This window comes from Salmo trutta, chromosome 17 (assembly GCF_901001165.1).
Source record: "Salmo trutta chromosome 17, fSalTru1.1, whole genome shotgun sequence".
Taxonomy (NCBI): Eukaryota; Metazoa; Chordata; class Actinopteri; order Salmoniformes; family Salmonidae; genus Salmo; species Salmo trutta.
The window spans coordinates 18,505,417-18,577,505 of NC_042973.1; the positions used below are offsets into that span (position 1 = coordinate 18,505,417).

General features: G+C 42.8%; 2 protein-coding genes and 1 non-coding gene across 3 annotated transcripts; 2 read left to right on the forward strand and 1 right to left on the reverse strand.

Moving 5' to 3' along the window:
• Positions 1–806: 806 nt before the first annotated feature.
• Positions 807–31,535, forward strand: tm6sf2b (transmembrane 6 superfamily member 2b). The gene is made up of 6 exons (XM_029695222.1): positions 807–929; positions 4,931–5,064; positions 22,690–22,802; positions 24,978–25,085; positions 30,271–30,298; positions 31,530–31,535. Coding segments are annotated over exons 1-6 (390 nt in total). The 5' UTR covers positions 807–928.
• A 2,517-nt stretch (positions 31,536–34,052) lies between these two features.
• Positions 34,053–34,125, reverse strand: trnaa-agc (transfer RNA alanine (anticodon AGC)). Its single transcript has one exon. It is a non-coding gene; the product is annotated as a tRNA-Ala (tRNA).
• Positions 34,126–34,628: 503 nt separating this feature from the next.
• hapln4 (hyaluronan and proteoglycan link protein 4) lies at positions 34,629–59,008 on the forward strand. The gene is made up of 5 exons (XM_029696020.1): positions 34,629–34,774; positions 40,252–40,372; positions 50,862–51,224; positions 55,580–55,882; positions 57,490–59,008. Exons 1-5 carry the CDS (start codon positions 34,772–34,774, stop codon positions 57,870–57,872), a joined length of 1,173 nt encoding a protein of 390 aa, XP_029551880.1. The 5' UTR covers positions 34,629–34,771; the 3' UTR covers positions 57,873–59,008.
• Positions 59,009–72,089: the final 13,081 nt, after the last annotated feature.

Below are 72,089 nucleotides of genomic sequence, written 5' to 3' on the forward strand. Positions count from 1 at the left end.
ATTGGAAAGAATTAACAAAACAACTGAGCAAACTAGAATTATATTTTGCCCTAAATAGAGACTACACATTGGCAGAGTACCTGACCACTGTGACCGACCCAAATTTAAGGAAAGCTTTGACTATTGAGCAAGGCTGCAGTAGGCAGACCTGGCTCTCATTTACATTTTACATTTACGTCATTTAGCAGACGCTCTTATCCAGAGCGATTTACTCAAGAGAAGACAGGCTATGTGCACTCTGCCCACAAAATGAGGTGGTCTTCCTAACCTCCTGCCAAATGTATGACCATATTAGAGACACATATTTCCCTCAGATTACACAGATCCACAAAGAATTTGAAAACAAACCTGATTTTGATAAACTCCCATATCTACTGGGTGAAATACCACAGTGTGCCATCACAGCAGCAAGATTTGTGACCTGTTGCCACAAGAAAAGGGCAATCAGCGAAGAACAAACACCGTTGTAAATACAACCCATATATATGTTTATTTATTTTCCATTTTGTACTTTAACCATTTACACATCGTTACAACACTGTATATATACATAATATGACATTTGTAATGTCTTTATTCTTTTGGAACTTCTGTGAGTGTAATGTTTGCTGTTCATTTTTATTGTTTATTTCACTTTTGTATATTATCTACTTCACTTGCTTTGGCAATGTTAACATATGTTTCCCATGCCAATAAAGCCCATTGAATTGAATTGAATTGAATTGAACTGAACGTTCTCCAGTTGGAGCATTTTTTCCCCATGAGTTCCTAGTCGTCTTGAACGCACTGACCTCGGAAGTTGGAGATTTCTGAGTTCCGAGTTCCCAGTTGTTTTGAACGCAGCAAAAGTGGCTTGAAGCTCGTGGATCGCATACAGCATTCCTTACCAGCGGAAGTAACTGACGACTGAAAGCAAAACAAATAGATAAGTGAGTACAGAATGTACAGCAATAAACATTGCCACCAATTGCATTTAATACAATTTAGCCAACTGAAACCACAGTCTATCGCCCACCTTCGTAACATTCTCAGCTATTTTGAATAGGCCTATAGCTACACGAGTAAAACAAATACCATCATCAACAATAGTACTTTCAATGCCGGCTGTTTTTAAACTTCAATAATGTTTTTCTAATTTCACTTTTGCTATAGCTTGGCCTACATCATTGGATTTGATTTTCAAATGATGTATAGTAAATGGGAAAGTATTAGTCTCAGAAGTTTTCATAATGGCTGGACCCCAGTATGGCATGATCAGCTTGTCCTTTGGTACATGGCCAGTGGTCACTTGTTTGACTAGGCTGGGACCAAGGCTTGGGTGTTGTCAGACATGGCTCTCACATCCTCTCCTTTGGTTTCAAAATAGGCTACAGACACATACGCCTTACCGTGAAATGTTTACTTACAAGCCCTTAACCAACAATGCAGTTTTAAGAAAATAGAATTAAGAAAATATTTACTATAAACAAAAAAAAGTGTTACACCATTACAACTGATTCAGCTTCCTTAAAGCAATAACAGAGAGCCACACAAAAAGTCATCTCTGTACCAAATAACAATAATATTGTACAAAGTAGCCTCATAGGCCTATACTGTACATTGAACAAAATTAAATGTTAATTCAGCATCGATACAGACATGGAAACCATAATTAGCCCATAATATTAATACATTTATATTCCCATTAAGGTAAACTAAGAAGCATATTTCGATGAACACGAACAGTGTGTGTATCATTTCCTGGTTTCTGTCATTTTGGCTGCTGAGTTATTGAATGATGCAACTGGAAGAGGTCCAATTGTTTCCAGTAAACACAGCCTTCCTTGTACAAAAGTACCCATTTCCCAACAAAAGGGGTAGAATGAATTACAGGGTGAGGTTAATTGAGACAAATTGACAAGGGACAGACAAGGTGGCACATTGCTTTGTCTGGACAGAGGTGTATCACCTCTGACTGTTATAGTTGCTTCTGCTTCAGCAATTATAATAATGTTGGCCTGACTTGGGGTATAAAGTTTTGGTTGCACATAAAAACAGATGCCAGTAAGTCCTTTACAAACCAAATGAAAGATGATCCAACACTGATAACAAACAGGATGGAACAGGGACATTTTGTAGCTCAAATTATTTCTGGCTCACTTCTGGGTATTGTGTTGTGTAATAGTGTTTTTAGAGATCAACAATGCATATCTCCATTTTCCAGGTCCAATGACATTTCCTAAAGATCACAATCCAAATTTGATGGTTATGATCTCTCCTCATTTCCCTCATGTACACTTGAAGTCAGAAGTTTACATACACCTTAGCCAAATACATTTAAACTCAGTTTTTCACAATTCCTGACATTTAATCCTAGTAAAAATTCCCTTTCCTAGGTCTGTTAGGATCACCACTTTATTTTATGAATGTGAAATGTCAGAATAATAGTAGAGAGAATTATTTATTTCAGCTTTTATTTCTTTCATCACATTCCCAGTGGGTCAGAAGTTTACATACACATTTAGTATTTGGTAGCATTGCCTTTAAATTGTTTAACTTGAATCAAACGTTTCGGGTAGCCTTCCACAAGCTTCCCACAATAAGTTGGGTGAATTTTGGCCCATTTCTCCTGACAGAGCTGGTGTAACTGAGTCAGGTTTTTAGGTCTCCTTACTCGCACACGCTTTTTCAGTTCTGCTCACACATTTTCTATAGGATTAAGGTCAGGGCTTTGTGATGGCCACTCCAATACCTTGACCTTGTCGTCCTTAAGCCATTTTGCCACAACTATGGAAGTATGCTTGGGGTCATTGTTCATTTGGAAGACCCATTTGTGACCAGGCTTTAACTTCCTGACTGATGTCTTGAGATGTTGCTTCAATATATCCACATAATTGTCCTTCCTCATGATGCCATCTATGTTGTAAAGTGCACCAGTCCCTCCGGCAGCAAAGCACCCCCACAACATGATGCTGCCACCCCCGTGCTTCACGGTTGGGATGGTGTTCTTTGGCTTGTAAGCCCCCCACTTTTTCCTCCAAACATAACGATGGCCATTATGGCCAAACAGTTCTATTTTAGTTTCATCAGACCAGTGGACATTTCTCCAAAAAGTACGATCTTTGTCCCCATGTGCAGTTGCAAACCGTAGTCTGGCTTTTTTCTGGTGGTTTTGGAGCAGTGGCTTCTTCCTTCCTTTCAGGTTATGTCGATATAGGACTCGTTTCACTGTGGATATAGATACTTTTGTACCTGTTTCCTCCAGCATCTTCACAAGGTCCTTTGCTGTTGTTCTGGGATTGATTTGCACTTTTCGCACCAAAGTACGTTCATCTCTAGGAGACAGAACGCGTCTCCTTCCTGAGCGGTATGACGGCTGCGTGGTCCTATGGTGTTTATACTTGCGTACTATTGTTTGTACAGATGAACGTGGTACCTTCAGGCGTTTGGAAATTGCTCCCAAGGATGAACCAGACTTGTGGGGGTCTACAAATGTTTTTCTGAGGTCTTGGCTGATTTCTTTTGATTTTCCCATGATGTCAAGCAAAGAGGCACTGAGTTTGAAGGTAGGCCTTGAAATACATCCACAGGTACACCTCCAATTGTCTCAAATTATGTCAATTAGCCTATGAAGCTTCAAAAGCCATGACATAATTTTCTGGAATTTTCCAAGCTGTTTAAAGGCACAGTCAACTTAGTGTATGTAAACTTCTGACCCACTGGAATTGTGATACAGTGAATGATAAATTAAATAATCTGTCTGTAAACAATTGTTGGATAAATTACTTGTGTCATGCACACAGTAGATGTCCTAACCGACTTGCCAAAACTATAGTTTGTTAACAAGAAATTTGTGGAGTGGTTGAAAAACGAGTTTTAATGACTCCAACCTAAGTGTATGTAAACTTCCGACTTCAACTGTATGTATACAGAGACCTCAATCCCAATGGTTTATAATATTACGGTATGCGTTTATTTGCCTGTTCTTGTTCACAGCTGCCAAAGTTCAATTTCTGCTGTGATTTCCTTATTACACCAATACCCTTTCTCTGTGCGCATTGAGTGAACTTCCCATTAATTAAATATTAAAGCCACCTATGAAGTGCAATGATACAAACCAAATATAAGCAAGGTAACTACTTTTCCTGCCATATTTGAATAGTTTGTAATCAAATAGATCATATGTTGTCCCCACATATGACCTATCTTGCATTATTGTAGCACAGCCTATAAACTACACTGAAAATGATAGTTTGGTGTTTGCATACTGTAAATTTGAATTTGGCACTCTCTGCTGGAAGAAATGTGCAAGCACATGTAATGCCCATTAGGCCTGTTTGATGATTGGCACAGTTAATCATTTCTTTAAGACATGCAGCTTCTTCTTACAAAAAAAAGCACACATAATTTATAGCCTAGGTATATAATGTGTTCAATCTTTTATTAGGTCAAACTAAATAGAGAGTAGGCCTATCCTGTATGTGCAATAATGTAGCCTACGTTCTATTAAGCATATTGGCCCACACATTGCTTAACACATGAATTTGACTTGAGAAGCACTTCATAAATGACCCCATCTTATGCAGCTTATGTAAATCCCTGATGAACTTGAATTGCGTAATTTACCCCAAAGTCTCATTTGTCTCTAGTTCATTATTTCCTTGTAAATATACTGTGTTTGCCCGACGTAGCCATAATTTCATTAATCCATGGCCCAAACGAGTGGCCAGACAGTAAGATTTGCTGTCTTTTTCAGTGGTCATATTCTTTCAAATTTTGTATTGAGATTCTGTCTATTTTGTTAGGACGTTTTAAAGGTATTGCCTGGATATGTTTTTGGCAAATAGTTAAATTCTGAATGTTTTTTTTATTAAGACAGGTAGTTATTAGATCATATAGTAGATAATTGATTGAAATGGCAGTTGTATTCCACTTTTGTTTTTCTTTACAGTGGTCAGTGCTATTGATTCTCCAGGGACCCTTTGTATGTTTCATCTGCAGTTGAAGAGATGGAGAGGTTTTCTTGTTTTCTCTGACTGTCCTTGCTGTCCTTCACTGCATGAACACCACTCCAAAGTTCCAAGAGTAAGTCAATGATTTCATGTCTTATTGTCTACCTATCGGGACATTTAAATGTCTTTTAAAGTTATACAATTATAAAAACATTTAGGCTAGTAGACTTCAATCAATCAATCAATAGCTTTAAAGCATTGTTTTTGTTCCTTATGCACCATAATAAAATCCCCAATGAGATTTGAATCAAAGGTCATTCTTCCCAAATGTGCTCTTTTTACATGTGTTTTGGAATTTCATATTTTTTTTGTTAATAAATAGTAATATTCACAAGTTGTAGTCTATGTGGAACTATCAGCAAATATTTTGTAGACTAAGCCCTCTAGATTGATTTATGGCAGTCATTCATTCTAATGTAGGCTCCATACTCAACGATCCAGTTGAACGGTGTTAATACTCTTTGCTACAGCTTGAGGGCACTATCAGCTCATGTGACTAAGACCTATGACTCCATACACATGGATTTCTGACACATAAATCCTTGACATCCTTGACATCTTCTGGAAACAAGTAATACCCTGGCTTGTGTGAATTCCAATTGTCTGAAGATTGGCCAACTCTGACTTTCCACGCCTGAAACCCACGCATGTAAATTATGAAATTCAGATTATATGGTGATAGGTAAAAAATACTTTGTTAATAAACGGGAGATCAAAAGAGGCTTGTGAATTCAGACAGACCATATAAGAACATGTCTTTGACACCAAACGCATTTGCAGACTTTCTCTCACCTCTCTGGAATATATATAGTACCAGTCAAAAGTTTGGGCACACCTACTCATTCAAGGGTTTTTCTTTATTTTTACCATTTTCTACATTGTAGAATAGTAGTGAAGAAATCAAAACTATGAAATAACACGTATGGAATCATGTACTAACCAAAAAATTGTTAAACAAATCAAAATATATTTTATATTTGAGATTCTTCAAATCATCCACCCTTTGCCTTGATGACAGCTTTGCACACTCTTGGCGTTTTCTCAACCAGCTTCATGAGGTAGTAACCTGGAATGCATTTCAATTAACAGGTGTGCCTTGTTAAAAGTTCATTTCTGGAATTTCTTTCCTTAATGTGTTTGAGCCAATCAGTTGTGTTGTGACAAGGTAGGAGTGGTATACAGAAGATTGCCCTATTTGGTAAAAGACCAAGTCCATATTATGGCAAGAACAGCTCAAATAAGCAAAGAGAAACAACAGTCCATCATTACTGTAAGACATGAAGGTGTGTCAATCCGGAAAGTTTCTTTAAGTGCAGTCACAAAAACCATCAAACGCTATGATGAAAATGGCTTTCATGAGGACCACCACAGGAAAGGAAGACCCAGAGTTACCTCTGCTGCAGAGAATACATACATTAGAGTGAACTGCCTCTCAGATTGGAGCCCAAATAAATGCTTCACAGAGTTCAAGTAACAGACACATCTCAACATCAACTGTTCAGAGGAGTACTCCCTGTTCACTCATGACTGCATGGCCAGGCATGACTCCAACACCATCATTAAGTTTGCTGATGACACAACAGTGGTAGACCTGATCACCGACAACGATGAGACAGCCTATAGGGAGGAGGTCAGAGACCTGGCCGTGTGGTGCCAGGACAACAACCGCTCTCTCAATGTGATCAAGACAAAGGAGATGATTGTGGACTACAAGAAAAGGAGGACCGAGCACGCCCCCATTCTCATCGTCGGGGCTGTAGTGGAGCAGGTTGAGAGCTTCAAGTTCCTTGGTGTCCACATCACCAACAAACCTATCATGGTCTAAACACACCAGACAGTCATGAAGAGGGCATGACAAAACCTATTCCCCCTCGGGAGACTGAAAAGATTTGTCATGGGTCCTAAGATCCTCAAAAAGTTCTACAACTGCACCATCGAGAGCATCCTGACTGGTTACATCACTGCCTGGTATGGCAACTGCTCGGCCTCCGACCGCAAGGCACTACAGAGGGTAATGCTTACGATTTAGTACATCACTGGGGCCAAGCTTCCTGCCATCCAGGACCTCTATACCAGGCGGTGTCAGAGGAAGGCCCTAAAAATTGTCAAATACTCCAGCCACCCTAATCATAGACTGTTCTCTCTGCTACCACACGACGAGCGGTACCGGAGCGCCAAGTCTAGGTCCAAAAGACTTCTAAACAGCTTTTACCCCCAATCTATAAGACTCCTGAACAGCTGAATCAAAGGGCTATCCAGAATATTGATTACGCTGCTGCAGCTCTCTGTTGTTATTATCTATGCATAGTTACTGTAACTCTACCTACATGTACATATTACCTCAATTACCTCGACTAACCGGTGCCCCCTGCACATTGACTCTGCACCGGTACCTCCTGTATATAGCCTTGCTTTGTTATTTTACTGCTGCTCTTTAATTATTTGTTACTTTTATTTTTTACTTAACTTATTTTTCTTAAAACTGCATTGTTGGTTAAGGGCTCGTAAGTAAGCATTTCACTGTAAGGTATTCGGCGCATGTAAGCATTTCATCTGTTTTATTCGGCGCATGTGACAAATAACATTTGATTTGATTTGATGGTGTGGGGGTGCTTTTCTGGTGACACTGTTGGTGATTTATTTAGAATTCAAGGCACACTTAACCAGCATGGCTACCACAGCATTCTGCAGCAATACGCCATCCCATGTGGTTTGCGCTTAGTGGGACTATCATTTGTTTTTTAACAGGACAATGACCCAACACACCTTCAGGCTGTATAAGGGCTTTTTGACCAAGGAGAGTGATGGAGTGCTGCATCAGATGACCTGGCCTCCACGATCACCCGACCTCAACCCAATTGAGTTGGTTTGGGATGAGTTGGACCGCAGAGTGAAGGAAAAGCAACCAACAAGTGCTTCAAGACTGTTGGAAAAGCATTCCTCATGAAGCTGGTTGAGAGAATGCCAAGAGTGTGCAACGCTGTCATCAAGGCAAAGGGTGGCTACTTTGAAGAAGTTGTTTAATACTTTTTTCGTTGTTACATGATTCCATATGTTTTATTTCATAGTTTTGATGTTTTCACTGTTAATCTACAATGTATAAAATAGTAAAAATAAAGAAAAACCCTTGAATGAGTAGGTTTTTCCAAACTTTTGACTGGTACTGTATATTTTTATTTATTTTCCTATTTCCATATTTAGTCAATCCACAGCCTACCTGTGTTGTCAGTAGACACTTGGGTTAAACTATGCTGTCTCCAGTGATGACAGTTACTGTTTATCTCTGTTTAGATAAGCAAGCTGTCACAGTAGGCCTGAGTCCATTAAAGTTTTAAAAGGATAATGGTGACTGTCTGCACCACTCCTCCCTAGTAATTCTTCCATTCCTCAGCGGACATTTCTAATTTCAAGCAAACTGCCGTACTCCTCCATAGCGGATATCTCTGGAACTCTTTTTAAGTGTGGACTCTGACAATCAATACAGGCCGTGAGAGGAGTTTGATAAATTGCTGCTGGCATACAATATGCCATGTGTTCTGCCACTTTGCAAACCAACAGTATTGTGTGCATAAATCTTCCAGCGCTGGTGCATTGACATGCAGCCAGGGAGCTTCCCTTTGGCCTCACAGCATTTGTTTGGCTTCCGTGAACACATTGTACATTTGGGAGAGAAGTAATTTTGTTTAGATGGCGATGGCCCAAAGCACATTAATCTTTTCGGAACACAGTAATTGTTAACTCTGAGTGCCAAACATGGTGATGAGTGGTGAACTTACATGCCCCAGCCAGTTGCCTCCTACACCTAAGACCATGATTGATTGAGTCGTTGTGGTGATGATCTTTGATGTTTCTGGGAAACAATGGGAGAACTCTATGAATCCTACATCCTATACTGGTGATCTGACATCCCATGGCGTTAGGGATGATCAGCAAGTCAAAGTAGCTCTGTTGAAACAAGAAGACCAGAGGCCCCTTAGCATCAAAGCAGACTTTAGTAGTTGACCTCACAGCTTGGGTCAACACAACAGTTGAAATAGTATGAACTAGACCTGGTCATGTGGCTACTAAAGGCTGCAGATCAAGCCAGCCGTTTGTCCTCACTGAATACTGTGACCCTTGGTCCAATCAGAGAGGAAGAGGTGAAGCAAGAGGTTTTACTCCTCCCAAAATCTGTCCTAAAAAAAGTTATACATGAGGCTTATTTGATCAAATATACGTTTTGTAATGGTTAGGTTGTTACGAATGCACTGATATAAGTGGATGCCCGTGGCATTTCGGCAACTTTGAAAAAAGCAGCTATATCAGAGTTGTGCATGTAGTTATAGATAGAGGACTCATCATGGATTTAACCTGTTTTATCATGGACATTGCCATTGAGGGCTGCCACCATTTTAAAGTAGTCAACTTAGTGGGGATTCCTATGAGTTGGGAGCAATCAGCCAATGAAGAAGAAGGAAATGTACTACTTTAAAATGGAGAGACCCTCAGTAGCGCTGTCCATTCTGTCACAGACGTTACAATGGCATAGATACAAAGATGAATTGTCTATCTCTGTGGCCTGTTGTTCACATGGGTATCTGTCCTCTCATTGGCTAGAATGGTCCCACCTGATCTCGCCTCCTCTCGCCTGCCTTCTATCTTTGAGGATATGTATTTCCATTGTTAGAGCAGTCACTTGACCATCTTGTACCCCATGTAGCCATTGCATTGACATCAGCACGGATCCTCTAACTCTCAGAGAACAGCAGGATGCTAGCCGCCAATCTCCAAGGCTTTAGCATCATAAGAACCCAAACAGACCCTGCAGCAATCCCCCTCCCCAGAGTCTCCAGGCCCTCGCTATAGCAGCAGCAGGTCGTCTGTCTGCACACCTTCCATCTCTGGGCCCCATGCGTCAGTATCTGTCAGTATGTGCTTTCTGTCACGTGGTGTCCCATCTCTGCATCATTTATCCTGGTGCTCTGGGTGTTGGCATAATTATCGCTTCCTTGGTCTCCCCATTCATCACTGCTCACTAATTTAGCACTGCAGAGGAGACTTACAAACTTTGAGGGAAACTAATTAGAAAAGAGAATGAGGCAGAAAATTGGAGGGAGGATGCTCTTTAAAAAGTACAGTGCGGGGAAGTATAGAGTTGTACTATGAATTTGAATAGTATAATTTGTATGTGTATTTATTAGGGATCCCCATTAGCTGTTGCCAAGGCAGCAGCTACATTTTCCATTTTCCTTGGGTCCAAACACATTAAGGCACTTACATCACACAAAACCAAAGATGAAACTGTACATCATATAAGATTATTACACCACTACATATCTACAATACAACATGTGCAATACCACCATAGAGCAATATTACAATGTGCGTGTGTGTAGAGTGCCGGTGCAAGCATGTGTATGCTTATCAAATCTAATTTTATTGGTCACATACACAGATGTTAATGCGAGTGTAGCGAAATGCTTGTGCTTCTAGTTTCGACCGTGCAGTAATATCTAACAAGTAATCTAACAATTTCACAACAACTACCTTACACACAAGTGTAAAGGAATGAATATGTACAGTTGAAGTCGGAAGTTTACATACATACACTTAGGTTGGAGTCATTAAAACTCATTTTTCAACCACTCCACAAATTTCTTGTTAACAAACTATAGTTTTGTCAAGTCGGTTAGAACATCTACTTTGTGAATGACACAAGTAATTTTTCCAACAATTGTTTACAGACAGATTATTTCACTTATAATTCACTGTATCACAATTCCAGTGGGTCAGAAGTTTACATAAACTAAGTTGACTGTGCCTTTAAACAGCTTGGAAAATTCCAGAAAAGGATGTCATGGCTTTTGAAGCTTCTGATAGGCTAATTGACATAATTTGAGTCAATTGGAGGTGTACCTGTGGATGTATTTCAAGGCCTACCTTCAAACTCATTGCCTCTTTGCTTGACCTCATGGGAAAATCAAGAGAAATCAGCCAAGAACTCAGAAAACAAATTGTAGACCTCCACAAGTCTGGTTCATCCTTGTCTGGTTCATCCAAACGCCTGAAGGTACCACGTTCATCTGTACAAACAATAGTACACAAGTATAAACACCATAGGACCACGCAGCCGTCATACCGCTCAGGAAGGAGACGCATTCTGTCTCCTAGAGATGAATGTACTTTGGTGCGAAAAGTGCAAATCAATCCCAGAACAACAGCAAAGGACCTTGTGAAGATGCTGGAGGAAACAGGTACAAAAATATCTATATCCACAGTAAAACGAGTGCTATATCGACATAACCTGAAAGGCCGCTCAGCAAGGAAGAAGCCACTGCTCCAAAACCGCCATAAAAAAGCCAGACTACGGTTTGCAACTGCACATGGGGACAAAGATCGTACTTTTTGGAGAAATGTCCTCTGGTCTGATGAAACTAAAATAGAACTGTTTGGTCATAATGACCATTGTTATGTTTGGAAGAAAAAGGGGGAGGCTTGCAAGCTGAAGAACACCATCCCAACCGTGAAGAACGGGGGTGGCAGCATCATGTTGTGGGGGTGCTTTGCTGCAGAAGGGACTGGTGCACTTCACAAAATAGATGGCATCATGAGGAAGGAATGTTATGTGGATATATTGAAGCAACATCTCAAGACATCAGTCAGGAAGTTAAAGCTTGGTCGCAAATGGGTCTTCCAAATGGACTATGACCCCAAGCATACTTCCAAAGTTGTGGCAAAATGGCTTAAGGACAACAAAGTAAATGTATTGGAGTGGCCATCACAAAGCCCTGACCTCAATCCCATAGAAAATTTGTGGCCAGAACTGAAAAAGTGTGTGCGAACAAGAAGGCCTACAAACCTGACTCAGTTACACCAGCTCAGTCAGGAGGAATGGGCCAAAATTCTCCCAACTTATTGTGGGAAGCTTGTGGAAGGCTACCCGAAACGTTTGACCCAAGTTAAACAATTTAAAGGCAATGCTACCAAATACTAATTGAGTGTATGTAAACTTCTGACCCAGTGTGTCCAAACGTTTGACTAGTACTGTATATATAGACTTATAGAGCCAGACAAAGTGTATTTGTACATTTACTGTGCCTGTGGATATCTTATGAGTTTTAACTCATTCTGATCAGTTTACAGCCAGGCAATGTACCTTTACAGGACATTTTACAGGCTTATAAAGACTTTTTTGAACTCATGTTTTCATGAAATGGAATAGGGTGCACAATCCATATATTAGTTGTATTACAAGGATTGACTGTCCCTTATAAGGTCAAAAGTCTTTGTAATGGCACCTGTGTGTAACGGCTCAGACAGCCGTCCTGCATCCCTCCCCATCTCCCTGACGATGCTGCTGTCCCCTGATAAACACACAGATAGAGACACACACACTCTGTCTCTCTCAAAGTACCTGTGGCATTCTAATCCTCTAGAGGGTCTGGTTTATCTGAGCCATCTAACAGGTAAAACAGGAGGGATTATCCTTGTCCATCACAGCTCTGGGCTGATCCCCCTTCTTCAGAATCATATACTGAGGAGCACTGGCATGGCTTAGCCACGGGGCATCTAGCAAATAGGCTTGCACACAGGTGTTTATGGAAGAGCTGATGGCAGGATATACAGTAGGTGACTGTCGGAACTAGAAGCACAAGCATTTCGCTACACTCACATTAACATCTGCTAACCATGTGTATGTGACAAATAAAATATGATTTGATTTGATTGTGGAGGCCAGGTCATCTGATGCAGCACTCCATCACTCTACTTCTTGGTCAAATAGCCCTTACACAGCCTGGAGGTGTGTTGAGTCATTGTCCTGTTGAAAAACAAATGATAGTCACACAAAGCACAAACCAGATGTCCTTTATTAGTGGTTTCTTTGCAGCAATTCGACCATGAAGGACTGATTCACGCATTCTCCTCTGAACAGCTGATGTTGAGATGTGTCTGTTACTTCAACTCTGTGAAGCATTTATTTGGGCTGCAATTTCTGAGGCTGGTAACTCTAATGAACCTATCCTCTGCAGCAGAGGTAACTCTGGGTCTTCCTTTCCTGTGACGGTCCTCATGAGAGCCAGTTTCATCATAGCACATGATGGTTTTTGCGACTGCACTTGAGGAAACGTTCAAAGCTCTTGAAGTTTTCCAGATTTACTGACCTTCGTGTCTTACAGTAGTGATGGACTGTCGTTTCTCTTTGCTTATTTGAGCTGTTTTTGCCATAATATGGACTTGGTCTTTTACCAAATAGGGCCATCTTCTGTATATCACCCCTACCTTGTCACAACACAACTGATTGGCTCAAACGCAAATTAATTTTTAACAAGGCACACCTGTTAATTGAAATGCATTCCAGGTGACTACCTCCATGAAGCTGGTTGAGAGAATGCCAAGAGTGTGCAAAGCTGTCATCAAGGAAAAGGGTGGCTACTTTGAGGAATCTCAAATATAAAATATATTTTGATTTGTTTAACACTTTTTTGGTTACTACATGATTCCATATGTGTTATTTCGTAGTTTTGATGTCTTTCACTATTATTCTACAATGTAGAAAATAGTAAAAATAAAGAAAATCCCTTGAATGAGTGTGTCCAAAATTTTGACTGGTACTGTAAATCAATGGTAGTAATGGCTACTGACTGACCGTGCAGGCATTTCCTTTAATCCTTAATATAACCCGTGCGTCAATCTATACTAAACAAAAATATAAACGCAACATGTAAAGTGTTGGTCCCATGATTCATGAGCTGAAATAAAAGATCCCAGAAATGTTCCTTACACACAAAAAGCTTATTTCTCTCAACTTTTGTGCAGTAATTTGTTTACATCCCTGTTAGTGAGCATTTCCCCTTTGCCAATATAATCTATCACCTGACAGGTGTGGCATATCAATAAGCTGATTAAACAGCATAATCATTACACAGGTGCGCCTTTTTTTGGGGACAATAAAGGGCCACTCTAAAATGTGCAGTTTTGTCACACAACACAATGCCACAGATGTCTCAAGTTTGAGGGAGCGTGCATTTGGCATGCTGACTGCAAGAATAACCACCAGAGCTATTGCCAGATAATTGAATGTTAATTTCTCTACCATAAGCCTTCTCCAACGTCGTTTTAGAGAATTTGGCAGTACGTCCAACTGGCCTCACAACCACAGACCACGTGTAACCATGCCAGCCCAGGACCTCCACATCCGGCTTCTTCATCTGCAGGATCGTCTGACACCAGCCACCCGGACAGCTGATGAAACTGAGGAGTATTTCTGTCTGTAATGAAGCCCTTTTGTGGGGAAAAACTGATTGGCTGGCCCTGGCTCCCCAGTGGGTGGGCCTGGCTCCCAAGTGGGTGGGCCTGTGCCCTCCCAGGCCCACCCATGGCTGCGCCTTTGCCCAGTCAAGTGAAATCCATAGATTAGGACCTAATGAATTTATTTCATATGACTGATTTCCTTATATAAACTGTAACTCAGTAAAATCGTTGAAATTGTGGCATGTTGCGTTTCATATTTTGTTCAGTATCAGTAACATCCACTGCATCTGCCTATGTCAGCCTTCCGCATCTGTGGTGGAAGGTGGCCAAGCTACAGTGATGTTGGTCAGACCATGAGACATTCCGACAATAGGTCTTCTCACGAAAATGTCTGTAGCGTCCAAACGATTTGGCCTACAAACTAAATGACCACTCTATGGAAAGATGAGACACTCCCACAATTATCACGGGTCTGAAGGTAACCGGAACTGGTTAAAAAACATTAATGGTAGTATTGAGGTCATTTTGTGCCAACAAAATATGTGTCCAAAAAACTTAAATATTTTCCTTAGCTTTCTTATGTCTCCTAGATACAGGAAAGCCACTTCAAAACCTTATTCCTTATGATTTATTTTTGGACTGTTGGTTTTGTCATTTATGAATGTGTTTTTAAATGCGTTTATATGGGCTATAGTAGTAAAGGCCAAATAAAATATTTTATAAAATGTTTGATACCTAGCTACAGGGGTCCTAAAATTCTAATATCTATATGACCCCCCCCCCCCCAAAGGCTTAGTCTTTTAGAGGTTAAAGAGTCTGGAGAATAATGTGGAGAACCACTATGTCTGTTGGCAGCACATTACCAGGCACTTTAACTGAGCTCTTTTCCTTGGCTATCTCCAGTCCTCTTTATCCCCCGCCACTCATTATGTGTCTCCCAGACACACATGGGGTTTCAGGCTATGACTCTGAGATAGTTGCCCTCTCAGCACCGCTGTGCTCTTAACCCGAGGAAAACTCAACCCACATCTCCCAATATAAATCTCCCTTCACCCAGCCTACAGCCAGCAGACATCATTATCTCTCTCCACAGCCCAGAAAATCAATAGCTGGTTGGTTGGAGGGAAATATTTTAAACACAAGGATGGTGAGTGTGAAAGAAAAGGAGTTGTGGTGGTTAGCTAACTGTTCATGAGAGAAAAAGAGGTTGAGCTTCTCACAAATCCACTCTTCAAATCCACTCTTCAAATCCACTGTTCAAAGCGTTTTTATAAGCAGTAATATTGTTCTGACAGTTTTATTAAACGTTTTAAGAGGCAGACCAAGCAGATTGGGTAATAATTACATGGAGGAAGGAGCTTTCTCTTCACCATAACTACAATGAGGATAATCATAATTGTTCCTACAACTTAACATCTAGCTGCTACAGAATTCTGTTAATCTGCTGAATTTTGCAACAAATTGAATGAGGGCCTTTCTTAGAGCTGAATATGCTCACAAATGCAATCCGTGTATGCTAATCGCCACAAAGAAAGTTGAACAGACCAACAGCCACGCATTAATCCAAGTTATTTTCTGTTGTGTAATTGAGGCTTTCAACATAAACTTTCTATAATGCTGTATTGCTTCATGCTCATTATTGCCCACTTTCACAATATCAATCTTCCACAGGAGTGAATGTTCGCATTGTCTTTACAGTGTTAGCAGAGTTGTCCTTCACTTGTGTCATTGACCTTGTGAGTTCTTTGGAACATGACTGTTTTCTCTCCGGAATGATGGAATTCTACCAGAAAATGGTTCGTCTCTCGATTCTCCATCTTGCTAATATAAATACAAATGTTGAATCTGTCTGTTGTCCAGGCATGAATGGAGTGTGTTAGAATCGTAGTGCATGTGTGATTTGTAGATCACCATTACAAGAAGACCAAGGTGACAGTGTTCTGTCTGTTGCCTTGGCAACAGCTAATGGAAATCCCTAATAAATACACATACAAATTATACTATTCAAATTCATAGTACAACTCTATACTTCCCCGCACTGTACTTTTTAAAGAGCATCCTCCCTCCATGAGGTTCATGGTTGCATTGTGTGTGGCAGGAAGAGCCATCATGATCTGCTACTGGGACGGAATAGTGCACTTTATCATGTACCTCATGACGATACAACGCTTATGGAACACTGTCACCTTGGTCTTCTTGTAATGGTGATCTACAAATCACACATCCACTACGATTCTAACACACTCCATTCATGCCTGGACCAATTAAGCAAGTATTGTATTATATTGTATTGTACCTTATAGTCCCCTTTGCCAAGAGGGCTAAGGCTTTGTACCTCAGAATCGGACATCTTTGTGTGACCACATTTACGACCACACATCGTCTCACTGCTGGGCCATTAATTTGCCACTAGTTTACAGTGATGGGAGTAACCACTTTGGGCCATTTCTTTCCCTCTCTCAGTATGTCTTACCATACCCTCAGTCTCTTCTGGGTTGGATCGTTGTTGGCCAACATGAGTGTCTTTGTGACAGGAATTGTTGTAGGTGAGTCTCTCCTTTGCCCCTCCTGTATCCCACAATGACCAAGTTAATCAACTGTACATCTGTACAGTGTTGTAGCATCAGTGTCACAGTGTAGGCTGCCAGTACAACAATGCACTTGCCTTTGGAATTGACAGAACAAAGCAAAACTAGTCTCGAAGCATCTGTTCTCTGGGTTTCAAATGGAGAAGTATCGGAGGATCAAACTAACCCACAACAATGTGTTACCATCATTTTGTATTTAAGTTGTATATTTATTCAATGATGCCCTACTGCGGACTTATTTAGAACATCATTTAAGTTAATTACAAGCTGTGTATAATAGAGCCTCCAAGTTATGATAATGTGGTCTCCTCTTTTGGCAAAGGTCTACTCTGTTTCTCATGTAAACGTCATGGAAATGTGTCAACTATAACACGGTTAAAATTAGACTGCTCTACTCTACTTCAGATGTACCCAGTTCCTCCTCATACTTTTAGGGGATGAAATGCTCTCTATGTTTCCCTCCCTGGCAGGTAAATTTGGGTCAGATATCCGTCCAGCTTTCTGGCTCAACATGCCCTACCTATTGCTTCCTATATGGGGAGCGATCAAGCTGTTCAACAGCTTGATCGCCTGGGCCCACCCTAGGCAGATACAGGGTGAGATGAAGGGCGCAGCTGATTAACCTGGTGGATTGCTTAGGGCCAGGAGTTTTACCTAACCATGTGACCTCACCAGGAAACTAGGGCTCAGATCATAGAAATAGAATGGGCGTCCCCATAGAGCCCCGTAGTGGAGGTGTCATAATACCCATAAAACCTAGCGGTCAAACAGGGAAATGGTTCCAATCGTTTTTCCACCATACATTTTTCCTATAGGGGATTTTAGAAACACTTAAAATAAGGGCTGTGTTTCGTGTAGTCTTACCCTTACGTGACATTTTGATAACCATGTAAATCTCTTGTGGACAAGGTGACATTTATCAATATATATTAACTACCATTCAACATTTTGGGGTCACTTAGAAATGTCCTTGTTTTTAAAAGAAAAGCACATTTTTTTTGTCCATTAAAATAACATCAAATTGACCAGAAATAGTATAGACATGGTTAATGTTGTAAATTACTATTGCAGCTGGAAACGGATGATTTTTAATGGAATATCTACATAGGAGTACAGAGGCCCAATATCAGCAATTGTCAGTCCTGTGTTCCAATGGCACGTTGTGTTAGCTAATCCAAGTTTATCATTTTAAAAGGCTAATTGATCATTAGAAAACCCTTTTGCAATTATGTTAGCACAGCTGAAAACTGTTGTCTGATTAAAGAAGAAATACAACTGGCCTTCTTTAGACTAGTTGAGTATCTGGTGTATTAGCATATGTGTGTTCGATTACAGGCTCAAAATGGCCAGAAACAAAGAACTTTCTTCTGAAACTCGTCAGTCTATTCTTGTTCTGAGAAATGAATGCTATTCAATGTGAGAAATTGTCAAGAAACCGAAGATCTCGTGCAACGCTGTGTACTACTCCCTTCACAGAACAGCGCAAACTGGCTCTAACCAGAATAGAAAGAGGAGTGGGAGGCCCCGGTGCACAACTGAGCAAGAGGACAAGTACATTAGAGTGTCTAGTTTGAGAAACAGATGCCTCACAAGTCCTCAACTGGCAGCTTCAATAAATAATACCCGCAATACACCAGTCTCAAAGTCAAAAGTGAAGAGGCGACTCCGGGATGCTGGCCTTCTAGGCACAGTTCCTCTTTCCAGTGACTGTGTTCTTTTGCCCATCTTAATCTATTCTTTTTATTGGCCTGTCTGAGATATGACTTTTTCTTTGCAACTCTGCCTAGAAGGCCAGCGGTAGTGTATATACTCAGATTTGAAAATGCTAATTAGCATCAAAGTAAACATCATGCAAGACTACAAAGCCCTGCAAGCTCCTGCACGTCATCTCTAGCTGGCACCTTTGCTAACAGGTATATTTAAAGACATTTTGCCAATTTATTCATACAGTGAGGGGAAAAAGTATTTGATCCCCTGCTGATTTTGTACATTTGCCCACTGACAAAGAAATGATCAGTCTATAATTTTGATGGTAGGTTTATTTGAACAGTGAGAGACAGAATAACAACAAAAAAATCCAGAAAAACGCATGTAAAAAATGTTATAAATTGATTTGCATTTTAATGAGGGAAATAAGTATTTGACCCCTCTGCAAAACATGACTTAGTACTTGGTGGCAAAACCCTTGTTGGCAATCACAGAGGTCAGACGTTTCTTGTAGTTGGCCACCAGGTTTGCACACATCTCAGGAGGGATTTTGTCCCACTCCTCTTTGCAGATCTTCTCCAAGTCATTACGGTTTCGAGGTTGACGTTTGGCATCTCGAACCTTCAGCTACCTCCACAGATTTTCTATGGGATTAAGGTCTGGAGACTGGCTAGGCCACTCCAGGACCTTAATGTGCTTCTTCTTGAGCCACTCCTTTGTTGCCTTGGCCGTGTGTTTTGGGTCATTGTCATGCTGGAATACCCATCCACGACCCATTTTCAATGCCCTGGCTGAGGGAAGGAGGTTCTCACCCAAGATTTGACGGTACATGGCCCCGTCCATCGTCCCTTTGATGCGGTGAAGTTGTCCTGTCCCCTTAGCAGAAAAACACCCCCAAAGCATAATGTTTCCACCTCTATGTTTGACGGTGGGGATGGTGTTCTTGGGGTTATAGGCAGCATTCCTCCTCCTCCAAACACGGCGAGTTGAGTTGATTCCAAAGAGCTCCATTTTGGTCTCATCTGACCACAACACTTTCACCCAGTTGTCCTCTGAATCATTCAGATGTTCATTGGCAAACTTCAGACGGGCATGTATATGTGCTTTCTTGAGCAGGGGGACCTTGCGAGCGCTGCATGATTTCAGTCCTTCACGAAGTAGTGTTTTACCAATTGTTTTCTTGGTGACTATGGTCCCAGCTGCCTTGAGATCATTGACAAGATCCTCCCGTGTAGTTCTGGGCTGATTCCTCACCGTTCTCATGATCATTGCAACTTCACGAGGTGAGATCTTGCATGGAGCCCCAGGCTGAGGGAGATTGACAGTTCTTTTGTGTTTCTTCCATTTGCGAATAATCGCACCAACTGTTGTCACCTTCTCACCAAACTGCTTGGCGATGGTCTTGTAGCCCATTCCAGCCTTGTGTAGGTCTACAATCTTGTCCCTGACATCCTTGGAGAGCTCTTTGGTCTTGGCCATGGTGGAGAGTTTGAAATCTGATTGATTGATTGCTTCTTTGTATAAAAGACACCTGGGAGCCAGAAATCTTTCTGATTGAGAGAGGGACAAATACTTTTTTCCCTCATTAAAATGCAAATCAATTTATAACATTTTTGACACGCGTTTGTCTGGAATATGTTGTTAAAAGTCACCTTGTCCCAGAGATTTACACAGTTATGGCTCATACTGTGGTACTCTTACCTAGTTCAAAACAACTGTGAACTCTGAAAATTCTGACTTCAGTGTGTTAAAAACAACAGAGAATTTTTTTTGCTGCTACCGGGAAAAATATATTTGAACGGTTATGCAACTCGTGAACTCGGGCCTCTTTCTAGAGCTCCGACTTGAAGATCACTGAGATCATGATTTGACCTCGTATTTTTCAGAGTTCCCAGTTGTTTAGAACGCGGCATCTATTCAAGTCAAGGATGGCATAATGGGTGCATAATGGGTGTACTGGCGGCCATTGCGAGTGTACCAATGGGCACAAAGCAGGAAGTAAAAGCAGGAAGTGTACCCTTCAATATGTGCTGTGATTTGTTGATTCAACTCAACTAACATTACAAAAAATACATTCCATTGCATGAGCCACATACGTTAACATCATTTGAATGAACATTCTATGTTACCATAAAAAGTATTGCGTCACAGTACCAGGCAGCCATTGTGAAAGTGCACATGAGTTTACCAGTCAAATGCGAGGGTTAAAGGTTCCAAGCCGGTTTTCATCATTCTATTTCTATGGCTCAGAGTTAGACTTGATCAGGAAAAACTCTTGGTCCTAGTAATGCTATGTTTCTACAATATCTTCTCAGAAGTGTGTATTTATGGCTACACACATCTGTCTAAAGAAGCTTCTTCTCCCCTGGTGTTTGTGTATTCTAGGCCCACTATGATCAAAGTTTTAGTCTCATCTGGCGCCCAACAGACCTTTTCCTGGTGCTGCTGATACTGGGGACCATGTCCTTCACTTTCTTCAGGGGCTTGGTGAGCCAGCAGGGCCTGAACACACTTAGAAATAAACACTCAAAAATAAAACATCAGAAATAAAGTGTTATATGAGGATTGGTCCAGCGCACCAATTTTAGTACAGCCTAAAGAGTTGATGCATATATAAGTGATTCCCTCATATGCCACCTGTCTTTGTAGTAGATAATGATTTGTTTATGATGCATAGATTATGTGCAACATCTTCTGTGCTGATTCAATCATGTCATATGGCTGGTCTCATATGATACTCCCCTCGCAAAAAGCCACTTGAAGATGATTTGTCTGATTTGTGTACCTACTTATTATATGTTTAAATGTGATTTTCATTCAATTCTTGCTCTCTATCACATTCTCCTGTGATCAGACATGGTTTGTATTACAATAACTGATCCTACAGATGAGTAGTTTATAAAGTACTGCCTAGAGGATCATGTTGTAACCTTCCTCGTGTGTGTGTATGTGTGTGTGTTTTAAATAACAATGTAATAGCCACTCCATCCAGAGATCACTTGGAGTTGCCTTGAAGCCTGCACTCTCTCTCCTCTCTGTGTATCTCATCATTACGCCACAATGAGAGGGCTGAGAGGCCAGGTTGGTTCATCGTCTCTCATTTGTTAGGCAAGAGAATGTGGTTGTGACTGGGCCGGTCTCAACGGCCACCTGGGTTTACTTCAAACGCTGGGTGTTTTTGTTTTATTAGGGTTCTTAACGGAGTCAATAGGTTATCTAAAGACCTTGTTGTGGCTCCAGTCCAGGAACAATGGCCAAGCATCGATCAGGCAGGGAACTGCATGCTGAGAACTTGATAAGCTAATCCTCCTTCCCCTGAACCCACCATCAGCAACACACCGGGTGGGAGGTGTGTGTGTGTATGCGTGCATGTGTGTATGCTCTAGCTAGCATGTGTGTGTCAAAGCGTGTGTTTGTGTGTTTGTGTGTGTGTGTGTGTGTGTGTGTGTGTGTGTGTGTGTGTGTGTGTGTGTGTGTGTGTGGAGGGGCGGTGTGCATAGTGTTACCCTGCCTTTGCATTGAGCAACCTTTTTAATCATTGATGGTGATCAACCACGGCAGACAGATGACCGGGCGCAGCACACAGACACTGCTCCAAGGACTGAAGGGCAACGTGTGATTGGCTCTCAGCGTCAGTGCTCAATTCATTAGGATTCATCAGGACCACAGCCCTAGAACAAAAGCCACTGTTCAAAGGTATAATTTGATGCCATTACTTCAGCAGCTACCTGACTTTCAAGCTCCAAATATTTTCTGTTGAAGTGCAAGTGAGAGTCAATGTAATGACCACTATTTGAACACTACAATTTGGTCCTCAGTGTGCATTGTGAAAGCACTTTGTGTGTGTGTGTGTGTGTGTGTGTGTGTGTGTGTGTGTGTGTGTGTGTGTGTGTGTGTGTGTGTGTGTGTGTGTGTGTGTGTGTGTGTGTGTGTGTGTGTGTGTGTGTGTTTATGCAGCCGGCAGCAGTGTTATCTGTATTCTGTGTGAGTGCTTGAACTGCTGTAACGCTGTTAGTGCCCTAGCAAGGATGAAGATGTACTGCATTAATTGTCCATTGGTGTGTCTATATTAATTCTCCATTGGAGTGTCAGAGCTGCACGGTGGAGCGGGCCGGCAGGAATCACACAGATATCTCTGAGACACTTGTTCTGTGATGTAATCCCTGTTGTAGATTCTGCACTTCTTGTTCTACATTCTGCCAATGCTGGGGGCCTTTGTCTATGGACTCATAGTGCCTGGCTGCACCTGGATGCCTGATTGGACTGTGTTCGAGGCATTGCCCAGGTAAGATATGGGGGACATATGTGTTATTATGGGTTAATAACATAAACTACAGTTCCCAGAATGTAATGTGCTCTACCTACATTACTTCTTCTACATCCAGGACCTCTATACTACGCGGTGTCAGAGGAAGGCCCAAAAAATTGTCAAACACTCCAGCCACCCAAGTCATAGTATGTTCTCTCTGCTACCGCACGGCAAGCAGTACCGGACCTGAATCACTTCAGAGTGACTAGAGCCCCTGAAAGTTCAAACTGTGTACTGTGTAGTCGTATGTAAGGGATACAGATGGTACACACCGTTAAATGCTTACTTGCAAGTTCCTTCTTGACAATGCAACAACAATAAGAAATAATAAAAGATAAGAATATGAACATAAAGTAAATGGCTCAGTAGATTACAATAGTGAAAGTATAGCTTCCAGTGCTACCACTGTCGCAAGTTCTCATATAAATATTTTATTATATCCAGCTTTAATAAGGCCTCTTCATGGCGTTCGTGTTCATAATAATAACCAGTCAGCCCCATCCTACAGAGACCTATTTCCTGTCATCAGGAGGTTGAATTTCCTCTCCATGCTGGACTAATAGAGGCAGTCATCAAACAAGAAGCAGTGATCAAAGGCCAGTACTGTATAGACTCGTCTGCAGCCCCTACTATCCCTCTCAACCCGGGGGAAGAGGGGGGGATTCAGCATTTCTAATCAAAAGACTCCTGTGAACGGAGCAGGGCACCAGAGTCTTCTCTCTGAGGTCGTGCTGTACTGTACATCGCTAGCTGCAGATACTAATGGCTGTTGGTCTGGCTCAAAGTAGAGTAAAGTATGAGATTTAAAGCTATTAAATCAAACATTTTGTGTGAGAACACTTGGAAATCAACCCTTGAAAATTAGCAGTCAGCTGTAAATAAATGTATTGGCTAGTTATGAACAAGATTTACACTAGTATGTGGACACCCCTTCAAATTAGTGGATTCGGCTATTTCAGCCACACCCGTTGCTGACAGGTGTGTAAAATCAAGCACACAGCCATGCTATTTCCATAGACAAACATTGGCAGTAGAATGGCCCGTACTGAAGAGCTCAGTGACTTTCAACATGGCACCATCATAGGATGCCACCTTTACAACAAGACAGTTCCTCACATTTCTGCCCTGGTCAGCTGTAAGTGCTGTTGTTGTGAAGTGGAAAGGAGCAACAACGGCTCAGCCGCAAAGTGGTAGGACACAAGCTAAAAAAAAAAGAAAAATAATAATTGTCTGTCCTCGGTTGTAGCACTCACTACCGAGTTCCAAACTGTCTCTGGAAGCAACGTCAGCACAATAACTGTTCATCGGGAGCTTCATGAAATGGGTTTCCATGGCCGAGCAGCCGCACACAAGCCTAAGATCACCATGTGCAATGCCAAGCGTCGGCTGGAGTGGTGTAAAGCTCGCCACCATTGGAGCAGTGGAAACGCGTTCTCTGGACTGATGAATCACCCTTCACCATCTGGCAGTCTGACGGCCAAATCTGGGTTTGGCGGATGCCAGCTGAACGCTGCCTACCCCAATGCATAGTGCCAACTGTAAAGTTTGGTGGAGGAGGAATTATTGGTCTGGGTCTGTTTTTCAAGGTTCAGGCATCTTTGTTCCAGGGAAATCTTAACGCAACAGCATACAATGACATGCTAGACAATTCTGTTGCTAACAACATTGTGGCAACAGTTTGGGGAAGGCCCTTTCCTATTTCAGCATGACATTGCCCCGTGCACAAAGCGAGGTCCATACAGAAATGGTTTGTTGAGATCATTGTGGAAGAACTTGACTGGCCTGCACAGAGCTCTGACCTCAATCTCATCGAACACCTTTGAGATGAATTGGAATGCGAACTGCGAGCCATTCCTAATCGCCCAACATCAGTGCCTGATCTCACCAATGCTCTTGTGGCTAAAATGGAAGCAAGTCCCCGCAGCAATGTTCCAACATCTAGTGGAAAGCCTTCCCAGAAGAGTGGAGGCTGATTTTTGGCCATGTAGTGTATGTTAGTTACAGCTAGGGATTCAACACCAATATGTGTTCTATTGGGAAGTGAGTAGTAGTATTTGTCTGAAAATGGATCTTCCTAAAAATGAGTGACATGACTGAATAACCCAACACATTTGTTTGGAATAACCACAAACTTTCCTCTCTCCTCCACAATGCCAGTGGGCCCACATCGGGGCATCCCTCCACCCACGTACTGTGGTCCCATTCCAGATCCCAGGCAAGGCCTTCCTGGCTGTCCTGGCAGCCTACCTGCTGTACGGTGTATGTTTCATGGACTCATGGTGTAATTGTAACAACATACATGAACTCAAGTCCTTTTGTTCACTTGACCTAGAATTCCTCACAATCAAATTCCGACCGTATTATCTCCCAAGAGAACTCTCCTCGGTTATCATCACAGCCGTGTACAGTGAGGGAAAAAAGTATTTGATCCCCTGCTGATTTTGTACGTTTGCCCACTGACAAAGAAATTATCAGTCCATAATTTTAATGGTAGGTTTATTTGAACAGTGAGAGACAGAATAACAACGAAGAAATCCAGACAAACGCGTGTCAAAAATGTTATAAATTGATTTGCATTTTAATGAGGGAAAAAAGTATTTGTCCCTCTCTCAATCAGAAAGATTTCTGGCTCCCAGGTGTCTTTTATACAGGTAACGAGCTTGGATTAGGAGCACACTCTTAAAGGGAGTGCTCCTAATCTCAGTTTGTTACCTGTATAAAAGCCATCTGTCCACAGAAGCAATCAATCAATCAGATTTCAAACTTATTCGCAAATGGAAGAAACACAAAAGAACTGTCAATCTCCCTCGGCCTGGGGCTCCATGCAAGCTCTCACCTCGTGGAGTTGCAATGATCATGAGAACGGTGAGGAATCAGCCCAGAACTACACGGGAGGATCTTGTCAATGATCTCAAGGCAGCTGGGACCATAGTCACCAAGAAAACAATTGGTAACACACTACTTCGTGAAGGACTGAAATCCTGCAGCGCTCGCAAGGTCCCCCTGCTCAAGAAAGCACATATACATGCCCGTCTGAAGTTTGCCAATGAACATCTGAATGATTCAGAGGACAACTGGGTGAAAGTGTTGTGGTCAGATGAGACCAAAATGGAGCTCTTTGGAATCAACTCAACTCGCCGTGTTTGGAGGAGGAGGAATGCTGCCTATGACCCCAAGAACACCATCCCCACCGTCAAACATGGAGGTGGAAACATTATGCTTTGGGGGTGTTTTTCTGCAAAGGGGACAGGACAACTTCACCGCATCAAAGGGACGATGGATGGGGCCATGTACCGTCAAATCTTGGGTGAGAACCTCCTTCCCTCAGCCAGGGCATTGAAAATGGGTCGTGGATGGGTATTCCAGCATGACAATGACCCAAAACACACGGCCAAGGCAACAAAGGAGTGGCTCAAGAATAAGCACATTAAGGTCCTGGAGTGGCCTAGCCAGTCTCCAGACCTTAATCCCATAGAAAATCTGTGGAGGGAGCTGAAGGTTCGAGTTGCCAAACGTCAGCCTCGAAACCTTAATGACTTGGAGAAGATCTGCAAAGAGGAGTGGGACAAAATCCCTCCTGAGATGTGTGCAAACCTGGTGGCCAACTACAAGAAACGTCTGACCTCTGTGATTGCCAACAAGGGTTTTGCCACCAAATACTAAGTCATGTTTTGCAGAGGGGTCAAATACTTATTTCCCTCATTAAAATGCAAATCAATTTATAACATTTTTGACATGCGTTTTTTTTATTTATTTTTTATTCTGTCTCTCACTGTTCAAATAAACCTACATTAAAATTATAGACTGATCATTTCTTTGTCAGTGGGCAAATGTACAAAATCAGCAGGGGATCAAATACTTTTTTCCCTCACTTCCCTCAAGCAGATACCAAGATGGCCATCAAGGAACTTCACTGGACTTTATGCAAACTGGAAACCATATATCTTGAGCCTGCATTTACTGTAGCTGGGGACTTTAACAAAGCTAATTTGAGAACAAGGCTATCAGCATATCGATTGCAGTACACGAGCGAGTAAGACGCTCGACAATTGCTTCTCTAACTTCCACGATGCATGCAAGGCCCTCCCCCGCCATCATTTTGGCAAATCCGACCATGACTCCATCGTGTTGCTCCCCAACCTATAGGCAGAAACTAAAACAGGAAGCGCCCGTGCTTAGGTCTATCCAACACTGGTCTGACCAATCGGATTCCACGCTTCAAGATTGCTTTGATCACGTGGACTGGGATATGTTCCGGGTAGCCTCAGACAATAACATTGACGTATACGCTGCCTCAGTGAGTGAGTTTATAAGGAAGTGTATAGGAAATGTTGTACCCACTGTGACTATTAAAACCTTCTCTAACCACAAACCGTGGATTGATGGCAGCATTCTCGCAAAACTGAAAGCGCGTACCGCTGCATTTAATCATGGCAAGGTGACTGGAAACATGGCAAAATACAAACAGTGTAGTTATTCCCTCTAAAAGGCAATCAAACAAGCAAAGCGTCAGTATAGAGACAAAGTGGAGTCGTAATTCAACGGCTCAAACACGAGACGTATGTGGCAGGGTCTACAGACAATCACGGATTACAAAAAGAAAACCTGCCCCGTCGCGGACATTGATGTCTTGCTTCCAGACAAATTAAACTTCTTTGCACGCTTTGAGGACAATACAGTGCCCCCGACGCCGGCTCTCCTTCTCCGTGGCTGACGTGAGTAAAACATTTAAACGTGTTAACCCTCGAAAGGAGGCATCCCAATGGTGTTGACTGCTGAGCTTAGTCAATGAACAGCATTTTTACATAGGTATTCCTCTTGTCCAGATGGGATAGGGCAGTGTGCAGTGTGATGGCGATTGCATCGTATCATCGCCTGGTACGACAACTGCACCGCCCACAACCGCAGGGCTCTCCAGTGGGTGGTGCGGTCTGCACAGAGCATGCGCAGACCAGCTGGCTGGTGTGTTTACGGACATATTCAATCAATCCCTAACCCAGTCTGCTGTACCCACATGCTTCAAGATAGCCACCATTGTTCCTGTTCCCAAGAAAGCTAAGGTAACTGAACTAAATGACTATCGCCCCGTAGCACTCACTTCTGTCATCATGAGGTGCTTTGAGAGACTAGTCAAGGATCATATCACCTCCACCCTACCTGTCACCCTAGACCCACTCCAATTTGCTTACCACCCCAATAGGTCCACAGACGATGCAATCGCCATCACACTGCACACTGCCCTAACCTATCTGGACAAGAGGAATACCTATGTAATAATGCTGTTCATTGACTTTAGCTCAGCATTCAACACCATAGTACCCTCCAAACTCATCATTAAGCTTGAGACCCTGGGTCTCGACCCCGCCCTGTGCAACTGGGTCCTGGACTTCCTGACGGGCCGCCCCCAGGTGATGAAGGTAGGAAACAACATCTCCACTCCGCTGATCCTCAACACTGGGGCCCCTCAAGGGTACGTTCTCAGCCCCCTCCTGTACTCCCTGTTCACCCACGACTGCGTGGCTATGCACGCCTCCAACTCAGTCATCAAGTTTGCAGACAACACTACAGTGGAAGGCTTGATTACCAACAACAATGAGACAGGCTACAGGGAGGAGGTGAGGGCCCTCGGAGTATGGTGTCAGGAAAATAACCTCTCACTCAATGTCAGCAAAACAAAGGATTGTGGACTTCAGGAAACAGCAGAGGGGAAATGTGGAAAGCTTCAAGTTCCTGATGATCTGAAATGGTCCACCCACACAGACAGTGTTGTGAAGAAGGCACAATAGCATCTCTTCAACCTCAGGAGGCTTAAGAAATTTGGCTTGGCCCCTAAAATTCAGAAACTTTTACAGATGCATAAATGAGAGGATCTTTTCAGGCTGTATCACCGCCTGACAGGATCAGGGCTCTCCAGAGGGTGGTGCAGTCTGCCCAACACATCACCGGGGGCAAACTACCTGCCCTCCAGGACACATACAGCACCCGATGTCACAGGAAGGCCCAAAAGATCATCAAGGATATCATCCACCCGAGCCATAGCCTGTTCAACCCACTATCATCCAGAAGGCGAGGTCAGTACAGGTGCATCAAAGCAGGGACCAAGAGACTGAAAAACAGCTTCTATCTCAAGGCCATCAGACTGTTAAATAGTCATCACTTGTCGACTACCACCCGGTTACGCAAACCTGCACCTTAGTGGCTGCTGCCCTAGACTTGGAATCACTGGTGACTTTAATAATGGAACACTTGTCTCTTTAATAACGTTTAAATAATTTTTACATTCGGCTTTACTCATCTCATATGTATGTACTATATTCTATTCTACTGTATTTTAATCAATGCCACTCCGACATTGCTCGTCCTAATATTTATATATTTCTTAATTCCATTCTTTTACTTTTAGATTTGTGTGTATTGTTGTGAATTGTTAGATACTACTGCACTGTTGGAGCTAGGAACTCAAGCATTTCGCTACACTGCTAACATCTGCTAAAAATTTGATTCATTTAAAACAGTTATTCTGGTGTCAAGATGTACTACAAAGTGTAAATAGGATAATGTTGCTCATAAAATCAGTCTTTGAAACATCCGTGCATCACAACGGGTAAATAAATGGAGGTTGATTTGACTATGTACATTTGCCCACTAACATGGGATTGATTGCTCTCTATCCAATAGCATAGACGGTGAGACAAAACTGCCCAACAGCCCGACTTTGTTTACATAAGACAACACGTTCCATATTTTTTACTTGAGAAATACTGCACCAAACAACTTAGTTATATGTAAAATTGTGCAACTTTAACATCCTCTACAAAAATGTCTAAATAAATTACAGATTTCTTGAGTTATCTGAGATTCTGGGGACATCATTCACCAAACGCAGAATCGATTAGGCAGCATATGTCCAAGACTGAAATCTCGTTTTTCTAATGAGCAGAATCGCCCAATCGTCATATTCAGTGGCTCTTTAAGTGAGACTGCTTATCACAGCGCTACCTATAGGCCAATCATTGCAATTCTTTTTGACTAATTTAAGGGATTTTTTTAATAAGAATAATACGTTTCACAGCTTCGATGTGAACCCCTAAATATGGGTGAAGTAGGCAAAAATGTCCTTTTTCGGGACATCAGACCTGCTTAATTCTCACTTGAAACATAGTTTTTGTGTTTAATAGGCTAAATGACACATTCTGTTCACATCTGAATCCAGTGATCTGTTCTGCAATTTGGAGTTTATGACATTTCAGATTTAGATATAATTTTTCACTAAGTAGTTTTGAGGTAGTGAACAATTTTTTCTAAGTAACTTTAGTTAAGTAAACTATATTTTTCTTAAGGGTGGCTTTAGTGTAGCTTAACTTATTCTTGTGAGAAGTAATTGTGATGACCCTCCCACTCTGTCTGCCATGTTCTTTCTCTTTGCTCTTGTTTTCCTTATTAGGATGTCGGTGGGCGGAGCTGGGAGGGTCGTCAGCAACATGGGACACACCTGGGCCCGGGTGTGTCCTGGGATAAAGACACCTCTTCCCCATTCATTGAGGAGACTCTCTCCATGCAGACACACTGTTAGATTTTGGTTGTTTATTACACACCCCATTGTTAATGGTATATATGTTACTTCAGTTAATAAATATATTTTTCTTATTCCTAATCTCCACGTTGTCTCCCTTTTTGTTACGGACTTCGAGCCGGTTCGTGACATAATTGGTAGCTCAGAGTAGCTTCCCCAACACTGACGAAGAGGAGTAAGTGTATCATACAGGACATCATGTTCTCTTAGGCCGGAGACCCCTCCATTGCACTATACTGCAGAGGCAGTGAGTGAGACAGAAACAGGCTTCACTTTCCCCGCAGCCGTTTGTTCATACAAACACAGAGCTGTTGGCAAACAAACCATTTTCTCCCCTTTTCATTAGAAACAAATGCGGCAGCCTGGTACGGTACGAAGAAATACCACCTAAATAACTCACTCCAGTGTGTCATCCTTAGACTCACACACCCGCACACACGCCATAAACATACACACAGGCTAATCTAATTCCTTCTCCCTCAGCAGCTTTACATGCTGATGTATGGTAATGAAGAAGGAAACACCCTGCTTGCACATGCAGTCTGTGTGACAGACCTTCTATATGAAATCCGGCCCCTTTCACAACAGCTCCATCCATATAATGGAAGTGGAGGAGCCACTGGGAATATGTGCAGATGTCTGCTCAGCTGTGCAGCCTGAGACCCCAGGAGAGTTGTGGTCTGCCTTTAGCTCGATTGCTGAACACTGCAGCTACATACGACACAAGCAGCCCAGTTCTGATATTTTTTCCACTAACTGGTCTTTTGATCAATCACATCAGATCTTCTTACATTACATATTTTTCAGATCTGATCTGATTGGTCAAAAGACCAATTATTGGAAAAAAGATCAGAATTTGGCTGCCTGTATCAACACAGCCTATAGCAATTCACACTTTGCTGGCAGACTGAGGCGGTATCAATATTAGTGGGTGTGAAGAGGACAGAGGGCAGATGATGTAAGCTGCAGGGGTGTAATGCTGCTGGAGCGCGGAGGAGCAGCACTCCCTCAATTATTTTCAATTTGAGAATACATGTATTCCATGAAAAACAATAGAATGAAAATCCAAATAAATATGTATAACAGTCTAGAGGTAGTTAAATGGTGGTTTCTTCCCTGTCCTCTGGCAGTGGTGAGAATGATGAAGAACTAATGGCTATGTGTGTGTACTGTTGAAGCATGTCAAAGGCTTGATCACTTTGGTCAATCAGAATGCTGAAAAAAAATCTAAATTCACTGTGTCTGCCTGGATGTTCATAAAACTTCATGGACCCCTTCTGCGCAGTGGAACCCAGAAGGATATGTGACCACTTGGTTACAGTGACACAGTTCTGCCGAGGAAACCCAAACCAGTGTGGCATCCGCAAAGCCCAAGGAGCCTGACCCTCTCTGGAAGTTGCTGTAGCCATGCTTGGGATGTTTATCCTACATTGGCTATTGGTTGAGACACAGGGCCCTCTAGCTTGGTATTTCAGGGTGGGCAATTAAAAATATGAATTGGGTCAAGTTAAAGGTAATAATGCATTTAGGTTATAGTTTATTGATATGTGTGAATACACCACATCAAAAGCTTGATTTTTATGGCTGTTTTAATTTAATTTCCTGCAATTCTATGTAGTAATGATTTATTTTCACTACTTTTATTCTGTAATATGCTATATTGTAACCACATGTTCAAGCTAATCAAATCAAAATGTATTTATGATACAGTGTGTAAGCTTAGCTACACAATGAAATGCCTACTCACAATAAGGCTCTCGCAAACAGTGTAATGATTTTTTATACTTAACCTTTATTTAACTAGGCAAGTCATATGAATTTGTATTTACATTAGGCTATGGCCTACAAATAGCTACTGCAAATGACTGTTTGTTCCTGAACTGGCCGCATGGCAGAGCTATCCTTCCGCACCACGTTGGTTCAACTTCTTTAACATCATTAAGCGATCCTGGCACAAAATGACATCTCATCAAGATCTGTTGCCTACACCTAATAGTCATACTCATTACTTATTACAAATACTATATTATCACCTCTCAGAATGTTGCTTGTTTGGTAAAGTTAGATCAAAGCTGAATCAGTGTTTCACAAGATCACATCATGTTTAATTTGCATTTGAAATAAAACTGTTTTTGTCACACGCGCCGAATACAACTGGTGTAGACTTTACCGTGAAATGCTTGCTTACAAGCCCTTCCCAACGATAGAGTTTTAAAAAAATTATACAAATAAAATAGTAACACGAGAGGAATACAAAATAAAATACAAACGAATGGAGTATAATATCATAGCATAGTAGGCCTATAACGTTACTGTTACACAAAAAACATCTAATTTCTCATGATATTTTAGGATGGTTAGCTGAAGCTGAATAGTTTAAAAAAAAAGTGGAATGCACCAAAACTCAGCAGAGCGTGCCATTGGCAGGATATGCTTTGATCGAAACAAAATACAAGAAAGACTAACACTGTCATAAGCGTCGTAAGGATTGGACCAAGGCGCAGCAATTAAAGTGCTCATCTTCTTAATTTATTTAAAGAAAACACTTAAACAAAATAACAAATGACAACAGTTCCATAAGGCTCCCAGGCTATACAGAAAATAACCACCCACAAAACACAAGTGAAACAAACACAACTAAATATGGCCTCCAATTAGAGACAACGACAACCAGCTGCCTCTAATTGGAGGTCATTGCCAAAAACCAACATAGAAATAGAAAACTAGATATAAACATAGAAATAGATAACATAGAACCTAAACCCAAAAACACCGAAACACACAAAACAAACACCCCCTGCCATGCCCTGACCAAACTACAATGACAAATAACCCCTTTTACTGGTCAGGACGTGACAAATAGTTTGTTAACACCATCTGCTCTAGTACTACTCAGGAAACAGTAATTCAAGAAAATCTAAATTACCATGAAACTGATTGAGATCAATCAAATGATTGGCATGGAGATGCAGTTTGGACGTTTCACTGGTAAAACTTGAATAATTATCATTCACTATAGACAGTGATGATGGCCTACTTTGAAATGAGGTAGCCTATGCCCAATATGGTGTTTGACGCTATTAAAAATATTTGCTTTAGACAATATGTGTGGGTATAGGCAGACGTTGCTGGAGTATGTATTTCATGCATATTATATAATGGTGGGCTGGCTATTCAATTGGCTACATCTGTCAGTACAAACTTTGATTGATGACATCATTTACATTTTTCTGCGTTCAGACACCATAAAAAATAGCACTACACCACTGACTGGTAAACTGGATTCTTTATGGCCTCCTACTGAGACCTGATATAAATAAAATGTTGCACAATCAATTCCTACTATACATTTTAGTCATTTAGCAGATGCTCTTACCCAGAGCGACTTACAGTAGTAAATACATACATTTCATACCATGCATTTTTTTTGTACTGGCCCCCTGTGGGAATTGAACCCACAACCCTGGCGTTGCCCACACCATGCTCTACCAACTGAGCCACAGGGAAGACTATAATGTAAATTGGCGTGATCCTGACTTCAGAAACGCCGTAGTCATTCTCAGCAATGCTTTTATAGTTGAAAAGAGCACCATGGTAACAGTAGCCTATGCCCTTCTTTCTAGAAGACTCTTTGGGCGAAGAAAAATGATTTGTGGAGAATGCGGGCATCGATCCCGCTACCTCTCGCATGCTAAGCGAGCGCTCTACCATTTGAGCTAATTCCCCGGTTTGCAACTTCAGCTCAGATTAGGGTCATATACTACGTAGTTATTTTGTCCCCACCAGTGGTCAGTATTTGGTATCCTACTAAATTATAGTCTATAATAACTACATGCACACAAATCCACACTGGTTGAATTAGCTAATAACATTACATTAGCTACAATTACAATGTTTGCTGTTGGAAAACATTGCTAGGCTACATTTAATGAGTTTTAGGCTACTGAGTGGAACTATCACTGCATTTCTGAAACATTGTGTACCTGCTGGCACAATTTACCATGCCAATGTGACAGCAAATGCAACATTGTAGCACTGTTGTTCCCTGACTGTACCCTGAATGACAGCCTATATTGTAGTAAGATAGGACAGTGAATTGCTCTGCCGCTCTCTGATAGTGATTATCATCATTATACTTAAAATGAGTGAACTGCGGGACAGTCTAACTAGCCCAGTCCTGCCCAGCGTCAGCAGTTCCCCTGCATTGACAAAATGAAACAGCTATAGGGCAGGAGACGGCAAGCTAACTGCAGGACAGAGAGAGAGAGAGGATGAGTCAAGTACTGCACCATATCATTAAAAGCCCAGCTCGAGCAAACGACATACGGCATATATAACTTCAGACAGACACAGTATTCTTGAAGAGATAATAATGGTAAGTGGGTGGATGGGTTGGCTCTGTGTCTGCGCATCATGCGGTCTTTTTTATAACTGCATGGGATATTACTGTAGCCTGCAGTAACCTTGAAGAGTTGCTACAGTACTGTAGCCTACTATTGCAGTACAGTGCATGATGAGGAAAGGGGGAGAGAAGGAGACTGGAGTGGCGCATGTAGGGTTATTTGTTCACAATGTGGTCAGCAGCATATTTGCATGTTCCTGTTATAGTCTATATAGAGAATTAAAATGTATAATATTGCAGAGGTGCCTAAAAAGGAATGTATTCTGCTGCAATAACAACCCTTTATTACATGAATTCTATTATTGTTGACTTTTTTAACATCTAAACATATGGAGGCTCTGTATGACATTGTATCCATATACAGTACCATTCAAAAGTTTGGACACACCTATTCATTCCAGGGTTTTTCTTTATTTTGACTATTTTCTACATTGTATAATAATAGTGAAGACATTAAAACTATGAATAAAATGACATTGTATTGGTCACAGACACATATTTAGCAGATGTTATTGTGGATGTAGCGAAATGCTTGTATTCAAATCAAATCAAATGTTATTGGTCACATACACATGTTTAGCAGATGTTATTGTGGGTTCAGTGAAATGCTTGTATTCAAATCAAATCAAATGTTATTGGTCACATACACATGTTTAGCAGATGTTATTGTGGGTTCAGTGAAATGCTTCCTAGCGACAGTGAGTAGTGTTCCATTATTAAAGTGGCCAGTGATTCCAAGTCTATGTATATAGGGCAGCAGCCTAAGGTGCAGGGTTGCGTAACCGGGTGGAAGCCGGCTAGTGATGGCTATTTAACAGTCTGATGACCTTGAGAGAGAAGCTATTTTTCAGTCTCTCGGTCCCAGATTCGATGCACCTGTACTGACCTCGCCTAGCGGGGAGAACAGGCCGTGGTTCGGGTGGTTGATGTCCTTGATGATCTTTTTGGCCTTCCTGTGACATCGGGTGCTCTGCGGTTGCGGGCGGTGCAGTTGCTTTACCAGGCGGTGATACAGCCCGACAGGATGCTCTCAATTGAGCATCTGTAAAAGTTTGTGAGGGTTTTAAGGGCCAAGCCAAATTTCTTCAGCCTCCTGAGGTGGAATTGTTGTTTCCTATCTTCACCAACTGGGGGTGGCTGTCAGGAAGTCCAGGACCTTGTTGCACAGGGCGGGGTTCATACCCAGGGCCCCGAGAATTAATGTTGAGCTTGGAGGGTACTATGGTGTTGAATGCTGAGTTAAATGAACAGCATTCTTACATTTGTATTCCTCTTATCCAGATGGGATAGGGCACTATGCAGTGCGATGGCAATTGCATCGTCTGTGGATCTATTGGGGCGGTAAGCAAATTGAAGTGGGTCTAGGGTGTCAGGTAAGGTAGAGGTGATATGATGCTTAACTAGCCTCTCAAAGCACTTCATGATGACAGAAGTGAGTGCTACGGGGCGATAGTCATTTAGTTCAGTAACCTTTGTTTTCTTGGGTACAGGAACAATGGTGGACATCTAGAAGCAAGTGAGGACAGCAGACTGGGATAGGAAGAGATTGAATATGTCCGTAAACAATCCAGCCAGCTGGTCTGCGCATGCTCAGAGGACGTGGCTAGGGATGTCGCCTGGGCCGGCAGCCTTGTGAGGGTCAACACGCTTAAATGTCTTACTCGCGTCAGCCACGGAGAAGGAGAGCCCACAGTCTTTGGTAGCGGGCTGCGTTGGTGGCACTGTGTTATCCTCAAAGCAGGCAAAGAATGTGTTTAGCTTGACTGGAAGCAAGACGTCGGTGTCCGCGACGTGGCTGGTTTTCCCTTTGTAGTCCGTGATTGTCTGTAGACCCTGCCAAAAAAGGTATTGCGCCTGAGCTGTTGAATTGCGACTCTACTTTGTCTCTGTCCTGACGTTTTGCCTGTGTGATTGCCTTACGGAGGGAATACCTACACTGTTTGTATGCGACCATATTCCCAGTCGCCTTGCCATGGTTAAATGCGGTGGTTCGCACTTTCAGTTTTGCGCGAATGCTGCCATCCATCTACGGTTTCTGGTTTGGGAGGTTTTAATAGTCACAGTGGGTGCAACATCTCCTATACACTTCCTGATGAACTCAGTCACCGTAAAACACACATGGAATTATGTAGTAACCAAAAACGTGTTAAACAAATCAAAATATATTTTATGTTTGAAATTCTTCAAAGTAGCCACCCTTTGCCTTGATGACAGCTTTGCACACTCTTGGCATTATCTCAACCAGCTTCATGAGTTAGTCACCTGGAATTAATTTCAAGGAACAGGTTAAAAGTTGTTAAAAGTTAATTTGTGGAATTTCTTTCCTTCTTAATGCGTTTGAGCCAATCAGTAGTGTTGTGACAAGGTAGGGTTGGTATACAGAAGATAGCCCTATTCGGTAAAAGACCAAGTCCATATTATGGCAAGAACAGCTCAAATAAGCAAAGAGAAATGACAGTCCATCATTACTTTAATTAAGACATGAAGGTCAGTCAATAATGAACATTTCTTTGAACATTTTTTCAAGTGCAGTCGAAAAAACCATCAAACGCTATGATGAAACTGGCTCTCATGAGGACCACCACAGGAAAGGAAAACCCAGAGTTACTTCTGCTGCAGAGGATAAGTTTATTAGAGTTACCAGCCTCAGAAATTGCTGCCCAAATGTGACCGACCACCTTGATTCGATCTTATGTAGCAAAATTTCAACTTGTGTTTATTGGATAAAAGCAGAGACACAGAGCTACAAAATGGAATTGCATACACAGCATTTGAGGGACAATGGGAAAGTAATTCTTCTTTGAAAGTTGATAAACTTGTAACCTCACTTTTGAGAAAATGGCCTTTGAATGTTTTGGTACCTACTGGAGAGGTCTTCTTTGTCTACACCCTTTCAGCATCGTTCCCACCGTCTTAAGCATTAGCCCCACCCATCTCTTTAAGGGTTTATCCGAGAGTTCTGTCCTAACAACAACAGTCAAGCACCCATGCTAATTGGTTAATGTTGGCTAGCTTGCTATCTACTTCCAGACGCAAATGAGAGAACAGCTCACTGACCATTTTACTCGCCCTAGTATAGCTGGTTCAGCTGTTTTTATGTTATCCAGAGTGTTGTTGACTGCAACTGTGCTGCTGGCAAAAATGTAGGCTTTTTTTGCCAACGTTTTCTGACACCGGCCATATTCAATGGGTGTTTACAGTTCGTAAATTCGTCAGTTATTCTGCGCTCTGGCACACTCAGACAAGAGTGTTCTGAAATCGGAGTAGATAGCCAAAGCGAATTTACCAGCTACGTCTATCAACAGTTGTCGCAGTGACATTCTATTGAAATGGACACTTCCATAGTGGAGTCTTTTGTTAAGACATGTAGCTAACTAGCTCACTAAACAATGAACCATAATCCCCAACTCATGACGTTACTACCCTGCATGAATCTGCAGGTAGCTAACCAACCAGGTTCAATGTTGGCTAGCTAACATTAGGCTATAACTAGCAAAGCAAATGGCTCTGAAATACGAATAATAAGATCATACATGTAACGTTAGCTAGCGAGCCAGCCAGCAAATGTTAGCTAACAGTGCACTTTAATTTGAAAGGAAAACAACTTCCTGTCGAAATGTGTAATATCTGAAAATGTAGCTAGCTAGACTATCTTACCTGTATATCTCATAGATGGACGCTTCTCCCTGTCACAGATGCCATTGTTGCCCTTAGTTTGAAGATGTAATCTGGCAGACTGGTGTTTTCTCCATCTCATTAGCTATCATACTCTAATTCCTCTGATTTCAAAATTTGGTCCTCCAGAAAGTGGAGAGCAACACTTATGCAGTTCTACTACACAATGCACTTTTTTAAAAAGCAGTGTTAGACAGGATTAGCTACACATACACACCAGCTCAAATAGACAGAAGCGTGCTATATGGAATTCCAATCCGAACTCATCTCTCGGCATGTCCAGCCTACTCATTGTCGCAGCCAATCATGGCTAGTGGGGAGGATGCTCTTTTTTTATGTGGCTAAACCAACTAGGCTCGTAATTTAACAATTTTATTTGTATTTACAGATGACATACAAGTCTGTTATTAAGGCACATGAAAGTTCACATTCCAGAAGGCATTTCTGCTGTTCAGAGGAGACTGCGTGAATCAGACCTTCGTAGTTGAATTGCTGCAAAGAAACCACTACTAAAGAACACCAAGAAGAAGAAGAGACTTGCTTTGGTCAAGAAACACAAGCAATGGACATTAGACTGGTGGAAATCTGTCCTTTGGTCTGATGAGTCCAAATTTGTGAGACGCAGAGTAGGTGAATGGATGATCTCCGCATGTGTGGTTCCCACCGTGAAGCATGGAGGAAGAGGTGTGTTGGTGTGGGGGTGCTCTGCTGGTGACACTGTCAGTGATTTACTTAGAATTCAAGGTACACTTAACCAGCATGGCTACCACAGCATTCTGCAGCGATACGCCATCCCATCTGGTATGCACTTAGTGGGACTATCATTTGTTTTTTTACAGAACAATGACCCAACACACCTCCAGGCTGTGTAAGGGCTATTTGACCAAGAAGGAGAGTGATGGAGTGCTGCATCAGATGACCTGGCCTCCACAATCACCTGACCTCAACCCAATTGAGATGGTTTGGGATGAGTTGGACCACAGAGTGAAGGAAAATCAGCCAACAAGTGCTCAGTATATGTGGGAACTCAAGACAGTTGGGAAAGCATTCCAGGTGAAACTGGTTTATAGAATGCCAAGAGTGTGAAAAGCTGTCATGAAGGCAAAGGGTTACTTTGAAGAATCTAAGTATAAAACATATTTTGAGTTGTTTAACACTTTTTTGGTTTCTACATAATTCCAATATTTCATAGTTTTGATGTCTTTACTATTATTCTACAATGTAAAACATAGTAAAAATAAAGAAAAACCCTTGAATGAGTAGGTGTGTCCAAACTTTTGGCTGGTACTGTATGTGTTCTACAGTACAATGAAGTTTAACTAATACTTCACCATATTCCAACCTTAACCTACATACACAGACTTAAATGCCCCCTTGGTCAAACCAATTGGTCGAACTAATTGTGTAATAACATTTCTGAATTACTTAATTGAGCAGCTTCATCACCTCGCTCTTTCTCCTGGGGTTATAACTTAGTGCCAAGTCCGGTGACGTTATAAGCCCTATTCCAGAATTGCTATTTCACATGGTGCTCTTACCACTGCATAATATTTCACATGGTGCTCTTACCACTCTCTTACCACTGCATAATATAGCACATTATGTTCAGTTGCAGAATTGCTCATTAGTCATGTCCTTAACAAGATAGGAGTTGGTCCATCCTCCATGTTATATAGGCTAGCCATTTCAGGCCTTAGGAATGCCTAGCAGCACCATTGGGCACCACCATAACTCAAACTCAAATGTGTCCCTCTCTCTCCCTGCCTCCCTTGCAGCTCTCCTCACAGCCCCTGTTCCTGGGGACAGTGACCTGCTTGGTCCTAACCTTTGTCCTCTCTGTGACCTCCCTCCCTGCCGATGCTGAGAAGGGAAGGAGGAAAGTTGTTCATGTACTCGGTAAGATCTCTGACTTTGTCTCTATCCCCATCCCACACATATTGCTTCACTACATTCCGAGGTACGTAGGCTATAAAAATCCATCTTTCCAGAAACAAGTCTCTCACTGTTGTCGCTTGTTATAGACCCCCTTCAGCCCCCAGCTGTGCCCTGGACACCATATGTGAATTGATCGCCCCCCATTTATATTCAGAGTTCGTACTGTTAGGTGACCTAAACTGGGACATGCTTAACACCCCGGCTGTCCTACAATCTAAGCTAGATGCCCTCAATCTCACACAAATTATCAAGGAACCTACCAGGTACAACCCTGAATCCGAAACCATGGGCACCCTCTTAGATATCATCCTGACCAACTTGCCCTCTAAATACACCTCTGCTGTCTTCAACCAGGATCTCAGCGATCACTGCCTCATTGCCTGCGTGCGTAATGGGTCCGCGGTCAAACGACCACCCCTCATCACTGTCAAACGCTCTCTAAAACACTTCAGCGAGCAGGCCTTTCTAATCGACCTGGCCCGGGCAACCTGGAAGGATATTGACCTCATCCCGTCAGTAGAGGATGCCTGGTTGCTCTTCAAAGGTGCTTTCCTCTCCATCTTAAATAAGCATGCCCCATTCAAAAAATGTAGAACTAAGAACAGATATAGCCCTTGGTTCACTCCAGACTTGGCTGCCCTTGACCAGCACAAAAACATCCTGTGGCGTTCTGCATTAGCATCGAAGAGCCCCTGCGATATGCAACTTTTCAGGGAAGTCAGGAACCAATATACTCTGTCAGTTAGGAAAGCTAAGGCTAGCTTTTTCAAACAGAAATTTGCTTCCTGTAGCACTAATTCCCAAAAAGTTTTGGGACACTGTAAAGTCCATGGAGAATAAGAGCACCTCCTCCCAGTTGCCCACTGCACGGAGGATAGGAAATACTGTCATCACCGATAAATCTACGATAATCGATAAGTTCAATAAGCATTTTTCCACGGCTGGCCATGCTTTCCACCTGGCTACCCCTATCCCGGCCAACATCTCAGCACCCCCTGCAGCAACTTGCCCAAGCCCCCCCCCGCTTCTCCTTCACCCAAATCCAGACAGCTGATGTTCTGAAAGAGCTGCAAAATATGGATCCCTACAAATCAGCTGGGCGAGACAATCTGGACCCTCTCTTTCTAAAATTGTCCGCTGAAATTGTTGCAACCCCATTACCTGCCTATTCAACCTCTTTCGTATCGTCTGAGATATCCAAAGATTGGAAAGCTGCCGCGGTCATCCCCCTCTTCAAAGGGGAGACACTCCAGACCCAAACTGTTATAGACCTATATCCATCCTGCCCTGCCTTTCTAAAATCTTCGAAAGCCAAGTTAATAAACAGATCACCGACCATTTCAAATCCCACCGTACCTTCTCCACTATGCAGTCTGGTTTCCGAACTGGTCATGGGTGCACCTCAGCCACCCTCAAGGTCCTAAATGATATCATAACCGCCATCAATAAAAGACAGTACTGTGCAACCGTCTTCATCGACCTGGCCAAGGCTTTCGACTCTGTCGATCACCGCATTCTTATTGGCAGACTCAATAGCCTTGGCTTCTCAAATGACTGCCACGCCTGGTTCACTAACTACTTCTCAGATAGAGTTCAGTGTGTCAAATCGGAGGGCCTGTTGTCCGGACCTCTGGCAGTCTCTGGGGGTGCCACAGGGTTCAATTCTCGGGCCGACTCTTTTCTCTGTATATTTTAAAGATGTTGCTCTTGCTGCTGGTGATTCTCTGATCCACCTCTACGCAGACGGCACCATTTTGTATACATCTGGCCCTTCTTTGGACACTGTGCTAACAAACCTCCAAACGAGCTTCAGCGCCATACAACACTCCTTCCGTGGCCTCCAACTGCTTTTAAATGGTAGTAAAACTAAGTGCATGCTCTTCAACTGATTGCTGCCCGCACCCTCCCGTCCGACTAGCATCACTACTCCGGACGGTTCTGACTTAGAATATGTGGACAACTACAAATACCTAGGTGTCTGGTTAGACTGTAAACTCTCCTTCCAGATTCACATTAAGCATCTCCACTCCAAAATTAAATCTAGAATCGGCTTCCTATTTTGCAACAAAGCCTCCTTCACTCTTGCCGCCAAACATACCCTTGTAAAACTGACTATCCTACCAATCCTTGACTTCGGCGATGTCATTTACAAAATAGCAAACGCAAAATAACAAACGCCCTACTCAGCAAACTGGATGTAGTCTATCACAGTGCCATCTGTCTTGTCACCAAAGCCCCATATACTACCCACCACTGCCACCTGTATGCTCTCGTTGGCTTGGCCTCACTACATATCCGTCACCAAACCCCCTGGCTCCAGGTCATCTATAAGTCTTTGCTAGGTAAAGCCCTGCCTTATCTCAGCTCACTGGTCACCATAGCAACACCCACCCGTAGCACGCTCTCCAGCAGGTATATTGTACTGGTGATCCCCAAAGCCGACGCTTACTTTGGCCACCTTTCCTTCCAGTTCTCCCCTGCCAATGACTGGAACGAATTGCAAAAATCTCTGAAACTGGAGTCTTATATCTCCCTCTCTAACTTTAAGCATCAGCTCTCAGAGCAGCTTACCGATCACTGTACCTGTACACAGTGTCACGAACCGGCTCAAAGTTCATAACAAAAAGGGAGACAACGTGGAGCTAAGGAATAACAAAATATATTTATCAACTAAAATAAACTAAATACAATTAACAATGGTGTGTGTATTCAGTAATCAGTAGTATAAGTGAGTGGTTGCGTGCATAAATGTGATAATGAGGGGTGTTGAAAGGTGCCAACACAAACAAACAAAAACAGCCACAACCCAAAATCTATCAGTGTCTGCATGGAGAGAGTCTCCTCAATGAATGGGACACACCCAAGCCCAGGTGTGTCCCATTTCGCTGACGACCCTCCAGGCTTCGCCCACCGACATCCTAATGAGGATAACAAGAGCAAAGAGAAAGAATTCGGCAGACAGAGTGGGAGGGTCGTCACACCCCCCCACCCGCCCCATAAAACCGGGGACCAGACCAACAAGGACCCCGGAACACCATACCAGTCACACAAACAAATTGACCCAGCCTCTGCGTCCACTTGCCCCAGCCAACCTCGTCCTCCCCAGACCTCAGCAACCTTTGCGGACAGGAAGCAACCTTTAAGAGGAAAGAAGAAAACGAGACCGGAAGGGAACAGACAGCAGCGACAGAACAGGACAATACCAAACACAAAATAACAGTGGTCAGTCACGTGGACATTCAGGAACAGGGCGCACGAGAGAGCACGTCAGCAATGACATTATCAGTCCCTCGGATGTGCCGCACATTCAGATGGAATGCTTGGCCGCACCCGGCCAGACCGGAGACAACCCTGTTCATAAGTTGCTGAAAAGTGGCAGGTGCATTACGCAGGCCGAAACTCATAACTGAATACGAGTACAGACCAGAGGGTGTAATAAAGGCAGAGATTTCACATGCCCTACTCATCAGTGGCACCTGCCAATAGCCCTTTAACAGGTCAAATTTGCTCAAAAACTTAGCTGCTCCTTCTTGATCAACGCAGTCCTCCATCCGAGGAAGAGGAAATTAATCTGGTTGGTGACACTGTTTACCTTACGGTAGTCCGTACAACATCTGTTTGTCCCATCCGGTTTACTGACCAAGATACAGGGAGAAGCCCAACTGGGGAAAGAAGGCTCTGCTATTACATTTACATTTATGTCATTTAGCAGACGCTCTTATCCAGAGCGACTTACAAATTGGTGCATTCACCTTATGATATCCAGTGGAACAACCACTTTACAATGGTACATCTATATCTTTTTTGGGGGGGTTAGAAGGATTACTTAATCCTATCCCAGGTATTCCTTAAAGAGGTGGGGTTTCAGGTGTCTCCGGAAGGTCGTGATTGACTCTTACTCTCCAGCGTGTACCTGACCTCAGCATCCAGACAACGCAGTTCCTTTTCTCTGAAGAAACTCTATAGAACCGCTGACGAATGGGGTCAGCATCTCCAATGTCAATATCGTGTTCTATTAAGTTTGTACGTGTCTCAGAAAACAAACCTGGAAATCTCAGAATCAGACCAACCATCTCTTTCCGCCCATCAACAGGTAGATGAGCGAGAAGGCTGTCTAAAATATCCAGTGTCTCTGAATTTTTCAATCTACCCTGCAGTATGCAATTGTCGGGACCAGGAACATCTTCCTCCTCATGCACGGACCTAGTATGACAAGAACCCAGGGAATAACGCTATCGGCCAAAAGAACAGGTTTACCGTCCTCGATAGACTCCCACTGTTCAGCCTCAGAGGAACGTGCATAATAGGGTTTTAACACATTTACATGACACAGTTGGTGTGCTTTCCTCTGTTCTGGAATGGCAACTAGATAGTTTTGCTCAGTGTACTGGCGCACAACCGTATATGGACCTTGAAACTTGGCTTGAAAAGGAGAACCAACAACTGGCAGCAGAGCAAGAACATGGTCACCTGGATTAAAGTGACGAGGCTCAGTTCGCCGATCAAATATGCCCTTCATCCTCTCCTGTGAAGATGATAGCTTCTCTTTAGCATTTCACCAGCGGCGTACAGGCGTTGCCGGAAATCACACGTAAGTTAACATGGACTGAGGGGGCCCGGGAGACTTCCAGTCATCCTGGAGAACACACCCTATGTCCAAACACAAGGTCAATAGGACTGAAACCCGTGCTCTCCTGTGAAACCTCCCTAGCGGCTAACAGTAACCAAGGCAACCCCTCCTGCCAATCCTTATCCATCTCTGTAACAACAAGCTCTCAACAAGACTTAAGTGTTTGATGGAAACGTTCCAGTGCTCCTTGACTTTGCGTGTGATAGGCGCTAGACAAACTGTGTTTAAAATGGAGCTGTTGGAGAACCTGACCAAACAGATTAGAGGTGAAATTAGATCCTTGATCACTCTGAATGACCTTAGGGATTCCAAACAGTGAGAAAAACTGAGTCAAAGCTTTTAGCACAGACTTAGTCGTGATAGACCGGAGAGGATAGGCAGCAGGAAACCTAGTGGTCTGACACATCACAGTGAACAGGTAATTACTACCCTTATTAGAATGAGGCAGAGGACCAACACAGTCAATAATCAAGGAAACAGTGGTACCGGCTTAATAGCTTGATAAGGTTTACCAGTTAATTGACAGGTGTGACAAGTTTTGATGAATTCAGAAACATCCCTCTTTAACCTAGGCCAAAAGAAATGTCTTAATATGCGATTGTAGGTTTTCCTCACACCCATATGTCCAGCAACGTCATTGTGGGAAGTTGTCAACACCAACTCACAAAGCTTAACTGGTACAACAACCTGACTAATCACCTCCCCCAGAAAACTACCATGAGACACCCACTTTCTCATCAGGACATCCTCTTGGAGAAAATAGCCATGGACGATATCTCCCAACTCATTAACAGGTACAATTTGGTCACGCAACTCTTCTAATATGGGGTCAGCCCGTTGCGCCTTGATTAGATCGGAGCGGGGTACAGATAACGGGATAACAGGGAAAGTAGTGACAGATTTCTTTCTGCCATTCTCGTTAGCCGGCACAGTGACCAGGTCGCCACGGCTCATAGAACGCGTCACTGCACACGCAGAGAACACCTCTGGGAAACTCTGCGCACTCTCATCAGGAATCCCTACAAATGACAGCTTAGTGGAAACCACTAGAGATGGAAACATGACAGGCCATACATGCTCCCCAGCCAAGTTATTCCCAAGGATAACGTCGATACCCTCAATAGGCAACGAAGGACGCAACCCCACAACAACCTCACCTTTCACCAGTCCACAATCCAACATCAGTTTATGCAATGGAACTGACAGTGTTTAAACCTATTCCCCTAATTAGAACACTATTCCCCGAATCAGTCTCAGCAGAGAAGAGTAACACAGACTCCAACACAAACGATTCAGAGGCACCCGTGTCTCAGGATCTTCACTGGCACTAGGTCCTTACTTCCTAACATAGACACAAAACCCTCCGTAATGAAAGGTAAATAGTCTGGGTCAATATGGACTTTCACATGCCCCTGGGCATGAGACAATGTGTCAGGAGTGAACTGATGTGGAACAGGCACAGCTAACGCCGTAGGCTTAGATTTAACATAAGCACACATACTGAATTTACCCCTAGCCCTGAGAACCGGACATAAGTTTTTCCAATGACCCGAACCTTGACAGTAGTGACACTCTTGACCAAAGTCAGCTTTACCATGGGAGTCAGGCTCAACCCTTGTTGAATGAAACTCTGCCCGTGAACCAAAGTATCTTGGTGAGCGAGGCCCAAATCGCTCCGAACGCCCCCACTCACTCCAAATACGGGGCTCTGCAAAGGCACTTTTGTGAGTCAAAACATATCGTCCAACCAAACCGCAGCTTCAGCAACAGTCTTTACCTTTCGCTCGTTAATGTATGTGGCTATATGATCAGGGATTGTGTCCTTAAATTGCTGTAGCATAATCAGATCACACAGCCCTTGGAAAGTCATAACTGCAGAGGCGGAACACCAGCGATTAAACTGTGAAGATAACTCTCGCGCAAACTCATACTATTACAATGTTATTATTATGTTACATACAATAGGCTATTGATACATCTATCCTCACATGTTTGGATGTATTCTGTAAACAGGTCTCAAAGTTCAGCGGTCGGTAACAAACATTTCAGAGTGCAGAGTTCCCAGCCCACAGTCATAATAACCAGCGGTCATGGCTAATTGTAGGCCTTGTGATGTGCTCACAATAAGCGGACTCTTAGAAAAATAATCAGCCTGCTGTGTTGCTCAGTAACACTGAGAGAAGAGCACTCACACAAAGCCTAGGAGACAGCCTGGCTGCCAATGATGCAAACCAGGGCTACACTTAATTCCAAAAAGTTATCTTCTACTCTCTGCTCTTGTTCACTGCCTCACAAATCTGAAACAACTGGGTAGGTGTAAGTTATAGCTCCACCTACACGTCATATTGATTTCCAGTCCTAATAGATTTATGAAGTGGAGTGAGTGAATACGGGTGTAGGGGCGGGGTGGGTACAACTCTCTGTAATGAAACACAGCCCAGGCCTTGGGGATTCAACTGGCCTAACAAAACAAGAGCTGTGTTCGAATACTCATACTAACCGCACTAACCGTACTATTTGTGATGTGAATTGAGTATGTAGTATGCTTATTGGTCATCATATGGATATAGTTAGTATGCCAAAAGTTCCTGGATGTCGAATTAAATTCGCAAAAACATGAAGTATACACACAGAGGACACCTATTTCCATACTTTAGGGCCCATAATGCAATTCTTCTGCAAATGGGTGCGGCTTCACCTCGTTTTCAGATTTGATGAAAATGGAGGAAAATATGCAGCCGAAGTCCAACGAGAGCGGATACAAATTCATTGCTTTAACTAATTATGGCAAATGTTGAGCAATGTAATAAAGTAATGACTTTTCAAATAAGTTACCTTACACGTTATGTTGGCTGGCGATTTGTTAGATACGCTGTCCTTACAAACCACATAGCATATCATTACAGCAGTATGTACTGGTATGTTAGCTAGCTACCTAACGTTAGTTGGCTATTTATACATCAAACTTGCCAGTATATTAACTATAGGATATCTAACTAACTACCCAACTTTTATTTACTTGATTATTCCCGTCATTCTTAGCTTAGCTAAATGGTATAGTCATCATTCTCAATGGACATTCAGGTGCTTTCGTAAATTCGCTCTGGCTATCTACTCCGATTTCAGAGCACTCTCGTCTGAGTGTACCAGAGCGCAGAATGAATTTACGAGCGCTCAACACCGGTTGAATATGGCCGGTGTCAGTAAACGTCTTCAAAAAAGCATAATTAAATTGTTTCCAGCAGCACAGTTACAGTCACCAACGCTCTGGATAACATGAAAACTGCCTAACCAGTTCTGCTAGGGCGTGTAAAATGGTCAGAGTGGTTTCATTTGTGTCTGGAAGTAGATAGCAAGCTAGCCAACGTCAGCTTGAGTACTTGACTGCCAGGCCAGAACGCTCAAATCAACCCTACTCCTCGGCCCGAGGAGTTTATAAACGGACAATCTGACAATGCTCTGAATTTATGAGCGCACTCCAGATTGAATTTAAGAACAGACCCGAAGTCGTAAAATGTCTAACTAGTAATGTTTTAGGCTAACTAGTTAGCAAGAGGTTGCATAGCAACAGCATCAACCTCTGGTAGACAGGCAAAGAGCTAGTATATTCAACTGAAAGGATACAGTTTGGTTACAGTATAATAAAATGAACTAATAGTATATAGTATGTCGTATATACTCATTAAGTATGTAGTATACAGTATGTTAGTACGGGTATTCGAACACAGCTCAGAAGTTCTTTCTTCGAGGATGTAGTAGGCAGTGCCAGTGACACAGAACAAGGCTTGCTGGGGTCTGGTCTTGATGATGAAACACACGTCTCTCAGGTGACACATCTCCTCACCCCATTGGCCCCCACAGGGGAAACAATAGGCTTTGTAGAGAGAAGAAGATAGTATGTGAGCAAGGAAGATCCACAAAGCCTATCTAATTATATACACTTTCACTATCCTGATATTTTAACTAAAGTTTGGGTGGTTTCCATAACTGTAGCAGTAGTCCCTATATACAGTGCATTTGGAAAGTATTCCGACCATTTGACTTTTTCCAGATTTTGTTACGTTACAGCCTTATTCTAAAATGGATTAAATCATTTTATCCACCTTTATCACTCTACACACAATACCCCATAATGACAAAGCAAAAACAGGTTTTTAGAAATGTTTGCAAATGTATTACAAATTTAAAAAAATTGAAGTATTCAGACCCTTTACTCAGTACTTTGTTGAAGTACCTCTCCAGAGATATTTGATCGGGTTCAAGTCTGGGCTCTGGCTGAGACACTTAAGGACATTCAGAGACTTGTCCCGAAGCCACTCCTGTGTTGTCTTGGCTGTGTGCCTAGGATCTTTGTCCTGTTTGAAGGTGAACCTTCACCCCAGTCTGAGGTCTTGAGCGCTCTGGAGCAGGTCTTCATCAAGGATCTCTCTGTACTTTGCTCCGTTCATATTTCCCTTGATCCTGACTAGTCTCCCAGTCCCTGCCACTGAAAAACATCCCCACAGCATCATTCACTGTAGGAATGGTGCTAGGTTTACTCCAGACGTGACGCTTGGCATTCAGGCCAAAGAGTTCAATTTTTGTTTCATCAGACCAGAGAATCTTGTTTCTCATGGTCTGAGAGTTCTTTAGGTGTCTTTTGGCAAACTCCAAGCGGGCTGTCATGTGTCTTTTACTGAGGAGTAGCTTCCGTCTGGCCACTCTACCATATAGGCATGATTGGTGGAGTGCTGCAGAGGAACTCTGGAGCTCTGATAGAGTGACCATCGGATTCTTGGTCACCTCCCTGACCAAGGCCCTTCTTCCCCGATTGCTTAGTTTGGCTGGGCGGCCAGCTCTAGGAAGAGTCTTGGGGGTTCCAAACTTCTTCCATTTAAGAATGATGGAGACCACTTTGATCTTGGGGACCTTCAATGCTGCAGACATTTTTTGGTACCCTACCCCAGATCTGTGCATCAGCACAATCCTGTCGTGGAGCTCTACGGACAAGTCCTTTGACCTCATGGCTTGGTTTTTGCTCTGACATGCACTTATATAGACAGTTGTGTGCCTTTCTAAATCATGTCCAATCAATAGAATTTTTCACAGGTTGACTCCAATCAAGTTGTAGGAACATCTCAAGGATGATCAATGGAAACAGGATGCAGCTGAGCTCAATTTCGAGTCTCATAGCAAAGGGTCGGAATACTTTTGTAAATAAGGTATTTCATTTTTTTATTTTTATAAATTTGCACAATTTAGAAAAAATCGGTTTTGGTTTTGTCATTATGGAGTATTGTGTGTAGATTGATGAGGGGGAAAAGGTATTTAATCCATTTTAGAATAAGGCTGTAACATAACAAAATGTGGAAAAAGTCAAGGGGTCTGAATACTTTCCGAATGCACTGTAGGTAAAGTACAGGTACAGGTCAGCTCAAGGGTGTCATATTCGGTCTTCAATGAGGTCTGGAGGGGTGCACTGAATTTTATTTTTCCTTGCCGTTAAAATGTGCAAAAAATTGTCCTCTATCCATCTTTTAGGGAATTGTCAGTGCTCCCTGACTGCCTAGCTTTCATTTATGTGATTATTAGCGAGCTGGACACAGTCAAAAAACTGTGTGAATGTAGGTCCATTATAATTTCTACAGAGTTTCAATTTGGTTTTAGTCATTTTAAAGTATATTGAGTTTTTTAAATAATTATTATGATTATGTTTTACTCAAACCACCTGCAGGCCGGACTGGACCCCCTTGCGGGATCAGATCATTGATAAACATAAGTCCTCCCAACCGTACCTCTCCTGACCATTCTTCTTCCTTTACTGTCCCTCTCTGTGTCCAGAGGATGACACTGGGGCAGTGATCGTTCAGACCGCCCCTGGTAAAGTGATCACCCATCGGGGAGGCTCCATCACCCTGCCCTGCCGCTACCACCACGAACCCGAGAGCTCCGACCCCAACCGCATCCGCATCAAGTGGACCAAGGTGACGGATGCACTGGTGTTTGAGGACGTGTTTGTGGCGTTGGGCCTCCAGCAGAGGGTGTTCGGGTCATACCGGGGTCGTGTGTCCCTAGAGCAGAACGGACCAGGGGACGCATCTGTCATCATCCACAACGTCACTTTGGAGGACTATGGACGCTACGAGTGCGAGGTCACCAACGACATGGAGGACGATACGGGATTTGTCAACCTGGATCTTGAAGGTCAGGGGTTAAGGTTGAAGGGTTCATGTCAAATCACATTTTATTTGTCATATGCTTCGTAAACAACAGGTTTAGACTAACAGTGAAATGCTTACATATGGGCCCTTCCCAACAATGCAGAGAAAAAAATTATAACATAAGGAATACATACACAACGAGTAATGATAATTTGGCTATATACACGGGGTACCAGTATCGAGTCGATGTGCAGGGGTACGAGGTAATTGAGGTTGACATGTACATATAGGTAGGGATAAAGGGACTAGGCAACAGGATAAATAATAAACGGTAGCAGCAGCGTGTGTGAGGAGTCAAAAGAGTTAGTGCAAAAGGGGTCAATGCAGATAGTCCGGGTAGATGTTGGTTAGCTATTTAATCTGTAGTCTTATGGCTTGGGGGTAGAAGCTGTTCAGGGTCCTGGGGGTAGAAGCTGTTACCTACAATGGCGCCGAAGGAGATGGCCACCGTTTTACGATCCCGTAACCAATTGTACTATTGAGTATGTTCTTTTGCGTTATTTTGTACATAATGTTTCTGCCACCGTGTCTTATGACCGAAAATAGCTTCTTGATATCAGGGCAGCGATTACTCACCCCTTTCTTGAGGAATTCTTCTTCAACAAGTCGGATGGGAAGGATTTACTCCAGACACCCGACAAGGCCCTCATCCCCGTCTTTCGCAGAAGGAAAAGACAGGGGTATATCTTGGACGACGGTCCTGGTGCCTTGTAAGGATTCGTCGCCGAGAGGGTAATCTACCTTCATAATCGATAATAAAATAGACAAACTACGAGCATGATCCTACCAACGGGACATTAAAAACTGTAACGTATTATGTTTCACCGAGTCGTGGCTGAACGAAAACATGATTAACATAGAGCTGGCGGGTTTTAAGCTTTTTCGGCAGGATAGAACAGCGGCCTCTGGTAAGACAATAGGAGGCGGCCTATGCATATTTGTAAACAACAGCTGGTGCACAAAATCTAAGGAAGTCTTGAGGTTTTGCTCGCCTGAGGTAGAGTATCTCATGATAAGCTGTAGACCACACAATTTACCAAGAGAGTTTACATCTATATTTTTCATAGCTGTTGTCACGCCCTGACCTGAGAGAGCCATTTTTCTCTGTTTGGTTAGGTCAGGGTGTGACATGGGGTGGGCATTCTATGTATTGTAATTCTATGTTGGTTTTTCCTTTGATTGGCCTAGTATGGTTTCCAATCAGAGGCAGCTGTCTATCGTTGTCTTTGATTGGGAATCATACTTAGGCAGCCCTTTTTCCCACAGTCAGTTGTTGGATCTTGTCTTTGTTTGGTTGCATGTATTTTTGCACTACAAAGCTTTTCGTTCGTTGTGTTGTTTATTGTTTTTTGCTGGTTCACCTTTAAAATAAAATATGATGAACCCAACTCATGCTGCGCCTTGGTCTACCTTTAACGACGAACGTCACAGCTGTCTGTTTACCCCTGCAGACCGAGGCTGGCACTAAGACCGCACTCAATAAGCTGTATACAGCCATAAGCAAACAGGAAAATGCTCATCCAGAGGTGGAGCTTCTAGTGGCCGGGGACTTTAATGCAGGGAAACTCAAATCAGTTTTACCTCATTTCTATCAGCATGTTAAATATGCAATCAGAGGGAAAAAACTCTAGACCACCTTTACTCCACACACAGAGACGCATACAAAGCTCTCCCTCGCCCTCTATTTGGCAAATCTGACCATAATTCTATCCTCCTGATTCCTGATTACAAGCAAAAACTAAAGCAGGAAGCACCAGTGACTCGGTCAATAAGAAAGTGGTCAGATGAAGCAGATGCTAAGCTACAGGACTGTTTTGCTAGCACAGACTGGAATATGTTCTGGGATTCTTCTGATGACATTGAGGAGTACACCACATCAGTCACTGACTTCATCAATAAGTGCATCGATGACGCCGTCCCCACAGTGACCGTACGTACATACCCAAACCAGAAGCCATGGATGACAGGCAACATCCTCACTGAGCTAAAGGGTAGAGTTGCCGCTTTCAAGGAGCGGGACTCTAACCCGGAAGTCTATAGGAAATCCCGCTATGCCCTCCGACGAACCATCAAACAGGCAAAGCATCAATACAAGACTAAGATTGAATCGTACTACACCGGATCTGACGCTCGTCGGATGTGGCAGGGCTTGCAAACTATTACAGACTACAAAGGGAAGCACAGCCAACACCTGCCCAGTGACACGAACCTACCAGATGAGCTAAATTACTTCTATGCTCGCTTCGAGGGAAGTAACACTGAAACATGCATGAGAGCACCAGCCGCTCCGGACGACTGTGTGATCACGCTCTCCATAGCCGATGTGAGTAAGACCTTTAAACAGGTTAACATTCACAAGGCCGCAGGGCCAGACGGATAACCAGGACGTGTACTCCGAGCAGGCGCTGACCAACTGGCAAGTCTCTTCACTGACAACCTGTCCCTGACTGAGTCTGTAATACCAACATGTTTCAAGCAGACCACCATAGTCCATGTGCCCAAGATCACTAAGGTAACCTGCCTAAATGACTACCAACCCATAGCACTCACGTCTGTAGCCATGAAATGCTTTGAAAGGCTGGTCATGGCTCACATCATCACCATTGTCCCGGAAACCCTTGAATAATGCCCAAACAGATCCACAGATGATGTAATCTCTATTGCACTCAACACTGCCCTTTCCCACCTGGACAAAAGGAACACCTACGTGAGAATGCCATTCATTGACCAGTTCAGTGTTCAACACCATAGTGCCCTCAAAGCTCATCACTAAGCTAAGGACCCTGGGACTAAACACCTCCCTCTGCAACTGGATCCTGGACTTCCTGACCGGCCAACCCCAGGTGGTAATGGTAGGGAACAACACAGCCGCCACACTGATACTCAACACGGGGGCCCCTCAGTGGTGAGTGCTCAGTCCCCTCCTGTTCTCCCTGTTCACTCATGACTGCACGGCCAGGCACGACTCCAACATCATCATCAAGTTTGCCGATGACAACGATGAGTCAGCCTATAGGGAGGAGGTCAGAGACCTGGCCGGGTAGTGCCAGGACAACAACCTCTCCCTCACCGTGATCAAGACAAAGGAGATGATTGTGGACTACAGGAGAACACGCCCCCATTCTCTTCGACAGGGCTGTAGTGGAACAGGTTGAGAGCTTCAAGTTCCTTGGTGTCCACATCACCAACAAATGATCATGGTCCAAACACACCAAGAGGGTCGTAAAGAGGGCACGACAAAGCCTATTCCCCCTGAGGAGACTGAAAGGATTTGGCATGGGTCCTCAGATCTTCAAAAGGTTCTACAACTGCACCATCGAGAGCATCCTGACTGGTTGCATCACTGCCTGGTATGGCAACTGCTCGGCCTCTGACCGCAAGGCACTACAGAGGGTAGTGCCTACGACCCAGTACATCACTGGGGCCAAGCTTCCTGCCATCCAGGACCTCTATATCAGGCGATGTCAGAGGAAGGCCCTACAAATTGTCAAAGACTCCAGCCACCCTAGTCATAGACTGTTCTCTCTACTACTGCACGGTAAGCGGTACCGGTGTGCCAGGTCTAGGTCCAAGAGGCTTCTAAACAGCTTCTACCCCCAAGCCATAAGACTCAATGAACAGCTAATCAAAGGGCTACCCAGATCCCCTTTTACGCTGCTGCTACTCTCTGTTTATAATCTATGCATAGTCACTTTAACTCTACCTACATGTACATATTACCTCAATTACCTCAACTAACTGGTGCTCCCACACATTGACTCAGTACCGTTACCCCCTGTATATAGCCTCGCTTGTTATTTTACTGCTGCTCTTTAATTATTTGTTAATTACATTTTCTATTTTTTACTTACATTTTTTTTCATAACTTCTTATAGCATTGTTGGTTAAGGGCTTGTATGTAAGCATTTCACTGTAAGGTTGTACCTGTTGTATTCAGCGCATGTGACAAATAAAAATGTATTTTATTTTATTTGTTCATGGTCCTGTTGGTTCCAGACTTGGTGCATCGATACCGCTTGCCATGCGGTAGCAGAGAGAACAGTCTATGCCTTGGGTAGCCACAGTCTTTCACAATTTTGTAGGGCCTTCTTCTGACACTGCCTGGTATAGATGTCCTGGATGACAGGGAGCTCGGCCCCAGTGATGTATTGGGCTGTACTCACTGCCCTCTGTAGCGGTTAGATGGGTTATGTGTGGTGTAAGACCTCAGTCAAATGAGGACAAAAATGAAGTATTTGAAAATGTAACAGGCAGAATGGAGTTAGTGTTTCTCAGCTTTCATAAACTTTAGTAACTTGTCCTCATAGTTCAGTATCTCTCTCTCGCTCTTTCCTCCAGGTGTGGTGTTCCCCTACTACCCACGGGTGGGGCGCTACAAGCTCAACTACCACCAGGCTGAGGACGTGTGTAAGGAGCAGGATGCCATCCTGGCCTCCCATGCCCAGCTCCACAAGGCCTGGCTAGAGGGCCTGGACTGGTGCAACGCTGGCTGGCTGGAGGACGGCTCCGTCCAGTACCCCATCTCCCACCCCCGGGACCAGTGTGGCCGCAAGGACACCCCTGCAGGGGTACGCAACTATGGCTACAGACACAAAGAGGATGAGCGCTACGATGCCTTCTGTTTCACCTCCAACCTCAATGGTGAGTGTGTGGTGTGTGTGGGGTCCTTTCCATGCTTACCTTTCTTGAGCAGATGAGATATATGAACATTGATTGGTGACGGGTAGATTCCCCAGATATCTTTCCACCGTATTGCCTCTGCTCTGACTATACAGTGTTTTCAGATCTGTGCAGACGAAGGGAAGGAGATGAGGCAAGGTGTATTGAGATGCAGCCGGAGTCCACAGCAGCGATAGGAGCTTGTCTCTGATCTCTGCCTGTGATCCCCTAACCTTGTGTTGATTCCGCCCTCTTAAAAGGGCCACAGGGTCTTCTAGCTGTGCTTTTATCTCCTCTCCTTTGATTTCCATCAACACTTCCACACAGCCGTGGCAGGGGGAGAAGCCTGGTTCTAGGGCTCAAAACAAATTTGGGAGCACTGCTGCTACACTGATGCTCTACTGTACAAGAACTCGTCATGACAGAATTATCCATCTGCTACCAGGGAATTGAAACATTCAATTTGGAGAATCTTGATTTATGGGTACAGCCGTTGAGTGCTACGGTAAGATTGTGACTCAGTCGGCAAAGAAATAACAGCATTGGATGCATTCCGAAACAAAATAGATTTTCAATTTTTTTACTTCTCCTGAGACTGAATAAAAGTAATGATTTTCTTCCTGTGAACATTAAAGTAAAAGTCATTTTGTCAACAATATCTGAGCATCTGCCTAGTTAAATAAAGGTTAAATAAATGAAATGAAAACAAATCTGAACTAGAGAAGATAAAGTACACAGTAGCCATAGTGGAACATTAACCTGGTACTTCATAGTGGAGACCTAGCAGTCTGTTCATTGCAGTGAGTTAATTACAGTCAACAGACAGTCTGGCCTGAGATGTGGGCTATCTTCAGGAGTAATGGTAGGGGATACTGTTGTACTGACCAGCTGGAAGATATTAACACAGTAGCCTTTGGGGAAATATGAGACAATATTCCTCCCTAACAGGCATCAGCCACATAAACAAACGCAAAATCGATAGCTGCTGGCAGCTGCAGGCAGCCATAAGGCTGCTGGCAGCCATTCTGTGGAAGAAAACTACCCTGTGTTTTCTAGGGTTGCTTTTTTATTTCTCTGTAAAAACTTAACTCAGCTTCATTTTAGCTCAAATACTTTCTGCAATCATGATTCCAATTCTGTAAATTCTGGTAGGTGAGAAGTCTTCCCAGTGCAAGATGAAAGTAGAAATTGAAGTATTTACTGTCCACCGATGCTGTATTGCTTTTCGATTTTGAGCAGCTGCCCAGACGGATGTTTGGTTGATTAGAGATTGGGAACACATTCTGCAGGCGAGGTATCAGACTGGTCTAGGCCATAAGAACTCAGGATCTCTCCCCTTGGGAATCTGCTGCTGTCTCATGTGGTTCTCTGTCTTTCTTTCTCTGTCTCACACCCCTGGCAATTTCTCTCCTTGTCTGTTCTGGCTCCCTCTGTCTGTTTCACTCTTTATCTTTGTCTCTTTCTCACTCTCTCACACACACACTTTCCTCTGTCTCTCTCTCTCTCTCTCTCTCTCTCTCTCTCTCTCTCTCTCTCCTCTCCTCTCCTCTCCTCTCCTCTCCTCTCCTCTCTTCTCCTCTCTCCTCCAGGTAAGGTGTATTTCCTGAAGCGTTTTAAGAAGGTTAACTATGCTGAGGCAGTGAAAGCGTGCCTGCGTGACAGCTCAGTGGTGGCCAAGGTGGGTCAGCTCTATGCTGCCTGGAAGATCCAGCTGCTGGATCGCTGTGAGGCCGGCTGGCTGGAGGACGCTAGTATCCGCTACCCCATCGTCAACCCACGCACCCGCTGCGGAGGGCCCCAACCGGGGGTCCGCCACCTGGGCTTCCCCGACTTGAAGTTCCGCCTCTACGGGGTTTACTGCTTCCGCAAGAACCAAGAGAATGTTAATGTTGATGTAGTTAAGCTGACACAGCGCCCAGGGAAGAGCAGCAAGGACATCCCCATGAACACCACCTCCACAAGAACCATCTAGAGAGAGACTGAGAGGAGGGTTTATTAGGATCACAGCTGCTACAACATAGCTCCATCCATTGCTTTAACTAAACAATGTTGCTGAACATTACTGACAAGACATACTAATTTGCAGCAGGATTCACCAGAAAGAGAAGGTAACAGCGTGGTTCAGTTAGGGGCGGAATCTTTATCTCCGTGATTTCTCTTGTCTTAAATGAGGTGGCAGTCATGCTGAGGTTGGTTTGTGCACCCACCATTGTCTCAGAGAGGCTTAGCTAGTAAATGCAGCAGATCATCATTTCTCAGGCACATCAGGATTAGAAAAATTAACGCCATTGTTTACTATGCGTCTATTAGAGACATGGAGAGTGACCACAGGCATGATGGGGGCTCAGACTTCACAGTGTGTTCTGTGAAGTCTGTGTTGCGAAAAGCACTCGACTTTAACAGTGCCAGCCGGAGAAAGTCACATTAATTAGCGGGCGGTGGAGACAGAGACAGATCATTAATTTACTATGTCTGTCTGACTGTAATGAATGCAGCGCATTAAGCGAGCCCCTGATTAGCAGATACTGATGATGAGCTTTAAAGCAGACTACTATCATGCCTAATCTATCTGCAAATGTTGCCAGGTGCCAGTATGATGCCCAAGCGTTGCCTGGCATGGCAGAGCACTGCTTAGAGGTGCCCTTTGAGTTCTACTGCGCCCCCAGTTGCCCGCCTCTATCCGGTTGTCATGTTTGGGTAGAGCCATCTGAAACGTTTCTCCTTAGTAACTAACTAAGTACTGGCAACCGTACCAGAGCTCAATAAACATAGTGAATGTTGCACTTTTAATTAGATATATTTTATGACGAAATGGTTAGTCTATAGCAAGCATGTTTTACCTGGAGCTAATTTTAGTAACTGAGGCTGAACTAACTGAGCTATGTTATAGCTGCTTTAATAGCTGCTTGATTACCTCATGTTTCTATTCAGCCATGGCCATTGATTGCACTATTTGTTCAATTGTGAAAACCACAATTTAACCGTATCAGTCATTATCTTGATGTATGAATTGTATCCATAGTGAGGGCTATAGGCTGAAGCTGTGATACAAAAGTAATAAATTAGATCTTGACAATGTTGTTCATTAAAACTGATTCTGTGAGATTCTGTTTTTGCATTTTCGTCATCTCTACTGTATCTGGTCTTTAAGTGTTTTGTTTCTGAGTAGCACTGTGAGTGCAGGCTTTAGTAGGAAAACACTTGCTGCACTGTCAACACAACAGAAGTGAACATGTAATTTCCATAGCAACAGTCTAAACAAGCCCATATCAAGTTTGAGGCAAACTAACAACATAAAACAATCCTTCTGGTAAGTGATGGATTTGAGCAAAACAAGTTGGAATGATTATAAGTGACCTGTAGCTACGTCCTCAGAAACATAAACTTAAAGTATGTTGAGACATTTGTTAAAGACACATTCAAATGCCATGAAGACATATGGTGACTATTTTAATACAACATTGTTAGAGCAGTGTTTCTCTGTCATATCAATCTCTGCCATGAATTATAACAGAGGCTAAGCCCAGAGTCATCTTGACATTTTTAATTCAGGGGTTTGGAGCGAACATTATGCAGAGGTTAACCAGAAAGACTTCAGTATCTACCTAAATTAAATGGTAACACAATTGTGTGGGGAATCAGGATGGTAGGTTTGGAATGAGAGCTCAATAGGAAGGAATACTTGTTTGAAGATGATATCTTCAAGGAGGTGTCGTGAGAGACGTGACCAGTTCACATGTTTACATTACAGTAAAAGGTCTAGCCTAGGGTATTTTCTGGAAACTTCTAGAAAATCTCCCATAGTGAGAATACAGTCTAAACCAGGGAGATTCCAGCCTCTACCAAATGTCAACAGGGACACTGTGGGGTGGACTGGGTTAGTCTCTGCTCTCATTTACTCTCCGAATGGGAACTGAGGAGAGAGGAGAGCGAGAGAGCGAACTTTCACACTTTTGGCCTCGAACGGATGAAAAGCGCAATCTTCATTTCATCAACCTCCTTTTTTTCCTGGCTTAAAATGAAATGAGGTGACCCTGTAACAATGGAACTGCCCCCCAGAGGAAAATCAGACAGCGCAGGCTTCCATTCATCAGCTTGTGACAAGGTTCAGGCCTTCACAACACTAGACTGAGCTGAGAGAGGAGCCGTGGTGAAGGACAGAGGAAGCTTGAAAATAAAGGAGAGCTAAGTAAGTAGACTGAAGGGCATCACCTAGTGCATTCACTGAAACACATGTATGGAACATCACCATGGCTTTCAGTGAGAAGTGATCATGAATCACTTCCTTGTTGTTGTGCTATTTCACTGTAATACACAGACTTCACCCATCGGCACACTTGTATGAAATCCCAGCTTTCAGTAGTTATCAGAGAACTGTTTTCTATAATGGTGTACACCTTGTGCATTATAACGAGGGAGACGTATGGCATGTCCTTTTATGTTTCAAGCCCATGGCTTGTTATGATTGACTAGACAAACACAGACAGACATGGATAACATTGACTCAATGAAAATGGCATCTAAATTACACCCCATTTTCCCCAACGACTTCCCTTATGCTTTACGCATATTCTGCTGCCCTGTGTAATTTGTCAAGAATATTCTGGGACACATTACGCATTAGAAACAGTTGGTTAATGGAGATGACTAATTGTCTAAATAAGCTAACAAGTTCCCCCGGAGCGCTGGCATTTAAATATGCAGCTATGCTAAGTCAATTGAAAGTGTTAACCATCTAATGTGGATAATGAATGTGAATTCACATGGGCCTCATCATATAGGCCTCCAGATGAAAGAATGCTGATTCTGTTTGCTTAGCTCCCCCCCGAGTCGACCGTGTGAGTCCTGCTGTTTGTTGTGATTGGAAGCTGTCACACACACAGATCAAGAGCACACTGGACTGTTTCGAGAATCCCAGATTGGGTCGGCAAAGAGTAGCAGGAGGTTAATGAAACAATTCAAACCTTTTCTTCTGCAAGAATGAGGCGCTGTGTGTGTTGTATGTGTGTGTGTGTGTGTATGTGTGTGTGTGTGTGTGTGTGTGTGTGTGTGTGTGTGTGTGTGTGTGTGTGTGTGTGTGTGTGTGTGTGTGTGTGTGTGTGTGTGTGTGTGTTTGTTTGGGGGGCACATGGTGAGAAGAGGGGGAAGAGACAACCTCAACAGAAACACAGAGGCAATGGGAAAGAGAAAAGCAGAGAGAAAGGGTGAGAAAAAGAGAGTGAGGGGGTGAGAGAATGGGTGAGAGAGAATAGGAGAGCGAGAGAAAGAGAGTGTGTGAGCAGTGGGAGAGAATGGGAAAGAGAAAGAGAGAGAGGGGGAGTGATGTAGAAGGAGGGGTAACGTAGACTGACTCGAGTCTAGCAGGTCTTCCACAGGAATAGGGAGGGAAAATTGTCTGCTGTGAAAGCTATTGTGTTCCGATTGTAAAATAGGGAATTAAGTACCTGTAACCCAAGAGGTGTATACCACTGACCCCATCTCATCTGCTCCAAAATCACCACACCTACAACCGTACCAGCTTGAAGTTGAACAAGTTTCAAGTTTTAATGTCACATGTGAAATAAAAGCCTTTCTTGCAAACTCAAAACCTAACAATGCAGTAATCAGTAACAATGTAATACTAAAAATAACATAAGGTAGAACAAAAACACACAATAAATAAAAATAAGAAATAAAAAGAACACAAGAAAGTAAGTAAGCATGCTATATAGGGGGGCCTCCCGAGTGGCACAGTGGTCTAAGGCACTGCATCGCAAAGCTAGAGGTGTCACTACAGACCCTGGTTTGATCCCAGGCTGTGTCCCACCTGGCCGTGTCCGGGAGACACATAACGCTGGGCACAATTGGCCCAGCATCATCTGGGATGTCCTTGTCCGTGCTCTAGAGAATCCTTGTGGCAGGCTGGGTTCATGTAATACCATACATACAATGTGCAGGGATACTGGAGTGATAGAGGTAGATATATATATGTAGGAGTAAGGTGCCTAGGCATCAGGATAAATGATAAACAGAGTTGCAGCAGCGTATATAATGATTGTGTGTGTGTGTGTTGAGTATAAATGTACTGTGCATTCTGAAAGTAATCTGACCCTTTGACTTCTTCCACATTTTGTTACACTACAGCCCTATTCTAAAATGGGTTAGGTAAAACATTTTCCTCAGCAATCTACACACAATACCCCATAATGACAAAGCAAAAACAGGTTTTTAGAAATGTTTGCAAAAAAACATAAATACCTTATTTACATAAGTATTCAGACCCTTTGCAATGAGACTTGAAATTGAGCTCAGGTGCATCCTGTTACCATTGATCATCCTTGACTTGTTTCTACAATTTGATTGGAGTCCACCTGTGGTAAATTCAATTGACTGGATATGATTCAGAAAGGCACACACCTGTCTGAGCTCCCACAGTTGACAGTGCATGTCAGAGCAAAAACCAAGCCATGAGGTCGAAGGAATTGTTCGTAGAGCTCCAAGACAGGATTGGGTTGAGGCAAAGATCTGGGGAAGGGTACCAAAACATTTCTGCTGAATTGAAAGTCCCAAAGAACACAATTGCCTCCATCATTCTTAAATAGAAGATGTTTGGAACCACCAAGACTCTTCCTAGAGCTGGCCGACCGTCCAAACTGAGCAATCGGGGGAGAAGGGCCTTGGTCAGGGAGGTGACCAAGAACCTGATGGTCACTCTGACAGAGCTCTAGAGATGGGAGAACCTTCCAGAGGGACAACTCTATCTACAGCACTCCACCAATCAGGCCTTTATGGTAGAGTGGCCAGATGGATGACACTCCTCAGTAAAAGTCCCATGACAGCCCACTTGGAGTTTGCCAAAAAGAAACCTAAAGACTCAAGATTCTCTAGTCTGATGAAACCAAGATTGAACTCTTTGGCATGAATGCCAAGCGTCACATCTGGGGGACACCTAGCACCATCCCTACGGTGAAGTATGGTGGTGGCAGCATCATGCTGTGAGAATATTTTCAGCGGCAGGGACTGGGAGACTAGTCAGGATCGAGGGAAAGATGAACAGAGCAAAGTACAGAGAGATCCTTGATGAAGACCTTCTCCAGAGTGCTCAGGACCTCAGACTGGGGTGAAGGTTCACCTTCCAACGGGACAACAACCCTAAGCACACAGCCAAGGCAACGCAGGAGTGGCTTCGGGACAAGTCTCTGAATGTCCTTGAGTGGCCCAGCCAGAGCCCGGACTTGAACCTGATCTAACATCTCTGGAGAGACCTGAAAATAGCTGTGCAGCAATGCTCCCCATCCACCCTGACAGAGCTTGAAAGCATCTGCAGAGAAGAATGGGATAAATTCCTCAAATACAGGTGTGCCACGCCTGTAGTGAGAAGACTCGATGCTGTAATCGAAGGCAAAGGTGCTTCAACAGTACTGAGTAAAGGGTCTGAATACTTATGTAAATGTGATATTTCCGTTTTTTGGGGGGAATAAATTAGCAACAATTTATAAAAACCTGTTTTTGCTTTGTCATTATGGGATATTGTGTGAAGATTGATGAGGAAAAAACAATTTAATCAATTTTAGAATAAGGCTGTAACCAAACAAAATGTGGAAGAAGTCAAGGGGTCTGAACACTTTCCAAAGGCACTGTATGTGCATATTATGTGTGTGTGAGCAAATGATGCAGTGGGTGTTTGTGTTTGTGTGTTGGTGTAAGTGTGTGTGAGTGTGTAGGGTCCTGTGAGTGTGCATAAAACATTACATAAATAAAAAAATGAATATATGGAGTTACTGAGATGATAATGAACTGGGCATATCATTGTACTGCTCTACTGATAGCCTACAACCATATAGCCTGTCGGTCTAGTGTTTCACAGTGTGATGGCTTGATGTTCTCCTGCTTGATCTTATATATCATGTTATGCCCTGCCAGCACCAGAGGTCTGCTATTAACAAACGCACATCTAACCCGCATCTATGGAACAGCAGGATACTAGTCAAGAAGTGGGCCTATGAGCTAAAATAAATTCATAAATCTAATGTACACCATAAAAGAAACAGTGCCCAATGCCTGGATTAATCTTTCCCAAATCCTGTTGTAGAGCGTTGCGGTAAGCTGCTTATTACAGTCCGATTTCCGGATCATCAGTTGTAGACACATAACAATACAACTGGGAGAGCAGCCGCCTGAGAGCGCAAGCCCGGCCAATGAAGGCCGACTCAGGGTGATGTTTTGCTGGCTTTGCGTCTCACACGGCTCGAAAAGCTATTAGCGGCTGATGCTTCGTCATCTGCACAGACATCATTATCGTTGTAAATGCAGTTGCCCTGGTGAAGCTTAGAGGACTGGCCTATTCATCAAAGTAGCTGTGGGGAAGATAAATGGACTTAAGATGGATTTAACCTTTTGATTCGGCTAAGCTGTAGGGCTCACCTGTTGTTGGGAGAATCTATCGGAGCTGACTCCATCGTAGTGAGAGAAGAGTAAATGTCTTTGTATATTGTTTGTGTTGCTAAACTTTGGGGGTATTAGTGAGATACTGGGGGATGATGTCATAGGTCCCTGTTGATTGTCCATGGTTGCCAAATGGCCAACGTACAGACACTAAAACAAGATTAGCGTGATTAGAGGATGCTCTTTGTTATACACTGATCTCAGTGCCAAGTCATTTCAAAGATCACAAGCAGTGGGTTAGGACTAAACACGAATCTACATACCATCTCTGTAGGGTTAGGTTGTGGATGGAGTAAGCAGAACATCCTATTAAAACCCACATTCAGAAAAACACACAGAAATGGGAACAAGGGCCTAATTTCTCATTCACAGGAAAACCATAATATAAGCTGCCTTAGTATCAATGCTTCAGGTATGCAAACATACAGTTAAAGTCGGAAGTTTACATACACTTAGGTTGGAGTCATTAAAACTTGTTTTTCAACCACTCCACACATTTCTTGTTAACAAACTATAGTTTTGGCAAGTCGGTTAGGACATCTACTGTGTGCATGACACAAGCAATTTTTCCAACAATTGTTTACAGACAGATTATTTCACTTATAATTCACTGTATCACAATTCCAGTGGGTCAGAAGTTTACATACACTAAGTTGACTGTGCCTTTAAACAGCTTGGAAAATTCCAGAAAATAATGTAATGGCTTTAGAAGCTTCTGATAGGCTAATTGACATCATTTGAGTCAATTGGAGGTGTACCTGTGGATGTATTTCAAGGCCTACCTTCAAACTCAGTGCCTCTTTGCTTGACATCATGGGGAAATCAAAAGAAATCAGCCAATACCTCAGAAAATAAATTGTAGACGTCCACAAGTCTGGTTCATCCTTGGGAGCAATTTCCAAACGCCTGAAGGTACCACGCTCATCTGTACAAACAATAGTACGCAAGTATAAACACCATGGGACCACGCCGCCATCATACCACTCAGGAAGGAGACACGTTCTGTCTCCTAGAGATGAATGTACTTTGGTGCGAAAAGTGCAAATCAATCCCAGAACAACAGCAAAGGACCTTGTGAAGATGCTGGAGGAAATAGGTACAAAAGTATCTAAAGCCACAGTAAAACAAGTCCTATATCGACATAGCCTGAAAGGCCGCTCAGCAAGGAAGAAGCCACTGCTCCAAAACCGCCATAAAAAAGTCAGACTATGGTTTGCAACTGCACATTGAGACAAGGATCGTACTTTTTGGAGAAATGTCCTCTGGTCTGATGAAACAAAAATAGAACTGTTTGGCCATAAAGACCATCGTTATGTTTGGAGGAAAAAGGGGGAGGCTTGCAAGCCGAAGAACACCATCCCAACCGTGAAGCACAGGGGGTGGCAGCATCATGTTGTGGAGGTGCTTTGCTGCAGGAGGGACTGGTGCACTTCACAAAATAGATGGCATCATGAGGATGGACATTTATGTGGATATATTGAAGCAACATCTCAAGACATCAGTCAGGAAGTTAAAGCTTGGTCGCAAATGGGTCTTCCAAATGGACAATGACCCCAAGCATACTTCGAAAGTTGTAGCAAAATGGATTAAGGACAACAAGGTCAAGGTATTGGAGTGGCCATCACAAAGACCCCAATCCTATAGAAAATTTGAGGGCAGAACTGAAAAAGCTTGTGCGAGCAAGGAGGCCTAAAACCTGACTCAGTTACACCAGCTCTGTTAGGAGGAATGGGCCAAACTTCACCCAACTTATTGTGGGAAGCTTGTGGAAGGCTACCCGAAACGTTTGACCCAAGTTAAACAATTTAAAGGCAATGCTACCAAATACTAATTGAGTGTATGTAAACTTCTGACCCACTGGGAATGTGATGAAAGAAATAAAAGCTGAAATAAATACATCTCTCTACAATTATTCTGACATTTCACATTCTTAAAATAAAGTGGTGATCCTAACTGACCTACGACAGGGAATTTTTACTTGGATTAAATGTCAGGAATAGTTAAAAACTGAGTTTTAATGTATTTGGTAAAGGTGTATGCAAACTTCCAACTTCAACTGTACCATCTTGACTACAGAGGTATACTGTATGTTCCACAGCCCCCAACAGCTACAGTACATGATTCATGTTCAGCACTTGTTTGCTGCTTTTCCTTCCCTCCACAGTCTAACTCATCCAAAACCATCTCAATTGGGTTGAGTTCGGGTGATTGTGGAGGCCAGGTCATCTGATACAGCACTCCCTCACTCTCCTTCTTGGTCAAATAGCCCTTAGACAGCCTGGAGGTGGGTTGGGTCATTGTTCTGTTGAAAAACAAATGACTGTCCCACTAAGTGCAAACCCGATGGGATGGCGTATCACTGCAGAATGCTGTGGTAGCCATGCTGGTTTAGTATGCCTTGAATTCTAAATAAATCACAGACAGTGTCACCAGCAAAGCAACCCCACACCATCACACCACCTCCTCCATGCTTCATGGTGGGAACCACAAATGCAGAGATCATCAGTTCACCTACTCTGCGTCTCACAAAGACACAGCAGTTGGAACCAAAAATCTCAAATTTGGACTCATCAGACCAAAGACAGATTTCCACTGTCTATTGCTCTGGTGTCTTGGCCCAAACAAGTCTCTTCTTTTTATTGGTGTCCTTTAGTAGTGGTTTCTTTGCAACAATTTCAACCATGAAGGCCTGATTCACGCAGTCTCCTCTGAACAGTTGATGTTGAGATGTGTCTGTTACTTGAACTCTGTGAAGCATTTATATGGGCTGCAATTTCTGAGGCTGGTAACTCTAATGAACTTATCCTCTGCAGCAGAGGTAACTCTGGGTCTTCCTTTCCTGTGGCGGTCATCATGAGAAACTATCAAAGTTCTTGAAATATTCCGTATTGACTTACCTTCATGTCTTAAAGTAATGATGGACTGTCATTTCTCTTTGCTTATTTGAGCTGTTCTTGCCATAATATGGACATCGTCTTTTACCAAATATGGCTATCTTCTGTAAACCACCACTACCTTGTCACAACACAACTGATTGGCTCAAATGCATTAAGAAGGAAAGAATTTCCAAAAATTTACTTTCAACAAGGCACACCTGTTAATTGAAATGCATTCCAGGTGACTACCTCATGAAGCTGGTTGAAAGAATGCCAAGAGTGTGCAAAGCTGTCATCAAGGCAAAGGGTGGCTACTTTTAAGAATTTCAAATATAAAATATATTTTGATTCCGTACGCGTTATTTCATAGTGTTGATGTCTTCACTATTATTCTAGGAAATAGTAAAAATAAAGAAAAACCCTTGAATGAGTAGGTGTGTCCAAACTTTTGACTTGTACTGTATGTATGGTGGTATTTTAACACTTGTATTGTAGATATTTAGTGGTATAATAATGCTATATGTACTGTTTTATTTTAAATTTGTTTTGACTCCAGGAAGACAGCAGCTAATGGGGATCCTGTTCCTGTTCAGAGGAGAATACGAACACAAACCCAGAGCTGTTATTGTGTGGATGGAGAACTGAAGGTCACGTTCCATACTTCATTAAGTAAACTGTTCAGCAGTCGTCCTAATAACTTCTGCTTGTCCTTGGAACTCACACAGCCCACCAAACATCCCACACGCTTTAGAATCTTTCAGAAATCCCTGAAAAAAACATATGAAATAATGATCCATTCAAAACACAGAGGCAGTATGGGCAGTAGATAGGTACATTGTTGAGGCACCAATGGTAAGCCTTGATGCAGCACAGAGGAGGCCAAAACTAGATGGGGAGAGAGAGAAGTGTCAAGCAGTACAAAGACAGGAGAGGCAATTGTTCTTGGAACACATCAGTTTTTTCCTATGCATTGTTGGATGTGCTTGTTACTGGGTAGCTTCTGTTTGCCATTTTGAGGATGTTTCAGGAAACTTGTGATATCTGTCAAAGGAGATAAGACAACAATTGTGCTTCATGAAACACAAACACAGATACCCACAACACCACACACCCACCCACCCACCCACGCACACACACACACACACACACACACACACACACACACACACACACACACACACACACACACACACACACACACACACACACACACACACACACACACACACACACACACACACACACACACACACACACACTGGGCACAGACGTCAATTCAACGTCTATTCCATGTTGGTTCAATGCAATTTCATTGAAATGACGGGAAAACAACGTTGATTCAACCAGTGTGTGCCCAGTGGGACAGTCTCTTTCTAGCTCTCTCTCCCTCCCCCCTTTCTCTACTTTCAGCAGAAGTCTGGAGGGAGTTTCACAACAACTTTCACTAGTTTTATCAGTTTTAGCTCTGCACTGTAGATATGTATTCCTTTGAAAAAAAACACTCTTTAGTCTTTGCAAGGATACAGGTTGTTATCTATGCAGGACCGAAAAACAATAGCAAACAACACCGTAGTAGTATGTTAAATATTCCCAACCTTGATTCGTACATAATTAGAGGAAATGGGTTGCTCTAGGCTTCAACAACACAAATGACTGACTTTGCATGTACTATTTACATACCTTTACCTTGCGGGAGGTTCAGGCAATTTCATGGATTAATAGTAAGACTAAAACACAAAGAAACAAATATTTACACAGACATGTTGTTCCCCTTAGACATTGTGCCCACATAATATATATTTTCAAGGGGTGTCTACATACTTTTGTATATATAGTGTAAATTTGCCCCGAAGCCGGTTTAGTTTTGCTTTGTACTTCATATGCAAAGCTGTCCTTGGTCTTTCTCTAAAACCCTTACAAGCACCACAAAGGAAGCAGATATTGTTCTGAATTAAAAAGCAACTTTGGACTGACCAATGTAGACATTTTCAAATATATGCAACTTAAAAATGTTATATCACGAAATTTTGACAATGAAAGCTTTTGGACATGAGGGAATTTGAGTCAGAAAAATATATCATATGATAGGTAAGCTCGACAAAACCTTGCAGAGAGCCTATCCAACTGACAATCTCTTAGAAAAAAATATCAGCTATTAGAATCAAGACTTAAAAATAACTGTAATTGGCACAAGATGGAGGGAGTGTTGCAACATAACAAACTAAATTACAGTTAAAGAGACAATGTATGCTTAATCCATTATAAACGAATGAATAGAATTTCAACCTGGTCTCAGAGCATTTCGTATTATTATGTATTCAAATCCAAGACTCCATTTAGTATGATACGTTACGTTTCGTATGTTATGTTTTAATTTGTGGATGTCCATCACCCATTTCATATGATATCTTACAAATTACAATTTGTGTTATATGTTACAAATTTGCAAAATGTACAATATGTTATGATTTGAAAAACGTACAATATGTTTCATTATGAAAACGTATGATATGTTACGAATTCTAGCTTGGTGGATAGGTGGACAATATTATTTTCATCACTTATATTGAGGAAGTTATTACTTAAATACTGGAAGTCAAATGATACTCCAACGTTAAGAGAATGGAAGAATCAAATGCTTTATTTAAATATTGATCAAATCTGGCTACAAACAGAAACAACATAACACAATATGAAGTCATATGGGGCAGAGTCTTACAAGCACTGGTGTGGATATGGTGAGAACATGTGGGTCTGAGCAAGTGTTATGTCATTAATGTTTGTTGAGACGTAGGTGTGTAGATGTTCAGTTGTCTATTGTTTTTGTCTATGCATTTTTTGTTTATTGTCAAAAAAAGTTAAAGACAATATATATATTTATGAAGGAATGAAGGAGACATATTTCAATGAAAAAACGTTTAAGTGTTGGTTTTACAATACAGTATTTGGAAAAGTCAATTCTCTGACAGAATTTCTGATTTTGTATCTTTCAAAAAACTTGCATGCCAACATTTGATGAAAAGACTCCATTTACCATATCTTACCATGGATCTGATCACCACGACCACACAGTGCATCATTGACTGTGGTGTACAGTATCAGACCAACGTCCCAACATCTAAATCTATATAACCACACACACAGCCATGTAACGGATCCAATCAAAGTTTTTTAATTATCATTTGTCTTGTAAAGAATATCATACAATATGATAGGACTGGAATTTATAAGAACATCAATAAATACGGATGAATACCTGAGGACCAGATTCACACAGTCTGTCTCATCATCAAGATCATCACACAACCTATCTGTGCTTGTACTGTAGTCCTTGTAGTGCTGCTGCATTCTGGGGGAGGCGGTGTGGTATCAGAACTGTAATGTGTCACTTTAGGCTCACCATAGGAAGTGTTGATCCTCTCATTTTAACGATGTGGCAGCAGCGGCATAAAAACAGTGTTGTGTCTCTTCCATCTGTCTGGTGAACGGAGCGTTGGGTACTGAGACTGTATGAATATGGTCCAGCGAGTCTAAGCAACAAACACACCCAGAGTTCAAAAGGATAAAAAAAGTATTTACATCACAGAGAGGAGGAAAGGACGAGAGGAGAAGAGGACTGATTCGTGGTCTTGGCTGCTATGCGTCTGGACCCCTCGTTTCCTATTCTCTCAGTTTGTAGCTTCCTTCCTCGGAACAAGTGCTGGTTTCTTGACAGTGACAAAATGTTAACTCAGTTAACAGTATGTAAAGCTGTACTGTATGTAACCACATACAAAAAGGGGTAAATAAGCTCTTCACAGCTAATTCTTAGAAATAATTTCAACACTCCAGATAAAACAAATTCTGGTCTAGTAAGGGAATTGTACATCAATTAGGATGCCAACCTAGTTAGTTCACATAACTAATGAATACTCAGTGCTTGGTAGCTATGGGTTACCATTTCTCTGCTATGGGAATATCATGTAAAACAGAAGGAATTGATCTTGGGGTCAAAACAGTCACACAAACACACAATGTTGTTTTGGAGTAGATTAAAAACACACAGGGAGGGACAGAGAATAATGTCTGGCAACTCAAAAACAAATGAACCAGGAAATGAACAAGTTCAAAAAGTCAGCTTGCAAAGACACTGAGGATAGGTAGGTTAAGTACCAGCCAGCAATTTACCGTAGGCCTATCAAGTCATGCTGCAAGTCTCACAGACACTCTAACAGTACCTCTGACAGACTAACCATGAAATGAATGAGCGGTCTGTCTGCAGTGCCAACAGATTCAATAGTTATTCCCCAGTCTGATCAGCTTGTCGATGTACGAAGTTTAACATCTGATATGGGTGGTATCTAGCAAAAATCATCTCATAAAAACATCCATATCTACCACAGCTTCTCAGGCTCATAGAGTGAATGTCATTCTCTCCTAGGGTTAATACCATAACAGGTGATGCTAATCTGTAGCAGTCAGAAAGCAGGTGTCTTCAGCACGCGACTGCCGCTACGCTGAGTCTCCTTTTGCTGGAGGGGCTGGAGACAGAACTGACACAGCGGTGGCTTTAATGCCTCTGCTGCTACAGAGCTGTCATCTGATTCACCAGCAGCATGGTAGAAAGATGACGGTGAGCTACAGTAGAGAGTCGTGTGGTGTTGGGGTTTAGTGTCAGGATTAACTGCCCTCAATGGGCTGCTGGGCACCAGCACTGAGGGGAGGGGAGGGGCGGAGGAGGAGAGAGGACAGGAGGACAGGGGGACAGGAGGACAGGAGGAGTGAAATGAGGACAGGAGAGGAGGAGAGGAGATGGAGATGAGATACACACGTTGATCATACTAAAGCAGTGTATGTAGTCATTGATGGATGTTTCCTGCTAACGCAGACCCAGATTAAATAGAGGGCAG

Bases quoted from the DNA above. Each gene is read 5' to 3' on its own strand.
- tm6sf2b (XM_029695222.1), top strand. The intron at 22,803-24,977 runs GTAAGATATGGG...TCTCCTCCACAA, and splicing joins GTGTTCGAGGCATTGCCCAG to TGCCAGTGGGCCCACATCGG. The intron at 25,086-30,270 runs GTATGTTTCATG...TTTCCTTATTAG, and splicing joins CAGCCTACCTGCTGTACGGT to GATGTCGGTGGGCGGAGCTG.
- hapln4 (XM_029696020.1), top strand. The intron at 40,373-50,861 runs GTAAGATCTCTG...CTCTGTGTCCAG, and splicing joins GAAAGTTGTTCATGTACTCG to AGGATGACACTGGGGCAGTG. The intron at 51,225-55,579 runs GTCAGGGGTTAA...TCTTTCCTCCAG, and splicing joins TGTCAACCTGGATCTTGAAG to GTGTGGTGTTCCCCTACTAC.